The following is a 70752-nucleotide window of genomic DNA, read 5'->3' on the forward strand; positions in this document are numbered from 1 at the left end:
CATCAGTGGGAGCTAAGTTGTTCCCCTAACCTGCCAAATTTTGTTCCTTCCCCTATTTTGGCCAAATCCTACGGGGGAAAATCCTTGTATGCCAAAAATATATGCTAAGCATAATTCAGTTCCATGCGGGTTCATAACAGCCGAGAAGCCTGCAGGCGGGGGCAGGGCACCGATGCCTCAGCAGAATGCCCCCCGCTAGGCTGAGAGAAGGGGCTGCTGTCCGGGGAGGCTGTCCTCTGGAACTGCCCCACCCCGCTCAACAGCCGCTGCGCACCCCCGCCAGGCCCCTGCTGGTCTGCGTGCTGTAGCGGAGGCCCCGTTCGGCCTCCTTCGGCACCCGAGTCGGGCACGCCACCCCGGCCGCGGGCATCGGGGGCTTGCCTTCCGAGGGGGCTGCGGCCCGGCCCCAAGGCCACGTCCACGCTGCCCTGGGAGCCCTGGGACTGCCGGGTTAGGACGGTAGCAGGATTGGATGACTTTCTCAAAGAGGGCAGGGGCATTTTCCCTCCACGGGCCACAGCGGGCGGGGCTGGGAGAAGAAATAGACTCGCACCTTATCTCATGTAAATAATTTTCTAGCTCAAGAAGAGAATATTGGTAGAGTGGAAATGGAAGTAAGAATGGGGGGGGGGGAATCTGAGTGAGCCAGCTGGCTTCTAAGCCAAAAGGATTCCTCTTTGTTTATCTTTGAGACAGTCCGACCCTGAGAATAGCTTTAAAAGGGAAATTAGTGCTGAGACGGTCAAGTCCCCTTCAGCCAGCAGACTCTCTGTAGCTACGGAGCGCAGCGGGCTCGGGCCACTTCCTGTCACCCGTTTGTACAAAATAGGGCCGGGAGATTCGAGAGGACGTGTGTGGCTTCCTCCTCCCACGTGGCTTTTCATGATTCTGGATTCTTAAATGACCCAGAACCGTCACTACAGCAAGAACCACCATTCTGTATCCGTGTGTCTCTGCTTTTAGACTTGGCTGGGCCGTCAGACCCGATCCTTGGCTTAGGTTTCCAGAAGCCATCGGCAAACATATACACGCATGCTGGAGCTGCCGCATTTATCCCTTTGCCTGCAGCCTACTTTGGGGAAAAAAAGTGCCTTACTGACTGTAGCCATTACAGTAGCCAGTGTATTTTGACAGGTGCCTATCCTTTAAAAAAAAAAAAAAGTTCTCGTGGTTTCTTTCGTTGTTGTTTTTTTTTAATTGGTTGTATTTCTTACTGCTGGCCAGCTCTGAAATCCCCGGCAGATCACCAGGCCATTGGATTTTTTCCATTATGTTCATTACCATGTGTACCTCAGATCTCTCTCTCTCTCTCTCTCTCTCAGTTACAGTTTCTCATCTTGGACTTTCTTTTATTATTATTATAATTTTTTTTTTTTTTTTTGCTTTAAAATGAGTGTGATGCCATATCCAGTCAATTTTATTCTCTCACCATGTACTCTGTAAGAGGTGTGGGTGTTTATTTGGTCGGCATGCGAGCAAGTGCTAAAGTAGCGTGATCAGTATACACGGAAGGTTTTTAGGAAGTATGGGAAAAAAATGTTGTATTGGCCATGATGGTGACATGGTATAGTCGAGCTGCCTTTTCAGAGGTCCTATCTGTTCAGTGTTAAGTGATTTTTAAAAATAATAACCTGTTTTTCTGACTAGCTTAAAGATGGATTTGAAAATGGTTTTGGATGCAATTAGGTTATGCTATTTGGACAATAAACTCACCTTGACCTAAATTCTCTGGCTCTTTTGACTTCTTTCTTGACCAGCAATCCTCGGCGTGGAACGCAACTTTCTTGCATCAGGACTCTGTTGGCCGCAGTTGGTGCTGGGCTAAAACGCAAATCCTAACCCGGAGGGTCATCTCCTAACCCGGAGGGTCATCTGTGCGGGTCATTGCAGTGCAACCAAATGAGGACCTTTTTCTTCTTTTGACTTTTGGGTCACCCGTACGACCCTCTTAGAAACGAGAAGCCTCGGGCCACCTTCAGAAGGCGGGTCAGTCACTGCTGTCGTGACCAGACCCCAGAGGCGAATCTTCTGATTATCGCCAGCTACTCACTCCTGGGTATGAGTATCTCCTGGCTTCCGAGGTGCCACCTCGAGATTCGCTGGGGAGGGGAGGGCGTGTCTCTGGAGAACCCAACCTCCGCAGCTTTTTCCGGGTTGCCTGCCGCTCTTCCTGGCTCCCACCTGATTCCTGATCCTCTCTGTATCCCTCCTGTGAGGACTGGACTCCCACTGCCTTGGTGGAAGGGTGGTGAGGTAGAGCCTGGGAAAGGGGTGGAAAAGTCCACACTTAAACAAACTGCCCGTTGCTCCTTGACCTCAGCAACTCAGACCAGCCTCTTTCCCAAGAGTGATGGGTCATGCCCCTTTGATGTTACTATGAAAATTCATTTTCTCTGTAGTTCCCTGTCTCTTTCAAAGTCACTGAATGGATAAAGAAGATGTGGTACATATATGCAGTGGAATATTACTCAGCCGTAAACAAGAATGAAATAATGCCATTTACAGCAACATGGATGGACCTAGAGATTATCACACTAAGTGAAACAAGTCAGACAGAAAAAGACTTGTGGGATCTAAAGAAATGATACAAACGAATTTATCTACAAAACAGAAACAGAAACTCACAGACTTAGAAAACAAACTGATGGTTACCAAAGGGGAAAGGTGGAGGGGGGGGGATAAATTAGGAGTCTGGGATTGACATGTACACACTATATAAAATAGATAATAAGGGCCTACTGTAGAGCACAGGGAACTCTACTCCATACTCTGTCATGACCTATATGGAAATAGAATCTGAAAAAAGAATAGATACGTGTATATGTATAACTGAATCACTGTGCTGTACACCTGAAACTAACACAACATTGTAAATCAACTGTACTCCAATATAAATTTTTTTTAATGTGAAAATAAAAAATAAGTGAATTTCTGTGAGAGTTAAACAATGAAATATTAAAGGAAATAGAGCTACAGAGACACAAAATAATAACCTAGTTCCTAAGGGAAAAAAAAAAAAAAAGTCACTGAAGGCTGTTTTCCAGTTTCATTCTGACCTGAGTTGCAAGTGGGAAGATAAATATCAGTCACGGTGCGAAGGTCCAGATGAAAACATGCCCTGTTACCCCCAAGGAACCCCGCTTTATAGGATGTTTCGTCTTACAAGGACTCTCGAGATTCCCCTTTGTCTCCATCCGCCATTGGCTCCCAGTGTCCCTGGGGAAGAGTAGGGATAACTTTTTTCTTGGGTTTCTGCCTAGTGGAGTCCGCTGGACCTCTCGGGAGTCTCCAAGGCCTCTGGTTGCCGCTGTTAACCATCGTTGGAATCCTCTTCTGCATGACCTGCTGTCCGGCCAGCCCCCTCCCTCCCTCCCCTCCCGAGCTGTTCGCCCTGCAGTGTCGCTGCCGTGTCCCTCAATAACACTCCAACACCGCTCCTTAACCAATTCCATCCGGCAAGGCTGGATTCTCCCATCCGGGGCTACAGGTGTTGCAGGTGGGAAGGACGCTGAAGAAGCGAGTGTTCCATGCCACCCGGCTGGCTCTGGGTCAATCCAACGGCCCCTTCACAACACACTCTCAGACCCATTTCATCTTAATAAGTGGAAAACCTCAAACCTGAGACAAAAGGGCCCTTTCTGCAAGTGGAAGTTAGTGATGGAGTGGAGGCTTCGAAATCCCAGGTCTTTTGTCTGTGCTCTAGTGACTAACTGTTCTCAGGACTCTGCAGAGATCTGGGACTTTTACGTCAGGACACAGAGGTCACACCAAAGTGAAAGTTCCAGTTGCCTTAGTGATGTTATCCGCCTGCTGCCATGAGGCGAACACTCAGAGCTGGGTGTTACGCCAGAGCGTTTCTGCTCTGCTCTTATAGCAGCGACGGCAACCAAACTGCTGGCGGGAGGGGTCAGCACATCACAAAGAGCTGACTGGCCACAGCCAACACGCGTGTGCAGGGTCCACACACTGGGCCGGCAGGGAAGCGCAGAGCAGACGAAGCCCATGCCCCCCGGTTTAAGAGGCTTTTTCCACGGGACACAACACGCACGCGCCCCCAAGACTGCACACAGCTCCTGACAGCAAACGCCGATGCCCTGGGTGGCAGGGGGCACTTTCCGACAAGATGGGGTGGGTTCCCGCAATCAAATGAGTTTTAGGAAAACACGTGTGCAAAGATGCAGCAGGGTTTGACATTCTTCCAAAAATAAGAGCATGGGAAGTGATTTTGAAAGTGAAGGGAAAATAGTCGTAGCTTGAAGAGCATGCATAATATAACGGATTTTAAAACACCAGGGACACAGATGTTATCCTCGGGAAACGGCATGGACTTGGCCACAGCCGTCGATTCCCGTGCACCTCATTCCTCCCGAGAAATACGTCTGGCCGTTCTGAGCTGATGGCTTGGGCTTGGAGGCCTCCTGCTGCCGTGGCGGGTCACATCCCATCGGGTGGGCAAGCAACACTGGGCGGCCTGAGAACACAGCAAGACAGCCCCGCTGGTTTCCCTCGGGCCGTGCCCCAGCGTCCCACGGGAGCCTGGCGTCTGTGCTTATCCGCAACACAGCTTCCATTTCATTGCTGGAGACGTGCTTTGGCTCCGGCTGGTGGCTGGCCTGGTGGGTGTCACCATGGAGCACTTCCTGGAAGGTCCACTAGGTGGCGCTAACGCCACAGGCGGGAGCCACTTACAGAGAGAAGGGGGGCAGCCCGGTGTAAGGTGGCTCCTACCTCCCGCCGCTGAGCGGGACGGCGGCTCGGTCCCCTGCACGTGTCAGCACTGCCACATCCTGACTCCACCTGGGAGGGTCTGGTGCTATTCGTGACTTCTTGCCATTCTTTTCAGTGTCTAATTCAGAGAGAGAAACGGCAGCCTGTAAACCAAGTCCAGCCTGCGGGCGTGTTTGGTTTGACTCCCATCAGGACTTACGGGCCAGTATGACAGGAGAACTTTCCCGTAAAAGTAAGGATTTTTAACTCTTCTTGGGAAATACATTTCTGGCAAAAGACAGGCCTGCGAGGCAGGCAGGGCTGCTGCTGAAGACAGTCTGACCCCTTCCCCTCCGCCCCCCACCCCCCCCCACCGTGGAACCTGCTTCCCTCACTGCCGTCAGCCGCCTGTCCCCCAAGAAGTCTGCAGCTCTGCAGCCTGTCCCACCTCCAGCTACGAAGCAGGACCCCCATAAGCCCCAGGGGGAGCAGAGCAGGCTTGGGACCCTCCCTTTACTTTTCTACCCCAAATGAAAAAGACCTGCATTCCTCATTAGGCTTTGTCATCTCTGCTCTGTTATCTCTTCATGGGCTATTAGTTATCCGATAACCGGGAGCTGGGCCAGATTCTTGAACTTCCTTTGAGACCCCAGAGTCAGCCTACACTGAGGTCTGCAGGTAGGCCAGGTTAAAGATCAGCTTTTTCTCTGTTGCTTGTTTGTTTGGGGAGGCACTTTTAGTTCTAGTACTATAATCACCCCATAAGAAGATAAACCTGCGAGATTTTGGGATCTGCTGAAAAGTACAAATCCCAAGGCTGTTTCAGTCATCTCAACTATATGATGACTTCTCACCACCCCTTCTTATGCATGGAACTCTCGGGCACTGCTTGTTCATTCAATAAATGAGGGCTGGTTATGTGCTGGGCATCCTGCACCAAACACCCCATTCGACAAATGTTTCTCTGGCACCTGGTTTTCCAGGTACCATGTCTTTGCACTCCCTGCAGAAACAGACAAGGAGTCACAGGACGGCTGCTACCTCATGCAGTGAGTGGTAAAGAACACAAGTGCCTCCTCTGGGATCCCCTCTTCCCCCCCCTTCCCCTCCCACCCCTGGACCACCCACTGGCTGTGTAACCTCGGGCATCACTCAACCCTTCCATGACTCGGTTTCTTCATCTTTTAAGTGGGGTCCAACACTCACAGTACCTCCTGAGTTACTCAGCTTAACACGTCCACAGTGCCTGGCACAGAGCCAGAGCTTGATAAATGTTAGCCATTGTCAAGGCTGAAGCGGAGTGCGATAAATTGGTGCAGCCACTATGGAGAACAGTATGGCATTTCCTTAAAAAACTAAAAATAGAGCTACCAAACAACCCAGCAATCCCACTCCTGGGCATATATCTGGAGAAAAACATTGTCCAAAAGGATACATGCACCCCAGTGTTCATTGCAGCACTGTTTACAGGAGCCAAGACATGGAAGCAACCTAAATGTCCATCGACAGAGGAATGGATAAAGATGATGTGGTACATATATACAGTGGAAAATTACTCAGCCATAAAAAGGAATGAAATTGGGTCATTTGTAGAGACGTGGATAGACCTAGAGATTGTCATACAGAGTGAAGTAAGTCAGAGAAAGAGAAATATCATGTGATATCACTTATATGTGGGCTCTAAAAAGAAATGATACAAATGAACGTATTTACAAAACAGAAATGGACTCACAGACTGACAGAATGAACTTATGGTTAACAGCAGGGGAAGGGTGCAGGGAGGGGATGGGGAGTTTGGGATTGACATGTACACTCGGCTATATTTAAAAAGGATAACCAACAAAGACCTACCGTATAGCACAGGGAACTCTGCTCAATGTTACGTGGTGGCCTGGATGAGAGGGGATTCTGGGGGAGAATGGGTACATGTATGTATAGCTGAGTCGCTTTGCTGTGCACCTGAAACTGTCACAACATTGTTAATCGGCTATACTCCAATATAAAATAAAAAGTTAAAAAATAAATAAACTGGAGTGTGAGAGAGACACCTAATTCAGTCTTTTCAAAAGTTCATTTTTCAGGGCTTCCCTGGTGGCGCAGTGGTTGAGAGTCCGCCTGCCGATGCAGGGGACGCGGGTTCGTGCCCCGGTCCGGGAGGATCCCACGTGCCGCGGAGCGGCTGGGCCCGTGAGCCGTGGCCGCTGGGCCTGCGCGTCCGGAGCCTGTGCTCCGCAACGGGAGAGGCCACAACAGTGAGAGGCCCGCGTACCGAAGGGGGAAAAAAAAAAAAAAAAAAAAGTTCATTTTCCAGACAGGTATCGATGGTTTAGCCACTCAATACCGCCAGCATAAGCTCTGAGATGAGGGAGACTTCTTAGCAGCTAAGTGCAATCTTCAAAGAGCCTTCACAAGCGTCTCATGACCCTCACGGCCCTTGATGAATCTGACACTTCGTCTTGTAGCCGAGTGACTCGAGGGACACACAGCTCGCAGCAAGGGTCAGGCTAGGACTGGGACCCAGAATCTTCCGCCACATCGTGCGGCTCCGCCTCCACCACCACCTCGCCGGAAGGCTTCCCCCCTCCAGGCAAATGTTCCAAAGGAGGGGTTCTCTTCCTTTACAGTCAGGAAGGAGCAACCAGAAGGCCTCCCAGCCTGAGGGCCTCCCAATCCCACGGCCGGATGGACGGCTGTTAGAGACAAGGCTCAGCCAGCAGCACCCCAAGGATGGAGGCCAGTCTCTCTAGACCATTTACTGGTCATTTGGTGGGGAGGGGGGGTGTCCCTAAAACGTCTCAGCCAACGAGGCCCCCGTCTAACTTGTGCTGCACACGTTACCATTTGCACCAACAAAATCAACTTTCTGAAATTCAGGATGCTAATTAAGTATCCATGGCAATCGAAATACAGATGGAAGTTCCTGGGGACTACGGACACCAGTGCACCCTCCTTAGACTGTCCACTCTCGATTAGAATGTGTTCCAGACTGAATGTTTGTGTCCCCCCAGAGTCATATGTGGGAACCTAAGTCCCAGTGAGATGGTATCTGGAGGTGGGGCCTTTGGGGGAGAATTAAGTCCTGAGGGTGGAGCCCCCATGAATGGGATGGGTGCAGCAGCCAGAAGCCTCTCTCTTTTCTCTCTGCCGAGTGAGGACACAGTGAGAAGTTGGCAGTCTGCAATCAGAAGAGGGCTGAACCCGACGGCGCTGGCACCCTGATCTCAGACTTCCAGCCTCCAGAAGTGTGAGAAAGAAATGGTGGCTGTTTCAGCCCCCAGGTCTGCGGTCTTCTGTTACAGCAGTGCCAGGTGGCTAAGGCAGAATGGTTGTAGCTTCTGGGTTATAACTTACCGAAATCACACACATGGGCTGCACATTCTAAAATATTTTAAAGAAAACTGCAAACACTGTAACTGTGGTTTTCTTCTGGGTGTAAAAGACACCTGCTGCTGCTCCCACACTATGCTGGGGCCCGCAGCCAAAAGATTACCCCAGGCTCTGTCTAAGGCTCTGCAAAGCCACTGCTTCAGTGGGGTCTCGCCACCTCCAGGGGCACTCTGCCTGGGAAGGGGCAGGGGTTCTGCTCTCCTACCAAACCCCCAAACGTATGTCATTTTAAAAAATCGTATCTTGGGACTTCCCTGGTGGCGCTGTGGTTAAGAATCCGCCTGCCAATGCAGGGGACACGGGTTCGAGCCCTGGTCCGGGAAGACCCCACATGCCGCGGAGCAACTAAGCCCGTGTGCCACAACTACTGAGCTGCACTCTAGAGCCCGCGAGCCACAACTACTGAGCCCACGTTCTGCAACTGCTGAAGCCCGCATGCCTAGAGCCTGTGCTCCACAACAAGAGAAGCCACCACAATGAGAAGCCCACGCACCGGAATGAAGAGTAGCCCCCGCTCGCCACAACTAGAAAGAGCACGCGTGCAGCAAAGAAGACCCAATGCAGGCAAAAAAAAAAAAAAAAAAAAAAAAAAAAAAAAAATCACATCTTTAGTTTGTCCTTATTCCTCAGGGACCCACCAACATCTCTGCTCTCATCATTTCCCCTCCCCCAACGGTCCAGAGAATCTTTCTGGTCCAGGGATCAGGGAAGACCTCATCACAGTCTCTCAAAACTTTGCTCGTGTCAAAATTACTTCCTTTCTCCTCCAGGTGGTCATTTCCCTGGCTCTCTGTCACGTTCCCTTCCCTGAAAAGGGGACACGGGATAAAGGGCCAAAAATGCAAGGGGAAAAATGCTGGAGGAAATACACTGGTACTGTTTCCAAAAATGTATCCTACCGTGGATACAATAACCTGAACCCTGCGAGGGCTCCCTGCTGTTCTCAGCAAAGGGTTGCCCAGCAACGGAGGGCAACGTTGTAGTTGGGAGGGAGCTCTTGGCTTGTGCAGTTTTCCATTCGTGGCTGGGCTTAATGAGTCTGGATACCTCGGTCAGTACCTTCCTGGAGGGTCTTGACACCTCAGATGTTCTGACAGCAAATCATTCACTTCTGTCTTCCATACATCCCTGTAGATCAGAATGAAGAGTCTACAGAAGGTTTGCTTCGATAGGGCACTTCCGATGGCTTTACTTGCCTCACATCCTACATCTTTCCAGATACTAGGACCAGGAGAACAGGATTCCAGGGTTTTCCTTAGCACTCTCTCAGGTGCCTGGGGCGGGGCGGAATCCTCCCAGTCAATACCCCCCAGTGCTTGCTATCTGTCTGGAGTGTTACTGACAGTACTATACATTTATCTGTTACATAAAAATTGTCACAGATATGGTGACAGGATGCCACAGTGGGGAGGGAATTTCACTTAAGCAAGAAGATCTGTGTTTGAATCCCAGGTCTGCTGCCTGTTAGCTGTAAGGTGGGAAACCTTGCTGGTTTATTAAAAAGATTAAATGAGGTAGTCTATGTACAGCGCTTAATACATTGGAAGCTTCACCAAGAATCTGAATACAGTCCTTCCACGTCCACAGGTTCAACCGAAGATTGAAAATGTTTGAGAAAAAAATTCCAGAAAGTTCCAAAAAGCAAAGCTTGACTCTGCAGAGCACTGGCAACTACTTCCATAGCCTTTACATTGTATTAGGTATTCTAAGTAAACTAGTGATGATTCAAAGTATACGGGAGGATGTGCATAGGTGACAGGCAAATGCTGTGCCACCGTATATAAGGGACTTGGACATCCACGGATTGTGTTATCCAAGGAAGGTCCTGGAAACAGTTCCCAGCAGACACTGACTGTATATGCAAACACATCAAGTACCTTGTTAATTATTTTTAAAGGCGTTATCGATGCAACTGTTAATTTTCCAAGAGGGCAGGGGTGGCCGGGAGTAGTGTTTTCCTTTGGATCCTGATGGAGACCCCGCTCTCGTTTACAGCTTCCATAGTAACCCCTTCATCCTGCTGCCATTCTTCCAAATAGCAAATGAACCTGGGCTCAGGGGAAGTTCTCTTCCCCACTAAGTGACAGGCTATAAGGCAAGGCATGAAAAGGGATTATTGGATACATGTATTCAGATAAAAGGGAGGCCCCCAGAAGCAGGCTGACAAGGCCTCCTTCGACTGTCCATCAGTAGAAAAGCTGTCTGACTGGCAGATATGATTTTTTGGAACCAGAAATCATGGGGAGCTCTGGGTGACAGATGTCAGATGCTGACAGGGTGGCTGCCAGAACAAATCTCCCTCCACCTTCAGACATCGGGCTGATGGAGGACTGGGCCCAGTTGGACTGGCAGCCCCTTCCGGCTTGGATCTCTGCTCACATTGTTAGTTCTCCGTCGCTGGGCAAACAGATGGTTTGCCGTGTATTTGTGGTTTTGTGTGTGTGTGTGTGTGATTTTTTTGTTGGACTAGAAATTCTGTTCTTCCATCCGGGTCCAGCATGTAATCAATTATGACAGTGGGTGGTGTAAGAAAATCCCTGCCAATAAAAGTCCAAGACCTTCTCTTTTATTAAATTTGCACAAACCACTACAATTTCCAACTTAAAAGCAATAAGAGGAAAAAGCAAAGTCGTGGGGTTAGGAATAACTTGGGTAATTGCAAAAACAAAATTCTCAGTTGGTCCTGAAGACTCTTGTTAGTTTATACTAATACCTGATGTCTGTTTTGTCTGTCTTAAAGTCTTTTAGTCTTAAAAGATTTTTTAGTCTTAAAATCTTGTCTCTATTCTGATGAGTCTTAATGAGCTTCATGTTAGAATCGTAACATTAACAATCGTAAGTAAACGGAACAAATACCAGAAGCACACATAGCCACCAGCTCAGATTTCTTTGTGAATATTCAGAGTTTTACTCTATTAAGTGCTCTTTTTTTTTTTTTTTTTTTTTTTTTGCGGTACTCGGGCCTCTCACCGTTGTGGCCTCTCCTGTTGCGGAGCACAGGCATTCTGCAATAAACTCCCTTGAGTTTATTAGCGGTGGGACTCAACCACACCCACCAGCCTGCAGGCAACAGTATTGGGATGCCTCAGGCCAAGCAGCTAGCTAGGTGTCAACACCAGCCCCAGGACCCCTGGGCCCCGCAGCCAGAGGTCCTTGGACCTGGCTCCACCTGCCAGCAGGTCAGCACAAGCTCTGGAACCCCAGGTCCTACAGCCAGAGACTCTAGGACCTATCTTTCTCAAACTATTCCAAAAAACTGCAGAGGAAGGAATGCTTCTGAACTCATTCTATGAGGCCAGTATCACCCTGATACCAAAACCAGAAAAAGATATCACAGAAAAAAAAAGAAAAAAGAAAATTACAGGCCAGTATCACTGATGAACAGAGATGCAAAAATCCTCAAGAAAATATTAGCAAACTGAATTCGACAGCACATTAAAAGGATCATACACCATGATCAAGTGGGATTTATCCCTGGGATGCAAGGATTCTTCAATATACACAAATCAATCAGTGTGATACACCATATTGACAAATTGAAGAACAAAAACCATATGATCATCTCAACAGACGCAGAAAAAGCTTTTGACAAAGTTCAACATCAATTCATGATAAAAACTCTCAACAAAGTGGGTAGAGAGGGAACATACCTCAACATTAATAAAAGCCACATATGATAAGCCCACATTTAACATCATACTCCAGGGTGAAAAGCTGAAAGCATTTCCCCTAAGATCAGGAAGAAGACAAGGATGCCCACGCTTGACACTTTTATTCAACCTAGTATTGAAAAGCCTTAGCCATAGCAGTCAGACAAGAAAAAGCAATAAAAATGAACCCAAATTGGAAAGGAGAAGGTAAAACTGTCACTGTCTGCAGATGACATGATACTATACATAGAAAATCCTAAAGACACCACCAAAAAACTACTAGAGATCACTGACGAATTCAGTAAAGTTGCAGGATACAAAACTAATATACAGAAATCTATTGCATTTCTATACACTAAAAATGAACTATCAGAAAGAGAAATTAAGGAAACAGTTCCACTCACCATTGCATCAAAATGAATAAAATAACTAGGAATAAATCTGACTAAGGAGGTAAAAGACCTGTACTCGGAAAACTGTAAGACATTGATGAAAGAAATTGAAGACGACATAGACAGATGGAAAGATATACTGTGTCCATGGATTGGAAGAATGAATATTGCTAAAATGACCATACTACCCAAAGCAATCTACGGATCCAATGCAATCCATATCAAAATACCAATGGCATTTTTTCACAGATCTAGAAGAAATAATTCTAAAATTTGTATTGAATCACAAAAGACCCTGAATAGCCAAACAATCTTGAGAAAGAAGAACAAAGCTGAAGGTATTATGCTCCCTGATTTCAAACTATGCTACAAAGCATGAGTAATCAAAACAGTATGATCTGGCACAAAAACACACAAATAGAGCAATGGAACAGAACAGAGAGCTCAGAAATGAACCCATACTTATATACACAATTAATCTATGACAAAGGAGGCAAGAGTAGACAATGGGAAAAAGACAGCCTCTTCAATAAACGGTGTGGGGTAAACTGAACTGCTACATGCAAAAGCAGCAAACTGGACTGTTCTCTCCCACCGTGCACAAGAATAAATTCAAAATGGATTAAATATACAGCTTAATTATACGACCTGAAGCCATAAAACTTCTAAAAGAAAACATATGCAGTAAGCTCTCTGATATCAGTCTTAGTAATATTTTTTATTATTATTGTTTAATGGCATTTATTTGAAACACATTTTTTTAAAGTTTATTTATTTATTTTTTTAGGCTGTGCCAGGTCTTAGTTGAGACATGTGGGATCTTCATTGCGGCATGTGGGATCTTTTTTTCAGTTGCAGCATGCGGACTTCTTAGTTGCGGCATGCAGACTCCTTAGTTGTGGCATGTAAACTCTTAGTTGTGGCATGCATGTGGGACCTAGTTCCCCAATCAGGGATTGAACCTGGGCCCCCTGCATTGAGAGGGTGGAGTCTTACCCACTGGACCACCAGGGAAGTCCCATATTTTTTAGATATGTCTCCTCAGGAAAGGGAAACAAAAGCAAAAATAAACAAATAGGACTACATCAAACTAAAAAGCTTTTGCACAGCAAAGGAAACTATAAACAAAATGAAAAAGGACACCTACTGAATGGGAAAAGATATTTGCCAATGATATATCCGATAGTGGATTAATATCCAAAATACAGAAAGAACTCATACAACTCAACATCAAAAAAACCCCAAACAACCTGATTAAAATGTGCAGAGTATCTGAACAGACATTTTTTTCCAAAGAAGACATACAGGCCCATGAAAAGATGCTCAACATCACTAATCATCAGGGAAATGCAAATGAAAACCACAATGAGATATCACCTCACACCCGTCAGAATGGCTATTATCAAAAAGACGACAAGTGTTGGCAAGGATGTGGAGAAAAGGGAGCCCTCCTACACTGTTAGTGTGATGTAAACTGGTGCAGCCACTACGGAAAACAGTATGGAGGTTCCTGAAAAGACTACAAATAAAACCACCATATGATCCAGCAATTCCACTGCTGGGTATATATCTGAAGAAAACAAAAACACTAATTTGAAAAGATACATGCACCCCAATGTTCATAGCAGCACTGTTTACAATAGGCAAAATATGGAAGCAACTCAAGTGCCCATCAATAGATGAATGGATAAAAAAAGTGTAATAAACATACACACGTGCATTGGAATACTACTCAGCCATAAAAAAGAATGAAATCTTGCCATTTGCAACAACATAGATGGACCTAGAGGATATTATGCTAATTGAAATAAGTCAGACAGAGAAAGACAAATACTGTATGCTTTCACTTATATCTGGAATATAAAGAAACCCAATGAACAAACATAACAAAACAGAAACACATTTATAGATACAGAGAACAAACTGGTGGTTACCAGTGGGGAAGGGGGTGCTGGGAGGAAAGACGTAGGTGAGAGAGATTAAGAGGTATAAACTTCCAGTTGCAAAATAAATGATTCATGGGTATAAAATGTACAGTGAGGGGGGACTTCCTTGGTGGCCCAGTGGATAAGACTCTGTGTTCCCAGTGCAGGGGGCTGGAGTTTGATCCCTGGTCAAGGAACTACATCTCAAATGCATGTTGCAACTAAGAGTTCGCATGCCACAACTAAGGAGTCTGCCTGCTGCAACTAAGACCGGCGCTACCAAATAAATAAATATATATTTTAAATGTATGGTGTGGCAAATATAGGTGACATGTTTAATCACTTATCTTGGTGATCACTTTGAAATGTACAGAAATACTGAATCACTATGTTGCATAACAGGAACTAACGTAGAGTTTTAGGTCAATTATACTTCAAAAACAAACAACAAACTCATAGAAAAAGGAGATCAGATTTGTGATTACTAAAGGCGGGGGGCGGGGGTGGGTAGGGGAGTAAGAATTGGATGAAGGCAGTCAAAAGGTACAAACTTCCAGTTATAAGATTAAATACTAGTGATGTAGCGTACGACAGGATGAAGATAATGAACACAGCTGTGCTATATATGAAAGTGAAGAGAGTAAATCCTAAGAGTTCTCATCCCAAGAAAAACAATTTTTTCTTTTTCTTTCATCTTGTGTCTGCGAGATGATGGAGGTTCACCAGACTTGTTGTGATAGTCACTTCGTGATGTACGTAAGTCAGATCTTCATGTTATACACCTTCAACTTACACAGTGCTGCATGTCAGTAAAACTGGAAGAAGAAACAATGAATGAGGAGATCAGGGGAGAGCTGCAGACCAGAGACACAAGTAAGACCTATACACTGGGTGAGGTCACCTGGGAGACTCCGACATGCATGGTCCATACGGCCTGGTCCGCACACTAAACAGTTATGTGTTCCCCCATACTCCCCATCACCTTTGCAGTTAGCTGGGTTGTGTGAGTAGCTCTGGACAGTGAATGGAGGAAGCACCTAAGAACTGGTTCAAGACCCTCAACTGTCCTCATTTCCTGCCGCAGTTATCATGAATCCATGTACTAAAGTAACTGTTAACTCCAGTCCCTGAGGGAATCTGAGGAGTAAATTCACACATTTACTCCATGTCACACACGTCACATGAGAGAGAAATAAACTTTTATGTGGTAAGCCATGGACATTTCAGGACGAATTTGTTACCTCAGCATAACTTGGCCTATCCTGACTAATTCAGAATTCCATCATATGAGCTGCCACAACAAAGCATCCTCTTGCATTAAAAAAGATAGCATATGTGATTTGATAAGTTTTCAACAAAAGTACAGCAGTGGTTATTTCTAGCTTCTGTCTAAACAACCTTTAAATGAACTCCTTGTTCATTTTATAAGCTGAAGGATAATCTCTGAACGGTTGAGTGAATAATGCAGGATAACGCCCATTCTTTCAAAGATCCTCATTTCTCAACTGTTTTTTCCTGATTGTTAAGGTTTATGAAAACATCGTTTTTATACATAGATCTTGGATAATTAAAAAAGTAATGTTGATGCTTTATAATTTTCTAAATTTCTCCAAAAACAATTCTCTCCCCTTATATCAGCTAATTTTTTAGATGTTTGATTCATTTGACAAATTGACAATAAAAGAGATTCCTCATTCATTCATTTCACAAATTTTAATTGAGCCCCTACTTTGTTCTAAACGTTTTGACAGGAGCCAGGGAAATAAGGAAAAGATCCAGTACTTACCCTCAGAGTTATAGTTTTGATACCACCTGGAGCATTACCTACAGCCAAACTCAGTTCTGAGATCCTGAGAGATGGGAAATTAGTTAATCTCTATGTGCCTTAATATCTTCATCTGTAAAACGGAAATACTAACTCATTCCCTCCAGGGCTATTGCAGTAATAAAATGAGACAAAGTGGAAGGCTATTTTTAGTTACATTTAGAAATGCACTCAGACCATCTTAACACAAAGGGGTTTTATTGGAAAAACCGGAATCTACAAGGTACCTGGTGCTCGGGCAGCTGGAGAGAGGAAGTAGGGACCACGTGGTCTCTGCATTGCTCACTGTGTCTTCTTTCTGTCTGTCTACTCAGTTCCCCCACTACCTTTGCTTGCCCTTACCTTCTACTCTGTAATTTTGCTTCCAAGCTTGTATTGCTGGTGGTTTCCTTTCCTTCATAGCTTCAGTCTACACACTCCCTTGGGCTCTATCTGCATGCTTTCTTTCTTCTTTCGCCCTCACAGATAACTACCTTTAATTTTTCAGTTCAAATTTCCAGAAGAATCTGTTGGATCAATTTGTTTATTCAGGCATTCAGAACACATACATGGAGTATCTACTAAGGACAGGCAGCGGACGCCCATGGTAATCCCCGCCCGCTGTTAGGACCCTCTGAATGATCCCTCCACCCTCATCCCGAAGATGCACTCTTTCCCAGGGACCGTGTTAGAGGTGCTGAATTTGTCCCCCACTCCAGATCTACTGAATCGGAATCTACAGTTTAACAAAATCCCCAGGTGATTTGCGTGCACAGTTCAAGTCTGAGAAGCACTGCTTTAAACTTCTAGCTCAAAACGGGCTGCACACTGGAAGCAGCTGGAGATTTAACAAATTACTGATGCCTGGTCCCTCGCAAAAAGATGCCTTTTTAATTTTTCTGGGGTGCAGCCTGGCATTCCGAAAATCCTAGATGATTCCAATGTGCAGGTAGGTTTGAGGATCTCTGAACTAGCCCTGAGTCACCACGATCAGCTGTGAACCTGGACAAACTGCTTAGTTTCTCTCTAGGCTAGATTTCTCATCTCTTAAGTGACGATAAACCTGTAGACCTCAGAGTTGTTCTGAGGGTCCCATTTTCTCTTATACAATTGGGGATTTAAGGAAACAAATGCATTATTAAATGTGATAATATAAGTAAAAACGCATGGAAGACAACTGTAAAGCTTACATAGTTACACTCTACCTGTGTCGCGGCTGAGTACCGTTATCCCATCTTACCTATCACGTAATGGAGGGTTAGAGAGGTTAAGTAACTGTCTCAAGGCCCTGAAGGCTGTTAAAGAGAAATTATTCACCAGATCCTCTTTAAAAACCGGCGGGGAAGACTTAACTACAGACTACTGCGATGGGGGAGACAGACTGAATGCAACTCTGAACACAAAGGGACCAACGGAGATTTACAGCCAGGGGGCAGGGTGAAGGAGAGAACGGAAAAAAATGACCAAGACGAACTTGGTGAGATATTGGGGGGTAGGGGGGCGGGTGGGATAAGGAACGTGATTAGAAATGGAGAGTGGAGGAAGAGGAGCTTGATTAGATACCAAGGGTGGGGGGGATTCTCGATCGAGTGGCTTCGCAGGATTCTTTGGTAAAATCAGGCTCAGCAGGCCAAGCACGAGGCCTAGTCTACACGAGGGCTCCAATGGACCAGACCAGAGCTTGCTCCCGGAGCGGGTCAGTCTAGGCGGAGTTGGGGACTCAAGCCGGGCGAGCCTAAGCGCGCAGACCCTGCTGACCCTACACCCCACCAGTGCCGGCGGTTAACGCAAACCTCATAGGACCGAACGTGTCTGGCGCTCTACACCCACGAAGCAGGACTGCTGGCTGCACTCCAGCTTCCAATCAGAGCAACCCCAATCGGAGCGGCGGCCCCTTAGCCGCTAGTAGCCTCCAGGACCCGGTTTCCCCGGGCACGCCCCGCCTCCCGGCCCGGGGCGGGGCCGCCGCACCTGCCGCGCACCAATCACGGGCCGGCTCGCAGGGGCGCACGCGCCACGGCCCTGGGCGGGGCCTCGCCGCGCAGCAGTCTTTGCGACCTGCCGGCCCCCGGCCGCCCTGATTGGCCGTCCGGCAGTGACGTGAAGGCCTCCTCAGCCTATGGCAGCGGAGCCGGCCGGTGGCGGGGTGCGGAAGCGGCGGGGTGCGGCGGGCGCAGTGCCGGGTGGCTTGTGCGGAGTGTGGGTGAAGGTTCGGGCGGCGCGCGCGGCCTTTGCTTCGCTCTGTCGCGGTGCCGGCGGGATGACGCGCTTCGCTCTGACAGTGGTCCGGCAGTGAGTATGGCCGGCGCGAGCTGCCCTTTCCCCTCCGTGGAGTGTTGCGGGCTGGGGGACCGAAGATCTGCACCCGCCCCGCCCTGCCCGTCCCATTTGCTCCTCCGAGGCTCGGCCTGGCGATTTCTAGGTGTTTCCCATGAGTTACCCCCTACCGGTCCTCCTGCCCCAGCGACGCTGAGTGGGAAGCCAGGTGTCAGATGGCAGCGGTCCCGCGTTCGATGGGGACAGGGAGGTCGGGAGGAGTGTCAAGGGCCCCCGCCGCCGGGTGGCAGCTGAAGCGGAAGAGACAGCCCTGTCGCCGCACCTCCCGGGCCCCGCGTTTGCCCCCGGCCGGTCCCCCAGGGTCTGCAGAGTGACTGATCCGGGGCCGACGTTTCCGCTGCAGGCTCTGTGCCGGCTCCGTCCCTGTCCCCACGGTCCCCTCGGCCCCCCAGGCTTGTGTCTGAGATTCGCCTCTTCTCCGCAGACCTTCTGTCGCTGGGGGAGGAGAGGGGGGCCTCGCCCTGCTCAGCCGCCTGCATCGCCCCGAATAAATATGTTTATCATGTAACGTTACAGGGAGCTAAATGCTGACAAGTCTTTACGTCTCTTCCTTTTTCCTTCTCGACTCTTCTCAGCCCGGTGTTAACGGGAGGTGGAATTCAGGGAGGTCAGGAGCACAGATTTTTCGAGAAAGATCGACATAGGTTAGAATCTGGGCTCCAGCTAGGAGCCTTGTAACCTGGGCTTCCTTTTACCGACTTAATCTCTACGATCTCAGTTGCCTGATTTATAAAATGGGGTTAGTGATAGGACCCACTTCACTGGGTTACTGTGATAATGAAATGTCAGAAAGGTGAAGCGTACAGCACAGTGGAGGGGGAGAAATATAGCTTGAGAATTAACTAACTTTTGTTTCTGTAAGGACAGCTCTGATACAAATGCAGTGGGTCCTCCAATATGTGTGTATGGTTAAAGGGACCAGCATTCTGAGTGGGTGCTGTGTGTCAGCAGGTAACTAAGGGTTACAGGTAACTAAGATGCCGTTTTTGACATTGTGGAGCTTGTGGAGAACAGCAGTATGGTCTAACCTTGTCAAGCTGACTTTAGCTGCTCTCTTTTTTTTGTAGTGTTCTTACTTTATAGGAAGATTATCTTGGCAAAACCATCTGAAGTTGTTCTGTTAGGATTCACAGGATTTTAATGACTGAGCTAGAAATGGAGCTCCTCTCTCTCCACCCCACCGCCCTCCATTTTATAGAAGGCTTTATGGCCATCGTGTGACCTTCTTAAGGTCGCACAGCTCGTCAGCAGCAGAACAGGAATTAGTGTCTCGATTGCCCTTCCCTCTAAAGTTTCTGGATGCCTTGACCCAGTGCCTGGCATATAATTGCCACTCAGAAGTCGTAGCAAATCTGGGCAAAACCACCCCTTGAAAAACAAGATGATCCCTATTTAGTTTCTTAATAAACAATAGTTACATGAGTGCAGATGTTACCCCCTCCCTGCTTCTTAAAAAGGGCTTGATTTTTTCAATGGATTCCTCGTAGAATTCCTATGAGGAATTAATTTAAAAATATGTCTTAATAAATTAGTATGTGTCAGGCACTGTTGTAATTAAATTCTGACAACAGTCTGCTGAGGTAAAGACTGGCTTCTCAATTTGCCGGTGAGGAAACGGACACGGAGGGCATGTGACTTGCTTATAGTCACATGACAAGTTGGGGCCGTGGCGCGTAAACCAAGGCAGCAGGACTGCGGCCCATCCTCTTAACTATATACTATGCCCTTCTGCCTCCTATTTTGCAGAGTTAAAACCTACTGTTTGTAGGTTGCTTGAATATCATCAGCCATTTCGGGGGCTACTTTTTATTTCCTGTGGTATAACCATGAAGAGTGATAAGAATAGTTTACTTTGCTCTGTTTTATTCATGGGAAAGTGCAAAGGAAGTGTTGAAATAATTGATAGGGTTAGTTTTCTCCTTCAGAGTTCTCAAAGCTAAAAATTGATGATTCTTTCAGGAAAAGAAACAATTTCAAACTTGATTGATAATCACCAGAGTTCCATGTAATGACTCTTACAGCAATCAGCGAGGTTGAAGCATTGGGCATGATCTTGGGAATTTACCTTCCGTTTTCTATTGCCTGACTCTGTCAAATGCTTTGGAACTGAGAGCATGATCAGTGGGTTTAAGAGTCGGATAATTTTGGGAGGAAAACTTTTCAAATGCGGTTTCTTTAAGTTCAGCCGAATCCGTTGCGAGTCGGTGTGCTGATCTGCACCATCGTACTTGAAAGGGGGAGAGCGCGCCAGCTGTATCATTTTTGGAACAGAATACCCCACCTTTCAAACTTCAGGTCTACTAATTTGATTGAGCTGTAGCTTCTGGCGGCCCTGGAGCAGCATGGTTGAAAACCCCAGTATACGCAGTAGGTCCTGCCATCACCCACACGGCACGTGGAAGGCCCTAGTTCCCTTGAGAGGTTCTTTGTAAGAGTTTGCAGTTGGTTGCCTGCAAAGCCATCCCATTTCACTTCCATTTTTAGCTAGCTCTTTAAACATCTTTACAAATTAAATTTCCTTTACTTTTAACTACTTAAAGATGATGAATCAGTGTAGCTGCTGACAGCAAAGCCGATTGGTTTTTCTTACTCTGCCTCTGTCGGCACCCAGTCTTCTTGAATGCTAGTCACTGCTGTGTTTGTTCATAAAGCAGGCCAAATGAATGTTGGATCATCTGTAAACTTTTATCAAGATGCACGTAATTGTTATGTTACTGTGATATTTGTTTTCTGGGAGTAGGATTGATGAACTGGGAGAGCCTATGCAACTAGGCCTAATCGACATCCGGACAAAAATATATCATGAATTGAGTATTTTACATTTTTGCCCCCAGACCATCCAGTGAAACTCTCCATGTTACCAGTGCTTGAAATCTTCTATGTTTTCAAATTATTAATCCATTTTCAAATGAATTAATTGGTGTGGAGGAATTAGGATAAAGCTGTATATTCATGATTAAATATCAGGTGAGTACACTCCATTCCTGTGTACACCAAAGTATATCTATTTTGCAAACTTGCCCCAAATATATACTGACTTCCCATGATTTGTCTCTGCTGCAGCAAACCGAGTCCTGGTCCATGGAACTTGAATTATTTAAAAGGATGTGATTGGGAAATTAAGCTTTCTATATGATTTCTAGAGAAACGCTATAGAATACAAACCAGAACTAACAAAATAACATGCCTTTTTAAGGGAAGAACAGCATGTTAATCCACAAAATAAATGGTGTATATTTGTAGGCCTTTCAATGGCCGGTCATAAGACTTGACTTCTTGGCCTAAGTGTTTGTGTTCTCGCAGGGTCGGGTGTCTGTCTTGGAAGTGAATCGCACTGCATGTTTTGAGAATGAGTGCTGTTATTCCTGACTCCTTTAAAATATATTCCTCTGACCTTTCCACTCCCCCTACCTTCCCTGCCACTGCTACAAGCCAAGCTTTGGTTAGGGAAGTAGCTTAATAGTAAACCTATTTTAGCCACCCACTTTTCTTTCCCACTCCCCAAACGAACTAAACAGTTGCTTCAAGGATTTGTACAGACCTCTCGAAAAAGCTGATAAAAGCTGTAAAACTAAATATCTGTGCACATTTTTGGAAAAAAATTCTCTTTCTAGATTCTTACACTATGTTTATAAAGTGATTTGAAAGCAAAAAATGCCCAGTAGAACACCAGTGATTATTAATAATGCACTAATGTCTGCAGCAGTCTTTACTGACTTACAGCTAAAGGAAATCTTTTATTATATTATAGCTTTTTTTTCTCCTTTTGCTGAAATTGGTGAGATGCTGGGGCAGGACTGTTACAAATTATCAAAGTACTGGGATTCTGTTTTTTAATAGGATGACATTTTGATGATATAATGTTTTATTCTGAACCCTTGATCAAATCAGCTATTGGGATTAAGTTAAAATCTTGAGCTACCTTTTCAGTGAGCATACAAAAAGTTATCATCTTGGCAAATCATTTGTGTGATTTGTAAAGACCTGGTCTGGCGTAATTATTAAATTTCTTCTTACCCTTGATTTTAAATTTGTACAGTGAGCGAGAGAGCTTGTGATCCACAGTAAGTGGGCAAAACCTCTGAGGTTCCCGTAGAAAAGTAAATACGGGATTGGGGGCCAGGGAGGCGTTCTTTGAATTCTGCTGGTAATTGAATTGGTTACAAAGCCATTGTCTAAGGAGGACGTCGCTCGTACAGAAGTGAAGCACAGCGCTTGTATTCTTGGTCTCAGCAAGACTGTGAGGCTGAGACAGACGGGAGGTGGATCCAGTGTTTGGGAGCTGTTTTCTGTATGAGAAGCAGTGCCTTCCCCATCACTTCCCTGGATGCTTTGTTCATATGAACCACAGAGCTGAATCTCTTTCATATCCATTTCATACGATTCTGAATGGGTTTTGGAATGCTACAAGTCATCTTTTATTAATACTCACCTCAAGAATGATAATACTGGCAAGTGAGTGGCTAGTAGTGCTGTGTAATTTCACTCACTTGTCGTGTATTTTTTTTAAGCCACTACGTCCACATGTTGAGAAATCAGCGCAGTTCTCCTGCGTCTTCTGTCCTCTAACCCTGCAGGTGACCACAGCCTCTGCGTCCTCCCGGCATCTCTCGTGCAGATGCAAACGTTTACTCTTGTGTCCTGCCTTTTTCTTTCCTTCTTTCTTTCTTTTTTAAAAATTATTTTTGGCTGTGTTCGTTAGTTTTGGCTTCGTTGCTGTGTGCGGGCTTTCTCTAGTTGCTGCGAGCGGGGGCTACTCTTGGTTGTGGTGCACGGGCTTCTCATTGTGGTGACTTCTCTTGTTGTGGAGCACGGGCTCTAGGCATGCGGGCTTCAGTAGTTGTGGCGTGAGGGCTCAGTAGTTGTGGCTCGCGGGCCCTAGAGTGCAGGCTCAGTAGTTGTGGCGCACGGGCTTGGTTGCTCCGCGGCATGTGGGATCTTCCCGGACCAGGGCTCGAACCCGTGTCCCCTGCATTGGCAGGCGGAGTCTTAACCACCGCGCCACCAGGGAAGTCCCTGTCCTGCCTTTCTAAAAAGCTAGCAATCTTTGTATATTATTCTGTACCTTGCTTCTTCTGCTGAATATGTCTTGGTGACTTTTCCATCTCTTTACGTAAATCACTCTCCAGCAGACACAGCCGCATGGAATTCCATCAGGTAGATATCCCACTGTTTATTTGTTCAAGTAACGGGGTTCCCTGCTAAGGGGAATTTAGGTTATTTACCATCTTTTGCTGTTAGAAATATACTGTAGCAAATATTCTTTTAAATCTAGATGAATGCAAGCATTTCCAGTAATAGGGCTGCTGGATCAAAGGGTAAACAGACTTGTCATTTTGGTGGCTGTTTCCAGATGACCCTCCATCCAAAGAGCACGTACCCTGAGGTTCCGTTATTTCCCAGGATTTTCTCCAGGTACCAGGCACGTTCGGGTGCTGCAGCCTCTGGCCGTGCCTTTTAAGGAACTGGGGCCAGGAAGGATGCACGACTACAGAAGTGAACGAGCGTAGTACAGAAGGTAACGAACTGCAGTCGTGCCGGGACGCACGGCAGTGCAGAGGTGGGGTAGGTAAATGGGATGGGGCGGTGGGGAGTGGTGCCGAAGAGGCACGGCTACTTCAGGGAGCCATCTGGCTGTGTTGGGTCTTGAAGAATGAGGACACTTTGCCAGGTCCAGTGGTCTCTGTTTTAATAAGACCCCTAGGGGATTCTGAGACACACTCAAGTTTGAGAACCTGTGCTCTAGGTGAGGTTGAAAAACAACTGTTTTTATAAACGAGGGGCAAGGTTCCAGGCAGAGACCCGAGTCTGTGATTCCGACTAAGGTCTGATGGCATATTCCTTTCTGGATCTGAGTGAATCAGTCCCAAGTGAGATATTTTTCTTGTTAAAACTAGTGCTTCATGTAAAACACAAAGCAGGAGTGATGAGCCTTCATGGTAATCAGGGAAATACCAGTTAAAGTCAAGGGGAGGTATACTGTCCAGGTGCCATTTGGGCACACGTTGAAAGCTGTCACACGATGGGGAGGCTGTGGAGCACTGCAGAGTGGTGGCGGTTGGTGTAACCACTTCGGCGTTCCCGAATAAAGCTGGATGCGCCATGGCCCTGCAGCTCTAGTGCTAGGCAGGGGTCACTAGGCGGGGTCGGCAAACCCCTGCAGTAAATAGTTTAGGCTCTGCAGGCCGCATGGTCTGTCTGAACTGGTCACTTCCACCCTTAGAGTGTGAAAACAGCCATAAACGAGACATAGACGTGTGGGTATGACCTGCTCCAACAAAGCGTGGTCCACAGAAAGACCTGTTTACCAGAGTCCTCGGGTGGGTCTCAGTCACGAGCACGCGCCAGCGTCACTCGGCGGGTTCAGTAAAACAGACCGCTGGGCCGCCACCTCGGAGTTCCTGGTTCGGTGTGTCTGGGGGCCGGTGGGGCCTGAGACGCTGCATGCATTTCCAGTGAGTTTCCAGGCAGTGCCAGTGACGCAAGTCCAGGGACCGCGCTTTTGAGAACCACTGCCCTAGAGAGTCTGCTGCGTTCTGAACAAACACGCTCGTGGCAGTGTAGCCCGGAACTGGAAACAGTCTAAGTGTCTGTCACAGTGGACCATGTACTACGTTGTAGTACATCCTTACAGTGGAGTTTACACAGTAAAAACGAGACTCAAGTACGGGCACACTCAGCAACACTGGTGTATCTCCCAAAATGTTGAACAAAAGAAGCAACACAGAAAACCACATAGAGTGAGAAGCAAGTCATTGTAAAGTTCAACAACAGGCAAACTAATCCATGCTGCACACGGGCAGGAAAGCGAAGAGGAAAGGTGAGCGCTTGAGCAGGCCAAAGTCCCGGCAGGGGATCCACTGGGGAGGGAGGACATGGTGATGGACTGGGACGGGGTCCTGGAGGCTGGCAGTGATCTGTTAACTTGGGTGGTGTTATGTGGCTGCTGGCTTTATCATTATATTATTTACTATATATTTCATGATTTTTAAAAGATTGAAAATGCATTGTCTTTGATATCTATATAGTCTGTCCAAAAATGACTTATAAATACAGCTACTGAGTGCATCCTAAAGCTAAGCAGTGTTCTGGATGCTTTACCTGTGTTCCCCCAATCATCCCAAGAATCTTGTGAGGTTGGTACCATTGATTATCCCCATTTTACGGATGCGGAAGCTGAGGCATTGAGCTTAAGCCAGCAGGTGAGTGTAACGCCAGAGCAGTCTTGTTCCTGGGCCTGACAGATGGCAGCGCGGTTTCCCCTCACGGATTTTCACCTCTCACCGACATGGAAGGTGGGGACGTGGGCTGTGGGGACAGTTGATTCCAGATGAGGCGATAACTCGATCCGAAGAGGCCTGTGGGGTGTTTCCCCCCACCGTTTCCGGTTCTCTGTCCAGTGTCCGCACAGCACAGGCCAGCTCCCACCTCCAGGAGATGCTGGTCTCGAGCATCTCTGGGTTCAGTCTTATCACATAAAAGGAGCTCGGAGAAGTGTCTGCGGGATTCTCCCGGAGAGCTTTCTGTGTATTTGACCACTGCTTCCGTTGTGGGTGCATCTGTCGTCTGGTCTGGTCCAGGTGTCCTCCCTCTCCCCCTCCCCCTCCAGCCTCGATCCAGTTGCTTTGCGACATCACTTCCCCCATTGCTCTCCCGGTTGCTTCAGAACGGGTCGGGTTTGCTTTTGTAATTCCTCGGTGTTGCAAAGCGGCACAGCGTGAGCAGCTCCAGGCCTGGGGAGGCAGGGCCGGGGTCTGCAGGTCTGCGCGCTGCTCTCCGTCCCTCGCGCCTGGACGGACGGGTGGACCAGCGGTCGTGTTTTGGTCCCGATGCCTGTGGGAGTAATTTTGATCAACATATTTAAGAAGATGATTTAACAAAAAATTTTTATACATACATATACTACTTTTAAAATAGCATTTTCTACCTTTAGTTCACTTTAGATTGTTGATCTATACATTTTAATTTGGGGCAATTTGAAATGTTTAGCTTATCGATGAGGTACATAGAATAGATGATTGCAGATAGTAGTTTAGAATAAATTTTATCTTTATTACAGGTTAGATTCTGACGTATGTGCAATATGTTGTCTTTACAAGTATCATTACCCTCTGTTGCTGATTTTTTTTTTCTCATTTCAAAAATAACCTACTTTGGTAATAAAGGCTTTTTTCCCTCCCTGTTTTAGTGGAGAAACAAGACTTAACAAGGAGAAAATCCTTCAAGGTTGGTATGCTCTGACTCTTACTTTAGCTCTCTCTGTTAGTGATAATGTGAAATGTGGGTTAATCAGATCCGGTGGGGTCGGGTGGACCGGGGGCCGCTCTGGACTGTGAACTGGGATTACGGAATTAAATCATCATGGTCACAGAAATATGATCAGAGCAGATGGTAACCAAGAGAAGTGAGTCTCTTGAGTGAATTAGATGTAAAGAACAGTGCTCCAAGTTGTTCGTGGGCAGCTTCAAAGCTGATTAAGGAGTTATATTGAGTCTCGTTGTCTTAAAATATATCTGCCAGGATTTTAAATGATTTCATATTTGGAAACAAAAATTTACTGGCTGGTATTAATGGTGTTTTTCTGCTAAGATACTTATATTATTTTTAGTAGTAACAAAGAAATGGTTTAAAAAGAGAATTCCTGTTCTCACATGGGGTTGTTACTTTATTCCGAACAGACTCTCCCCTGCCCCCTGCCTTGTTCTGTTAATTTGGGTTCAGATCTTTTAATCTCCCTGTGATCCACCTGCTCGGTCTGGCTTTTAAAGAATATCTTTCAGCTAGACATGCTGTTCCTCTGCTTGGATTATACAAGCATTTAGTTTTACATTTTTGGGTTGGGGACATCTGGGCTTTGCAGAAGCTGATTTTCATACCCCGTGTGCTTGCCTCCCTCTTCTGGAAACCAGTCTGATAATTAAACGCACCTCTATTTCCCACTGACCTGGGCCCCACCCAGCGCATCCTCTGGGCTCACGTGCCATACCGCCTTGTCCGTGGTCCCTGCTCCTTTGTCTCATTTCATTCGAAGCTGACGGTCAAACATGAATAAAATTTTCATGTTCACACCTGTTTTTTAGGTCTGTTTCGTGTTTTCCTAACTTTGGAAGTTAGATGCTTAGTTCTTTAAGTTATAGCCTCCTTTTTATTTTTTTTAAAACCCTCACCTTATATGTTTCTAAGTGCCATTTTTTGGTCACATACCTGCAGTTTTGATTTGTAGTGATCTGATAAGTATTCAGCACCAAGTATCTTAAATTTCCGTTATGATTTCTTCATTGACCCATGAGTTATTTAGAACTGTTATTTAAATTTCCAAATGAGTGGGCTTTTTGGTTTTGTTCTTCATCTTTTGATTGACTTCCAGTGTAATTGCTTTGTGTTCTGACAGTACGGTTTATTTGATAATACCTCTTTGAAATTGGTTAGCGTGGTCAGTTTTTATAAACCTACTACTGTGTGTTTGAGAAAAAAATCTGTTTTCTAGTAGCTGGGTGTGGAGTTCTATATCAAATACTTAACCTTGATTTTGTTGTTCAGATCTTCCATACTTTACTAATTTTGTAAATTTACTCATTTGCCTGTATGACCTAAGGGTCAATTTATGAGTGAGATATGTTGAATTTCCCACTGTGATGGCCAGCTCATCCTTTAATACCTGAAGTTCTGTCAACTTGTGCTTTATGTGTTCTGCTTTTATACAGCTAGAGGCTAATTTATTAGGCACATACAAGTTTTCAAATTGCTCTTTGTGGTGAATGGGAACACTGATTGTTCATAGAGATCTTCACAATCCTTACTAAGACTTTTGTCATAAAGTCTGCATTTCTGAGAGTGATATGGCAACTCCGGCTGTTTGGGGTTGGAATATGCCTGGTATATATTTTCCTATCCCTTTCCGTTCAACCTTGCTGTGTACTGATGTCCTAAGTGTTACCTTGTAAATGGTAGGCAGCTGATTCTGATTCTTTTTAAACAAATAAAAAATACGGTCTTTCTGTTAACTGGTGAGAGTGGTCTGTCCACATTGACTCTGGTTTCTGGTGTGTTTGGACTTTTCCTTTGTGGTTCTTTTCTCCCTTCTTTATCTAGTCCTTTTCTTCTCACTCATCGTTACTTCTTAGGTGCCTGCTTTTCTTTTCCTTTTCTTTATCCAACCCACTCTTACTTTCCCTACTGGCCTCGAAATAAGCCATCTCTATCCTTTTGATGGTTGCCTTTGTATCTTTACCATTTGTGCCTAACAAAGTGTAAGAGAAATATCATCTCTCCTGAAAAATACAAAGTATGTGCTGCTGTTTAGTATCTCAGTCCTGTCCTTTTTTAACCATGCAATGTAGGCATTATTATTTAATTTGTTACTTAGTGTTTGTTTAGATTGACATCTGTATTTGCTAGTTTCTCTCCTCACCATTTCTTTTGCATCTCAGACCTTCATTCCTTAAACATCTTTTTTGAAAAGTCCTCTTGTGTAAATCAGTTTGTGGTAAATATAATTTCAATTGATTCTATTCCAGACAATTCTGTTTTTATTCTCAATCTTTTTTAGTCCAGACAGTTCTAGACTCACAGTTCTCTTAGCTCTTGGGAGCTATTCATCTGCTGCTTTTTGGCTTCAGAAGTCTTCTCTCATCCAAATGGTGGTCCCACCATGGGTATCTGTCTTTCTCTGTAACTGCTTTTAAAGTCTTTGTGTTTTATTTTGGTATTTTACAGTTTCTCTTACTAAATCTAGGAAGGTACGTTTTGTTTTTTTAAGTAATTTATCCTTCCTGGTGTACATTGTGTTTCCTTCATCTGTAGTTTTATGTCTTCCCTCATTTCTGTTCTCCATTTTCTCTCTTGTCTTTCTGGAGTTCCCACTAGATGTACTTAGGAATCCTCGTCCTTTCTCTAAGTCTCTAACACATCTGTGATGTGCTCCATCTCCTCGTGTCTGTGCCAGCGGACAGCTTCAGCCCTGCCTTGGGGTTCATGAAGCTTTTCAGCTTAATGAATCTCCTTTTATCCACTGAGGGATTTTTTTTTTTTCCCTCCTCAGTAATTCCATTTTTCATTGTTAAAAGATCTGTCTGGTTCTTTTGGAAAGCTATCTGGTTTTTGATCGCTTGTTATCGCTTATTTTTGTGACTCAGTTTATAGTCTCTGCTGATTTACACGTCTGACGTGTTAGTGGTTCCAAATCTGTTGCTTGTTGTTTCTGCCGACTCTTATTCATGACAGATTATATTCCTGTGTGTCGAGTCATTGGCTGACCTGTTATTCGCTCTAAATTAGTAGAAGACTTGTCAGCCTTCATTGAGAATGACTTGCAATACTGAACGTTACTGAATTCAAACGATGGAGATAAAGAAGGAAAACTTTTCTAGGTGACGATCCGACTGCCCAAATGCAGCAGCTGAGCTGAAAACGTAAGGTTCGGGACAGCATTAATAAAACACGTGGTGAAGTGGTGGGCGATGTGAGGGGGAGAGCTCGGGACAGCCTCCTCATTACCCAGTTCTCACCAGACAGACATTCTTCTGGGAAATACAGAAGAGCCTTTACAGGATCCTAGCTTAATTTTGCTTGCTTTCAGTTCTCTGAAAACTTATGTGGAAAAGTACCCAAGGAAATCTTTTAATAAAATATAGATAAATGCTCTTTATATTCTCTTAGGTGTGATTTTTATTGCATCGTATATATACATATATATATATATATGAATGTTACTGTTCTTTCTCTTAATACCACAGGACAAGGAATCGATGAGCCTCTTTCAGAAACTGGATTTAAACAAGCAGCTGCTGCTGGTATATTTCTTAATAACGTGAAGTTTACTCACATTTTCTCCAGTGACCTCGTGAGGACAAAGCAGGTGAGCTTAGAGTCAAGGTTGAGGCTGATGAGTCAAAAGTCTCAGCAGCTGTAACCTTGGAACATTTGCTGCCAGAGTCCGCAGGGAATTAACTCACACAAGACATCACCCCCAGCCCTCCTCTCCCTGACAGAACTTACTTCTTTTCCCTTCATTTGACTTTTGTGCTTTGTTTTATTGTGGTAGTTTTTAAGTTAGAGTAGCTTGGGGAAAATGTCTGACAGAAGGCCTATAAAAAGGCAAAGAAGGTGTCGTGAGAGAGAGCCAGTGGGAACACCACAGAGACGTCAGATTTTAGAGTCCAGATACAGTTTGAAAAACAACTGTGTTACTCTAAAGAAATAAAAGACGTGTGAAGGAACAGATTACTACAAAAATGATCCCAGAGATTTAAGAAAGAACCAAATCAACTTGTAAAAGGTTGGTGGAAGGAGACTTTTGTGGCAACCGTGGGGGAAAACAGGGTTGAAATGTGCCTCCCCCCATAAACAACTAGAAAGCAGGACAGAATCTGTGAAGCAACTGTTTTCAGACATCAGACTCCAGGCAGCATGGGCTGTGATCCCCGAATGAAGTGAAACAAAACAGGTGAGCCCTCGACCGTCCCGGTTTTCCAGCTGAAGCAATTCCCAGACTCTGGCAGAAGAAGCCACATAGAGGACAGTGGTCTCAGTGACTGAGGGGACAAAGCTTGGAATTTGGGGAGTTTAAGTAACTAAAATGTGTGGGGAAGAGTGCTGGAGAGAGAGCTGCACAGAGAAAACTCCGTAGACCTATGTGTAGGGATCCCCGTGATTCTCTGTTGGATGGTTGGTTAATCTGCACACGTGTGGCTGAAACTGCACGAGGGCAGAAAACACGGCTTCGGGCGGGAGGGCAAAGGTCCCTGGCGGGCAGCGGCCATCCACTCAATTCCTGGGGCTCACACAGGGTGCGGAGTCAGAATTCCCACCAGCGCAAGTGGAGGCTTTGCTGGATACAGAGAGCATATTACACCTTAATAGTGAGGCTGAACTCTCCTCAGAGGAGCATGAGGTGAGAAGTAGGAGACAGCAGAACCAAATTTCATGTTCTAGAGGTGAAAAATGCAGTATTCTGAAATGAAAATTTCATAGGGTGGGATTAACAGTAGGTTATAGACACTGTAGAAGAAGACATCAGTGAACATGAAGACGTGGAAACTGCACATTCCAAAATTAACTGTGGAAAGAAAAAAGACTAAGAAGGGAAAGTGAAGAGTCTCAGTGACGTGGAGGACAGTATCAAGCAGTGCAACATACATGTAGCTGAAGTCTCAGGAGGGAAGTGGGGAGAAGGGTGAGGGTGAGTATGAAAGTAAAAAGACAGATTTTGAAGAAATAATGACTCAAAAATCTCCAAATACATACCCAGTGAAAATACTTTCAAAAATTAAGGCAAAATAAAGACTTTTTCTTTCAAGCACAAGTTGAGGGACCCACACCTATATGGTCAGTTGCTTTCGTTTAGTCTCTTTGGTCAGTTGGCTTTTGACACAGGTGCCAAGGTAATTCCATGATCGAAACGGTGGTCTTTTCAATAAAGGGTGTTGAAACGATGGACCATCTGTGCAGAAAAGCGTGACATGTGATTCTTAACCTCACACAGTCCACAAAAACTAACTTGCAGGTGTTCATAGAACAAATCTAAAAGGTAAATCTAAGAAAATTCTATAAGGAAGCAGAGGGAAAATCTTTATAAAGGCATCTTGAGACAAAGCATAAACAAGACACAGATTGGGAGAAAATTGTAAACGTGTGTTACATGTATGTAATATATGTGTATATATCTGACACATAAGTGTGTGTTATCAATATATATCTCTTAGCTGTATAAATATATAAGATTCTTCCAACTCAGTAGTTAGACAAATAGCCCACTTTAAAAGAGGCAAAAGATTTGAATTTGACTGGGCACTTTACAAAGTGAGATAAGGGGAAAGCCAGTAAACAGATGAGAGCGTCCTCAGCATAATTGATTGCGACAGAAACCATATTAAAACCACAGTAAGATACCATTACACAACATGTGCATGGCTAAAGTTAGAAAGATAAAAGATGTGGAACAACTAGAACTCAAGACGTTGCTGGTGAGAATGTAAAATGGAACACCTACTTTGGAAAACAGTTTGAAAGTTGAACATACACTAACTGTATGATCCAACAGTTTCAATCCCAGAAATTTCTCCAAGAGAAGTAAGAATATATGTCCACACCAAGACTTGTACACAAATGTTTAATGGCAACTTTACTTGTAATAGGCAGAGAGTGGAAACAACCCATGTGTTGATCAGTAGGTGAATGGATAAATGAACATGGTATATTCATACAGTGGAGTACAACTCATCAGCAGCACAGAGGAGTCCCCAGAACAGTATCTGAGCAAACGAAGGCAGATGTGGGAGAGTGCAGACTGTGTGATTCCATTTACATGAGACTCTAGAACACATAAAGCAGGTAGTGCGGGCCGGGGGCCAGGAGTGGGAGGCATTGGCTGGCAAGGACACGAAGGAATCATTTCGGCTGATAAACTTCTTCTCTGTCTTGATTTTGGCGGTACTTAGACCTGTCACAACTCAGTGACCTGTACACTTGAAATATACTTCAATAAAATTTACTTAAAATATGGAAAAAGTTTATCCAAAAATGAAAACCTCAGTGGCTGTACTAAATTATAGACTAGATGTAGCTGAAATGGTCATTTGCTTAGAGATAAATGTAAGGTAGCAACTGAAGTGTGTAGCTCAGTGTGATAAGTAGGTTAAAAATAAGACTAAGACAGAAGGACGTGATGAGAAAGTCTGTCGTCTTTCGAGAGGAAGTATCAGAATGGGAAAGAGGCAATATTCGAAGAGGTCACAGTTAATAAACTACAGAATTATTGAAAGATGGCAAAATATCAGATCCAGAAAGTGTAAAAGAATCCCGGTCAGAATTTAAAAAAGAAATCTACACTTACAGCAATATTGCAAAACTCCAAAGACTATGAAGGAAAAAACATTATCCATTAAAGGCCAATATTAGGCTATCAACAAATGTGTCAATATCAACAATAATTTGATGTGCTGAGAGATAATAAAGATTAATCTAGAGTTTTATACCAGCAAAACATTTTCTAGAGAATAGGTGAAGACATTTCAGACAAACAAGCTAGAAAGAAACTTTCAAAGGATAATTGAAGAAGGAAAGTAATTCCAGAAGAGGTGTCTGAGATTCAGAAAAGAATAGTGAACAAAGGAAATTGTTAGAGGTATAGGTAAATATAAACAAATATTGATGATGTAAAACAGTGTCTGATTTTTGGAAGGGAGTTAAAAAACAAGGCAGACTATGGACTTTAATTATTTCTACCGTTTTGCAAATACAGTGTCTCTTGTCAGAGTAACCAGGTACACAATGAGAGAAGGAAACATGAACAAAAATGAGCAAAAACAAAAGGCAGCAGAAAGAGCCACCGGAGTTACCCGGTATCTGGAGTTACCAGATGTAGCCTTTAAAATAATCATTGAATGCACAGATAAAAATGCCATGGAGAATTTCAGCAGAGAACTGGAAATTATAAACAAGAACCAAATGCAAATTCTAGAACTGAAAAGATAACTGAAATTGATATTCAATGGATGGGTTTAAAACCAATTTAGACACACCTGAATGGAGAATTAATGAACTAGAACCTTTTTTTGTAAAGGGCTAGTTAGTTAAATTTTTAAGTTTTGTGGGCTGTATGGTCTGTGTCACAATTGTGAACTCTGCCGTTGTACTGTGAAAGCAGCCATAAAAGATACATAAATGGCTGAGTTCTAATAAAATGTTATTTATGAAAACAAGCCATTTATTTATTTATTGGCTGCGTTGGGTCTTTGTTGCTGCACCCTGGCTTTCTCTAGTTGTGGTGAGCGGGGGCTACTCTTGTTGTGGACCACGGGCTCTAGGCATGCAGGCTTCAGTAGTTGTGGCACACGGCCTCAGTAGTTGTGGCACACGGCCTCAGTAGTTGTGGTTCGCGGGCTCTAGAGCTCAGGCTCGATAGTTGCGGCACACAGGCTTAGTTGATCCGCGGCATGTGGGATCTTCCTGGACCAGGCATTGAGGCTGTGTCCCCTGCATTGGCAGGTGGATTCTTAACCACTGTGCCACCAGGGAAGTCCTACCACATCTTCTTTATCCGTTCATTTATCAGTGGACACTTAGGTTGTTTCCATATCTTGGCTATTGCAAATAATGCTGCAATGAACATAAGGGTGTATATAGCTTTTCAAATTAGTGTTTTTGTGTTCATTGGATAAATATTCAGAAGTGGGGGAGTTCCCTGGTGGCCTAGTGGCTATGATTCCGGGCTTTCACTGCCATGGCCCAGGTTCAGTCCCTGGTCAGGGAACTGAGAATCCTGCAAGCCACGTGGCACGACAAAAAAACAAAAACAAAAACAAAAAAACCCCTCAGAAGTGGAATAGCTGGGAGATATGGTAGTTTTATTCTTAATTTTTTGAGGACTCTCCATACTGTTTTCCATAGTGGCTACACCAATTTACAGTGCAACAGTGTACAAGTGTTCCTTTTTCTCTCCAGCGTTTCTTATCTCTTGTCTTTGTGATGATAGCCATTCCAGCAGGTGTGAGGTGATAGCTCATGTAGTTTTAATTTGCATTTCCACAGTAGTGATGTTGAACATCTTTTCATGTGCTTATTGTCCATCTGTGTGTCTTTGGAAAATGTCTGATCAGTTGCTCTCCCATTTTTTAACGGGGTTGTTTGGGTTTCTGTTGTAGTTGACTGGTGTGCATTCTTTATACGGTTGACCCTTGAACAATGTGCAGCTTAGGGGCCCCCACCCTCCTTGCAGTCAAAAATCTGCATATAACTTTGCAGTCAGCCCTGTGTATCCACGGTTCCACATCTGAGGATCGTGTGGTATTGTAGTATGTATTTTTAAAAATCCATGGATACATGGACCTGTGCAGTTCAAACCCATAGTCAAGGATCAACTGTATATTTTGGATATTAATCCCTTAGATATATGATTTGCAGTTATCTTCTGTCATTCAGTAGGTTGCTTATTTTGATGATGGTTTCCTTTGCTATGCAGAAGCTTTTTAGCTTAATGTAGTCCCACTTGTTTATTTTTGCTCCCTTGTCTTTAGAGTCAGATCTACAAAAACATTGCAAATACTAACGCCAGTGAAGTTACTGCCTATGTTTTCTTCTAGGACCTTTATGGTTTCAGACCTTACATTCAAGTCTTTAATCCATTTGGGGTTAACTTTTGTGTAGGGTGTAAGATAGTAGTGTAGTCTCTTCTTTTGCATGTAGCTGCTTGGTTTTCCCAACACCATTTGCTGAAGAGACTGTCCTTCCTCCATTGTATGTTCTTTGCTCCTTTGTTGCAAATTTATTGTCCATATATACGTGGGTTTATTTTGGGGCTGTCTATTCTATTCCATTTATCTATGTGTTTGTTTTTATGGCAGTACCATACTGTTTTGATTACTGTAGCTTTATAGTATAGTTTGAAATCAGGGAGCATGATTCCTCCAGCTTTGTTCTTTCTTAAGATTTCTTTGGCTATTCGGGATCTTTTGAGATTCTGTACAAATTTTAGAGTCGTTTGTTCTAGTTCTGTGAAATATTGCCACTGGAACTTTGATAGGGATTGCATCAAATCTAGATTGCTTTGGATAGTATGGACATTTTAACGATATTAGTTCCTCCAGTCCATGAACACAGAATATCTTTCCACGTATTTGTGTCTTCAGTTTTTTTCATCATTGTCATAGTGTTCAGTGTACAGGTTTCACCTCCATGGTTAAATTTATTCCTAGGTATTTTATTCTTGTTGATGCAGCTGTAAGTGGGACTATTTTCTTAATTTCTGTTTCTGATAGTTCACTAATTGGTGTGCAGAAACACCATAGATTTCTGTATATTAATTTTGTATCCTGTGACTTTACTGAATTCATTTATTAGTTCCAATAGTATTTTCATGGAGTATTTAGGATTTTCTGCATATAGTATCATGTCATATGCAAACAGTGACAGTTTTACTTCTTCCTTTCCAATTTGGATGCCTTTAATTTCTCTTTCTTTCCTAATTGCTGTGACTAGGACTTCCAAAACTATATTGAAGAGAAGTGTGATGGTGGGCATCCTTATCTTGTTCCTGATCTTAGAGGAAAAGCTTTCAGCTTTTCACCACTGAGTATGATGCTAGCTGTGGCCTTGTCATATATAGCCTTTATTATGTTGAGGTATGTTCCCTCTATACCCACTTGGTTGAGAGTTTGTTTTTTTATCAAAAATGGATGTTGAATTTTGTCAGATGCTTTTTCTGCACCTATAGAAATGATCATGTGATTTTTTTATCCTTCAGTTAATGTGGTGTACCATGTTAGTTGATTGCATATGTTGAACCATCCTTGCATCCCTGGAATAAATCCCACTTGATCGTGGTTTATGGTCCTTTTAATGTATTGTTGGATTCAGTTTGCTGATATCTTGTTGAGGATTTTTGCATCTTATGTTCATCAGGGATACTGGCCATAATTCTTTCTGTGATGTCCTTGTCTGGTTTTGGTGTCAGGGGTAATTCTGGGTTTATAAAGTGTGTTTGGAAGATTTCCCTCCTCTTCAGTTTTTGGGAAGATTTCAAGAAGGTTAGGTATTAAATCTTTGAATGTTTTGTAGCGTTCCAGGTGGTTAGTGAAGCCATCTGGTCCTGGGCTTTTTTTTGTTGGAAGATTTTAGATTACCGATTCAGTCTCTTTACTAGTAATCAGTCCATTCATATATTTTATTTCTTCATGATTTAGTCTTAAAATCATTGAAATTTCTAGGAATTTATCCATTTCTTCTGGTTGTTCAAACTGTTGGCATATAATTGTTTGTAGTAGTCTCTTACAATCCTTTGTATTTCTGTGTTATCAGTTGGAACCTCTCCTCTTTCATCTCTGATTTTATTTATTTGGGTCCTCTCTCTTTCTTCTTGGTTAGTCTAGCTATAGGTTTGTCGATTTTGTTTCTCTTTTCAAAGAACCAACCCTTATTTTCATTGATATTTTTCCTATTATTTTTGGTCTCTATTTTATTTATTTCCACTCTGATCTTTATTATTTCCTTTTGTCTTGTTAATTTGGGGCTTTGTTCTTTTTTCCCCTAATTCCTTTAGGTGTAAAGTTAGATCATTTGGGGTTTTTCTTATTTCATAGGGTAGACCTGTATTGCTATGAACTTCTCTCAGAACTGCTTTTTGCTGCATCCCATAGATTTTTGTATGTCGTATTTCTGTTTTCATTTGTCTCTAGGTATTTTTTGATTTCTCCTTTGATTTCTTTGATGAGCCATTGGTTGTTCAGTAGCATGTTGTTTCACCTCCACATTTTTGTGTTTTTTCCTGTTTTGTTTTTTTTTTCCTTGTGCTTGATTTCTAGTTTTGTACAGTTGTGGTCAGAGAAGGTCCTTGTTATGATTTCAGTATTCTTGAGTTTATTGAGACTTGTTTTGTGACCTAATATGTGATCTATCCTGGAGAATGTTCCATGTGCATTTAAGAATGATGCTTTGCTGCTTTTGGATGGAGTGTTCTGTTTATATCTATTAAATCTATTATTTAAGACTGATGTTACTTACTGATTTCCTGTCTGGATGACCTACCTATTTGTGTAAGTGGGGTGCTAAAGTCCCCTACTATTATTGTATTGCTGTCAGTTTCTCTCTTTAAGTCCATTAATATTTGCTTTAAATATCTTGGTGCTCCTCTGTTGGGTGCATATACATTTGTAAAATTATATCTTCTTGCTAGATTGACCCCTTTATCATGGAATGCTCTCTTTGTCTTTTATTACAATCTTTGTTTTAAAGTCCACTTTGTCTGATATGAGTGTAGCCCCTCCAGCTTTCTTTTCATTCCTGTTTGCATAGAATATATTTTCCCATCTTTTTACAGTCTCTGTGTGTCCTTTGTTCTGAAGTGAGTCACTTGTAGGCAGTCCATAAATGGCTCTTTTTTTTTTAATCTGTTCAGCCACTCTGTATCTTTGATTGGCATATTTAATTGAGTTACCTTTAAAGTAATTTTTGAGAGGTATGTACTTATTGCCATTTTGTTAATTGTTTTCTGGCTATTTCTGTAGTTTCTCTCTGCTCCTTTCTTCCCTTTCTCTCTTCCCTTGTGGTTTGGTGGTTTTCTTTAGCGTTAGGTTTAGATTCCTTTTTCATTTTCTTTTGTGTATTTAGTGTAAATTTTCTCTTTGTGGTTACTATGAGGTTCACATATGACATCCTATATAAGTAGTAGCCTGTTTTTAGTTGGGAGCAACTTAAATTTGAACACATTCCAAAACTGGCTTTTTACTCCTTCCTGCCATGTCTTATACTTTTTATGACACATTTTACATCTTTTTATTTTATGTATCCCTTAACTAATTATTATAATTTTACTGCTTTTGTCTTTTAGCCTTCATCTTTGTTTTATAAGTGATTGATCTACTACCTTTATTATATATTTACCTTTTCCAGTGAGATGTTTGCTTTCATATGTTTTCTTATTATTAATTCGTGCCATTTCTTTTCAGCTTAAAGAAGTCCCCTTAATATTTCTTTTTTAAAAAAATTAATTAAATTAATTAAATTATTTATTTATTTTTGGCTGCTTTGGGTCTTCGTTGCGGCGAGCGGGCTTTCTCTAGTTGAGGTGAGCGGAGGCTACTCTTCGTTGTGGTGCGCGGGCTTCTCATTGCGGTGGCTTCTCTCGTTGCGGAGCACGGGCTCTAGGCGTGTGGGCTCAGTAGTTGTGGCTCGCAGGCTCTAGAGCGTAGGCTCAATAGTTGTGGTGCACGGGCTCAGCTGCTCCGGGGCATGTGGGATCTTCCTGGACCGGGGTTCGAACCCGTGTCCCCTGCACTGGCAGGTGGATTCTTAACCACTGCACCACCAGGGCATTCCCCCCTTAATATTTCTTTCTTTCTAGGGTTGGTTTAGTGGTGATGAACTCCTTTAGCTTTTGTTTCTGGGAAACTCTTGCTCTCTTCTTCAATTCTGAATAACCTTGCTGGGTAGAGAAAAGATTCTTAGCTGGAATTCTCAGCACTTTGAATATGTTTTGCCACTCCCTTCCGGCCTGTAAGGTTTCTACTGGAAAATCTGCTGGTAGCCTAATGGGGTTTTCTGTGTCCTTGGGAGGAGGTGAGTTCAGCGTCTTCCTCTGCTACCATCCTGAACACTCACAGAATGATATAGTTTTAGGCTGCGTGTGCAGCTTGTGGGATCTCAGCTCCCCGACCAGGGATCGAACCTGGGCCCCCTGCAGTGGAAGCGCGGAGTCCTAACCACTGGACCGCCAGGGAAGTCCCCAAGAATGATTATTTTTATGAGAAAAGAGATAGTTGTCTTTTGATTTGCAGACCGTGCATGGAATTTTGGAGAAGAGCAAATTTTGCAAAGATATGACAGTAAAGTATGATTCAAGACTTCGAGAAAGGGTAAGTAACTTCCATATTGTTCTTTTACTATAAATTATCAGTAAACCAACTCAGTTTATCCCATGGCTAGAAATTAAATGCCTACCTGCGAGGGATGTGATATCAGCTATTACATGAAGAATCTACTGTATGGCAGTTACTCTTACTTACTCTCATAAATAGTGTCTTATTTGATCATTAAAATCATAGGAAAGCGGCATGTTAAATTATAAAAGCAAGGCATACTTGTGAGAACTTAGTACAGAAGAGTTTAAAGTTAAAGGTGAAAAGTTCTCTTCCCAGTCTCCTAATCCTACCCCATAATTGTAAGCATGAATAGACTCCTTTATGCCAACTTTATATACTTTACCAGAAATGCATCTTCCTGAAACTGTGGTTTAGCTAAAAGACGGCAATTTCAGGTCTGAGATTTGGCCCCAAGTCTCCTCCTCGAGCAGCGTTTTTAGTGCAGAGTCTATAATGCTGACGTGTAACCTGGTTGCTGTCCTGCCGGCCCTGTGATCTCCTCTGCCCCTGGAGAGAAATGTAACAGAATGGCCAGGGCATCTTCGAAGAACTGCTTTTCATAACTTGCGTGTGTTCACTGTTATAGTTCAGCATATAGGCTAGAGCTCCAGCGTACACGCTCTCTGGAAAGGCTCACTCTGTGCCCAGGAGCCAGTGCTCAAACGTTGTTAAAGAAAAATGTCCTGGGAGCTCCCCGGCGGTTCAGTGGTTAGGACTCCGCACTTTCACCGCTGAGGGCACGGGTGCAAATCCCTGGTTGGGGAACTAAGATCCCGCAAGCCGTGCTTTGTGGCCAATAAAATAAAATAAAGCGCGGCCAACACAAAACGAAAAATACACCTATCCCCCAAACTAAATCTGAATAGATCAAAAGAAGAAAATGTCCTGCGTTCAGGGGAACGCTGCACAGGGCCCATCATCACGTGAAGGAGAAAGCGTTGTCATCGGCTGGGCCATCCCTCCTCCATCTGCGCGGTCTCCTGAGTAACGTCATCCTCTCCGGTGATTTCAGTCCATGGCTCTTCCCTGAGCTGCACACACACACCGAGCTGCCAGTGGCTCAGCCGCCCCGCGGCCGCCTCCGGCCAGTGGAATGCGCTCCCCTCTCCACGGGGCCCCGCCCCACGCAGTGGCTGAAGCCCTCCTGCCGGCTCTGCGCCGTCTCGCGCACCGCACGTCCCGTCCACGTCTTGTCCGCTCAGCCTCTGAGTAGTTCCCGAAAGCTTCATCTCTCTGCGAGCCCCCGCTGCCCGCGTACTGCCGCCCGGCATCCTCTACCGCCTGCGTCACTGGGACAGCGATTCTCCTGCTTTCTGTCTCGCCCCCCACTTTCCCCGTCTGATCTGCACGCTGCAGCCGGAGTCATCTTTGCAGAATTCGGTAGCCACACCCCTGTGTCAGCGGGTTCACTGCTTCTCTTGTACCCTCAGGAGTTGTCATAACTCTGACCTGGCGCTTGGGAGCTGCGGGGTCTGATCTGTTGCCTCCTGCCTCTTCCTGGGTGCTCAGTGCCTGGGTTTAGCGGTCACATGAGTGGGCACTGGCGCTGTGCTCGCCGCGTCCCGCCGCTGTTCCAGGAGCCGCGGGCTTGTTCATCTTCACAAGAACCCCGGTGCCGGGAAGATGTAAAAACCTCTTTTCTTAACCCCCGTTTTACAGAAGCAGAAACCGAGGCACCTGGAGGTCAAGTCCAGGCCCAGGGTCCCAGAGCTCATTCGTGGCAGAGTTCAGATTCACACTGAGGCCCCTGGGCCTGGAGCCCGTGCTCTGGACCACTGGTCACACGCTTCTCAGCCTCTCCCCGGAGTCTCCCGGACACCCCGTGCTCTGGGCTCACTGAACCTCTGCATCTGTCCTCCACTCGGCCTGGAATGCTTGCTCCCAGGCCTGGCCGGCTTCCACGCGCCAGAGGCTTTGGCCCTCGGTGGTTGCCCGAGTCCAGATTAGACATCCTTGCCGTATCTGTCAGTCTCTCTCCGTCTCGGCACTTTTCCACTTGCAGTTGCTTGGTATCGCCACCTCCCCCGCGGTCTCAGCAAGGGTGGGAGCTGTGCAGCCGCCTGTGCTCTCCTCCTAACTGCCCCAGCGGAGCATTTGGAGTATTCAACAAATGGATGCTTCCATTCCTGTGGAAACAAAGCAGCTGATAGCTTTTAATGGCCCTCTTTGTGATTGTTAGGTTGCTCCAGATACAAATAAGAGTGTGAGAAATTGGGCTTGAAGACTGAAAGAGCAGCTGGTAAAGTGTGCGTGTATTCTTATAAAAAAGTAATATTTCACTGTTGGATTTCTTATCTGATGGTGGTGGTAGAATCTTTTGGCGTCATCAGTGCAAACCATAAGTGACGCTTTGTCTCTTTCAGAATTTTCTTATGCCAGTAATCCATTGTCATTGTAGGGAATTAAAACTAAGAACACTTTGGAAAAAAATACAATTAAAATTTCTACCACAAACACACACACACACACACGGAATATTTTGATATGTGTGCTCCTGACATTTTCCTTCTTGTCTGTTTTTACCTGTCTATCTGTTTGTGTGTATGTTTTTCGAAATGAAATCCTACTCTATGCATTGTTTTTTAACTGGCTTGTCTCACGTACTGTGTTTTTCTGTGCCCATAAATGCACATCAGTATGATCACATAATTAATGACTCTGTATTCTTAAGATATTGCTGTTGCATCATGTGTTTAACCAAGCTACTGCTGACCTAGTTTAGGACATCTAGGTTGTGACTAGATTTTCCACTGATGTAAATAATGTTACAATATAAACATCTTTGTAGTTGATCTTTCACACACATATCTCATACATTTCCTAGAAATGGAATTGCTGAGTGTGTACTTTTTAAAAAGACTTTTGTACGTATTGCTACATTTCCTTCCAGAAAATCTGTGCCAATTTATACTCCCGTGAATGATCTAGGAGAGAGTTTTTCCCGCATCAACACTGGCTATTAGTGATCTCTGTGGTCTTCTGATTTAATGACTTCAGAAAGGTGTCATTTTAGTTTTCACACTCTGGATTCCTCGTGAGGTAGTTTTCCCATGTTTATTGGCCATTTGCATTTCCTTTGTGACTTGCGTGTGCTTCTCCAAGACTCCGTTTTTATGAATCTAAAAAGCTAATGAGCTTTGAAGTCACAGGGATCTGGGTTTGCATTTTCTCCCAGGAGACAGGATAAAGTAAGCCAAAGAAATCTAAGCGCGCCCCCGGAATGATTGTTCTGAATTTGCCATAAACATGTACTTAGTTGTTGTATTGCAAATTCCTTTGAGGCCTTTTTGTCTGTTGGATCATTGCAGAAATACGGGGTTGCAGAAGGCTGGCCGCTGAGTGAGCTAAGGGCCATGGCCAAAGCAGCTGGGCAGGAGTGCCCTGTGTTTACACCGCCCGGAGGAGAGACCTTGGACGAGGTACGTAGCCCTGGGGAAGGTCGCCCCGTCCGCGAGCGTGCCAGTGTCAGCGTAGCTGCAATCTTGACTCGTCGCGTAAGCAAGATGTTTCTGAATTGTAGCTAAGCAGTTTGGAAGTTGTTTGGTTCACAGAACGACTCTGCATCATACCATTTTTCCCCCTTTTAAGCTGTCCTGTCTTTCTCATTTATTAAGTCATTACCGATAACGGATTTGAGGAAACGGGTTATTAGATGGGTCTGTTAAGAAAACTCCTTGAAAAGGGAGCGGTAGCCGTCGCAGTGGCAGTGGAGTCGGTGAAGCAGGCATGGTGCTGGTCAGCGGGACGGTGGGAAAAACCCAGCAGCTTGGCCGGCAGGACGGTCAGGCCTCTCTTGCGCCTGCAGCTCTAAGTGACGTGGTAGCCCTGCCTGCGTCGCTGTGCAGCGTTCTGCTTTTGAGCTGTGTTATTGGTGATTCCCCACCACCACCACCATTTTTAATTTTCATAATTTTCTTGTAAAGACTTTGTATTAATTTAGTGAGGGAAGGCTTTTTATCCTTGTTGTTCTAGTTGAACGGAAGTGCCCGATGCAAGTTTCCTAGGTATTCCTAGTTTCCTGCTATCCTATGGGCTTCTGTTTGCTCGTAGATTTCCCCAGCTAGACTCCGAGTGCTTTGAAGTCAGGAATTAGTCATTGTATCTTACTCACCTTTGTCCCCAAAATGCTTTCATGGGTCCAGAAATAAGTTGAGCGCTCACTTAACCAGTGTCTGTGGAAGTACTGATTGAATGAATAGAAACACAGCGTTTCATCTGCTTCTGTAGTGACTGACGTGTAGAAAAACTCAGTTCTGTTTATGTCTTAAAACAGTCATTAATGTCACTTTATTTCACCTTTTTTTTTTTCTTTCCTTGTAGGTGAAAATGCGTGGAAAAGACTTCTTTGAATTTCTTTGTCAGCTGATTCTGAAAGAAGCAGGTCAGAATGAACAGTTTTCCCAAGAAGCCCTGAGCGACTGTCTGGAAAGTTCTTTGGCAGAGATATTTCCTTTAGGGAAAAACTGTGCCTCCCAGTTTAATTCGGATGGCGGCGCTCCAGGGTTAGCCGCCAGTGTCTTAGTCGTGAGTCACGGCGCCTACATGAGAAGCCTGTTGGATTATTTCCTGACCGACCTTAAGTGTTCCTTCCCGGTGACCTTGAGCAGGTCCGAACTCACATCCGTCAGCCCCAATACAGGGATGAGCGTCTTTATCATAAACTTTGAGAAAGGAGAAGTGAAACCAACCACCCAGTGTGTGTGTGTGAACCTACAGGGCCACCTGACCGGGGTGACCAAAGCTCACTAAATTTCAATCTGCATCGAAATCTAACAAATGTGAGCCTCTGACGGAGTGCCTTTGCCTTTATTTCCACTCTCTGCTGATGCAGACCTGGAAACAGTTAAAAAGCTGTCCCCATTATAGCAGGTTATAAAGCTCGAATGGAATCAGAGCCACGTGAAACACTAATGGAGAACCATCGAGATTGACTTCTTTTTTGTGAGTACAGTTGGAATTTTGCTGCCCTGCTCAGTGACGTCTCTGGATTGTAAATGGATGAAGGAACTCAGTATTGCAAATTGGGGGATTAGTAATCCTGTTACTATGGTTTTGTTTGCTTTTTTAATATCCTGGTTTTTTTGGTATTCTTCTTTAATGTCTGAAAAATCTGGCCTATTTTATTGGCTCTTGGTAACATACGGTATGTTTTCTTTTTTACTGTCTCATCCAGTTCTTGGAAGAGGGAACTATTTGTAATTTTCACTCCATATTTATGTGAAAATATGTTACATTCAAAAAGTCCTTTAAAGGAGAAATGCTTGCCGTCATAGTTGATGTAAAAGCAAACGACACTAAATGGTTAATACAGAAATCAGCTGTTGGAATTGTTTACTCTGGAGGGTCTGAGATGCAGATGAACGTGGATTGTGTGTGAGGAAGAAGCATCATCTGATCACAAAATTTTTAAAGAAGGAATCTGAGCGGAGGAAGAGAAAAGAGCAGATCTTTCTTATCTACCCTGTAGGCTGTAGAATTTAGTTTGACGATGGCACTAAAGAAAGTAAACGGTTGCTTCACAGTAGCCCCAGGATAAAAGAGAGGCTTCAGTGAAAAGGAACCGTGGTTTTTTTTGTGGCAGGTACAGATGAGGTTTCCTCTCTTTTCCACCAGATGGCACTGGAGAAAAGGGAGTTTGGTTACCTTAATTCTGTACAGAAGATGGGTCGCTCTGAGGCCCTCCTGTAAATGGAGAACGTGTTTTCCATGCAGTTTGCTTTTAGAGTATCACGTTGAGGAACGCTGGGAGTCTCCGCTCACAGAGGGTAGGACTGAGGCTGTCAGTTAAGGCTAGAATCACGTGTAGTCATGTTTCAAGTTCAGGATCATGCTGTCCTTAGCGTGTGCAGCGCGGCCAGTGTTCGTGCCAGTGCTGGAGCAGAGCACGTGGTTTAGCGCAGACGAAAAGTTGGAAAGTAACCGAAAAGGACAGATAATGAACGTCCACATCCCTGCCATCCAGAAGTAATATCCCCCCCCCTTTTTTAAAAAAAGAAATAACACGTTGCGATGTAGGCCAAGTTCCTTTAAGCAGCTGTCGCTGTCCTGTTTCCTCCTGTTCTCTACAGAGACAGCCAGCAGCGTGAGTCTGTATACCCGTCCATCCTTCACGTGGCCACCCAGTGTCATAAGGGAACAATGGGATTGTTCTGGTGTTTTTAAGATGTACAAAATATCAAGCTGTCTGTATTCTGTATTTTCACTTATTACATGTATCTTGGGGCTCTATATTGGTATGTATAGATAGATCTGGTTACGTGTGTAACCACTGTATTGTACAAAATAAATGTAGTACCTTTTATTTCTTTATTCTCATATATCAGTGGATGTTTCAGTATATTCACTCTTTTCTTATAGAAACAATGCTTACATGGAATAGCCTTGTGCTGTGTCATAAAAAATGTGCACCTCCAGTTTGACAAGAGCCAGTGGTTCTCTAAAGCAGGCTGTACTATTTTTCAGTCTCAGTAGAAGTATTCTAAAGTTCCTGGTTTCCACATCTTTGGAAATTTTGTCTGATGAATTTTTGTTGATCTGATGAGTGAAAAATAACGTCAGTGTTATAACGAGCTTTTCTGTGACTGCTGGAGTCTGGGCAGTTTTTTCACGTGCGTGTTGTCAATGAGGCTTCCCTCCCGGGCAAGTCACCACCGTACGTTCTTGGTCTGGTTTTCGATTGGGCTGTGGGGCGTTTTCTTAGTGAGTTACAGGAGACCTTGCAGGTATCCTCCAGTTCACTGGTCTCTTGCATGTGTTACCATACATTTTTTTCACGTGTTTTTTATTTTGAAGTCAAACTGATATACCTTGTCCTTTATGGTTTCGGGGGGAGTTGAGGGTGTCTTTAAGAAGCCTTCTCTACCGTGAGGTCATATCCTAATCTCCTTTTCCTTACGGTGTTACAGGAGTTTTTTACATGTTAAATCTTTAAATTATCTGGAATTTATTTTTGTATGGTGTAAGGTCAGAATTCAATTTTTTATTTTTCCATACGGTGAAGCAGTTACCCCAGCCTCATTATTAGGAGTCTCTCTTTTCCCAGGCGGCTGGTGATTCTCGGTCAGACCCCCCCGCTCCCCACTTTTGCCCGAGTGTGTGGACTCTGTTCTGTTTTAGTGCAAGCTCTGGGTTCCCATCCCGCCAGCATCCTCAGTTACGGTCGCTGCGTAGCCGAGTACCTTGTAGGGTGAGCACCTCTATTCTATACACACGTTAGAACCAACTGGTCAGTTTCCAGAAGAATTCTGTGGCACATTTAATTGGAATCACAGGCCTCTATTCATTGATTTAGTCATTTGGTAAATGCATTTCAAGCATGGCACACACATGCCGGGCTATTATAAGAACCATTAGACTATTACAAGAACTGCGAATATACAGCAATGCACAAAAAAGAGACCAAGTCCCCATCCTTGTGGAGCCTCTACTCCGTCAGGGAGGATAAATACATGACCTGTCAATTGTGGTCAATGCAGTGGAAGGAAATGAATCGGGCGCGGAGGGAGGCGTGCTGCTTTCTTTGGGGGACGTGCAGAAGGGCTTCCTTGGGTGGGCTTTTGGAGGACCCAAGGCGACTCTGCACATCTGCGGGAGGAGAGCAACCCAGATGGAATAGGGGGGCGCAGGGGCCCGAGGAGGGGTCGAGCTCCGCGCGTGGGACCCGAGCTTGGGGGGCGCTGGGCAGGCAACAGGAGACGGGGGGCGGAGAGCAGAGGGGAGGGGGGAGGGAGGCACGGCTGTGTGGCCTGTGCCAAGGGCTCGTCTGTCGATGGATTAGTGTCTGGTGGGACTGGGCAGGGACACAGGGAAGGTTTGTGGTCAGAAAACCTGCATTCAAGTTCTAGTATTGTGGCCAAGCAAGTGTCTTAATATCCCCGAGCTGCTGTTTCCTCATGTTAAATGGGGAATAATTATAATTATGTATGTGTGTTTTGGTAACCTTTCAGTTTTGATATGTTGTCAGACCTACAGAAAAATGGCAAGAGTGATCCGAGAAACTTCTGTGTTAATGTCTTTACCCGGATTCACCACTTGCTCGCGTTATGCCCCATCTGCTTTGTCGTTCACGCTCATGCGTGTCTTTTCCCCCAGAAACACTTGAGAGCAAGTTGGAGACATCGTGCCCTTTTTCCCCTGCAAAATTTCAATGTGCGTTCATCTTAAGATCAAAGATGTTCTTGTATACAGCCACAGGATAAATATCAAAATCAGGAAGGTTGATATTGACAGACTTTATTATCTGGGCAACAGACCGTATTTAAATTTTGTCAGCTATTCCATCGGTGTGCCTTCTGGCTCATTTTTCCTCCCCCCCCCCACCCCCCACCGGCCCCAGCATCCAGTCCAGGACCACGTGCTGCATTTCATTGTCACGGCTCTTCATTCTTCTTTGATCTGGAACAGTTCCTTAGACTTTCTTTGTCTTTCCTGACCCAGTTGTTAAAAGAAAAATTACAGGCTACAGGCTAGTTATTAGTTTTTTCTGATGCTTCTCATTATTAGATTCAGGTTACGCTGCTTTGTCAGAAGCACCCGAGGACAGATGTGTCCTTGGTGAGTCTTCTCAGGAGGTGCATGAGTGGTTAGCACCAAGTCCATCCGCTGTAAAATGACTGTTCATCTGGTTCCTCATTGAACTGTCACCCACACTTTTAGCCTCCATTGATTATTTTCTATCTCTATTTTTGTTTCTGTATGTATTAGTTGGTATTATACAGTAAGGAAGAACTTTCCCTTCTCCCCTACCTATTGATTTATATCACTGTGAACTCAGGGATTCTTATGCATGGCTTAAATTCCAGTACTATCATTATTTGATGCTCAGATTGTCCCAAATTTGTCCTGTGGGAACACTTCGCAGCTGCCTCTTGTGTTCTGTTGGGATATTCCCATCATTCTTTAAGCACTTCTCTCTTTTCTGACGAACAAGATGCTCCAGAATCATCTTATTCTTTCCCAGCCTCAGTCCTGGGAATCAGCTTTTTCTCCAAAGAGCCCTGGAGCCATTTGCTTTCAGCGGAAATGGTATTTAGAAACCAAGGTCTGGGTGTCACTGCTAATCTAGGTCTTCCTTGTTAATATTGCATTGAATTCCATCGTGTGAATGAATATACCACAGTTTATCTGTTCTGTTGGTGACATGTGGACCGTTTCCAGTTTGGGAGTATTTTGAAAAAGCTGCTACAAATTCTTCTGTTTTACAGGTCTCTTTCTGGATATGTGTTTTCATTTCTCGTGGGCTGGTCGTAGCGTAGGTGAGGGTGTACACTTAATATACAAGAAAGCTCTCACACCTTTACTCCAGGTCTGTGTGTGTGTATACACACATAGGCTTTTATATATTTATAATATTCCAGCCTATATATTTGTTATAAAATATAACTTTATTTTCTTAATAGTGTTTTTTATGAGAAGTTGTTCGTTTTCATAAGACTGATTTACTATTGTGTTTGTTTTCGTGGTTATTGCTTTCTGTGTTCTAAGAAATCTTTGCCCACCCCCTAACTATAGAGATACTCTGTTTTCTTCTAGAAGTTTTATAATTTTACCTTTTTTGTTTAGGTCTTAATCTATGTGGAATTAGTTTGTTTTGTTTTTGTTTTTACTGTCAACTTAATTTTTTTCATGATACAAATTTTTATTATTTTTAAAAAATTTTCATTGGGGCTTCCCTGGTGGCGCAGTGGTTGAGAGTCCGCCTGCCGATGCAGGGGACGTGGGTTCGTGCCCCGGTCCGGGAGGATCCCACGTACCGCGGAGCGGCTGGGCCCATGAGCCATGGCTGCTGAGCCTGCGCGTCCGGAGCCTGTGCTCCGCAACGGGAGAGGCCACAACAGTGAGAGGCCCGCCTACCACCAAAAAAAAAAAAAAAAAAAAAAAAAAAAAATTTTCATTGGAGTCTAGTTGATTTACAATGTTGTGTTAGTTTCAGGTGTACAGCAAAGTGATTCCGTTATACATATACATAGATCCCCTCTTTTTTGGATTCTTTTTCCCATATAGGCCATCACAGAGTATGGAGTAGAGTTCCCTGTGCTCTACAGTAGGTCCTTATTGGTTATCTATTTTATATATAGTGGTGTGTATATGTCAATCCCAATCTCCCAGTTTGGAATTAGTTTTTGTCTATGGTGTGAGACGAGGGGTTGAGGTGCATGGTTTTTCACATGGATGTCCGGTTGTTGCAACAGCATTTGTTGAAGAGACTTTTCCTTTTCCCTTGACTTGCTTTGGTTTCTTTGTCAAGAATCAGTTGTCACATAAGTGTGGATCTATTTCTGAATTCCTTATCTTGATTTTCTTTTGCTGTTACAGGACCTTTTGATCTCCACGTACATTTTTAAATAGACTTTATTTTTTAGAATAGTTTTGGGTTTACAGAAACGTTGAGAATATGGTACCAGGATTTCCATATACCCTGTGCTCAGTTTCCTCTATTATTGATATCTTACATTAGTGTGGCACCCTTGTTAACTAATGGATCAGTATTATTAACTACGGCCCACAGGGCGTTCACATTTCCTTGGTTTTTACCTGATGTCCTCCTTCTGTCCCCGGGTTCCCAGCGCCATCCCACATGGCGTTACAGAGGGTTCCGTCTCCTCTGGCTCCTCTTGGCTGTGACAGGTCCTCAGACTTTCCTTGTGTTTTGGTGACCTTGGCAGTTTTGAGGAGGACTAGTATCATGTTTTCTAGGATGTGTATCTGTTGGAATTTGGTGTGCTCCTCATGATTAGAGTGGGGTTAACGTTTTCTGCGAGAAGACCGCAGAAGCAAAGTACCATTTCTTATCACATCGTATCAGGAGTACACACTGTCAACGTGACTTATTTCGTTTGATTGTTGGTGTTGATTTTGCTATTGACCTTGATCACCTGGCCGAGGCAGCGTTTGTGAGGTTTCTCCGCGGCAAAGAGGCGCGTCTTTCCCCTTTTTCTGACTGTACCTTTTGGAAGGAAGTCTTTGTGCACAGTGGGGTTTATGCCCCCTTCTTAAGGACACAGTATCCACATACATTACTCGGAATTCTGCCTGAGAGATTGTACTCTTCTCCCTGTTTATTTATTTATTTATTCAGTCATTTACTTTGCTCTGTACGATTTTGAACTTTTGAGTTAATTGAGACTTGTTTGTTGGCCTGTATGTGATCTATGTTGATGGACTTTCCATCTGTTCAGAAAGACTGTCTTCTGTAGTTGTCGGGTTTGATGCCCTATGAATGTAAGTTATATGGAGTTCATGAATAGTGTTGCTTAGATACCACTAATCCTTTCTGATTTTTTTGCCTGTTTGCTTCCTCAGTTACTGAGAGAGGAGTGTTCACATTTGCAACTCAGATTAGTACTTGTCTATTCCTCCCTTCGGTTTTGTCAGTTTTGCTTCCTGTGTTTTGTTACTCTGTTTTTAGAGACATAAACATTTGTGATTTTTATGTCTTCCTTATGAATTGGCCCTTTTGTCATTAAAAAACGTTCCTCTTTACCTATGGCGGTATTCCTTAACTTGAAGCCTATTTTGTTTGCTATTTATATAGTAAGCCCATACTTCTTATACTTACTGTTTTCACTGTATATATTTGTTATGGACTGGACTATGTCCCCCCAAATTCATGTGTTGAAGTCCTAGCCCCAAGTAACTCAGAATGTGAATGTGTTTGGGGTGAGGGCCTTTAAAAAGGCAATGAAGTTAAAATGGGGCCAATAAGGAAAGTACTAATCCAGCCTGGCTTGGGTTCTAAAAAGAAGAGTAAATTTGTTCACACCAAGAGACACCGGGGATGCCTGAGTGCAGAGGAAAGGCCAGGTGAGGATGCAGCGAGAAGGTGGTGCCTCTAAGCCAAGGTGACAGGCCTCGGAAGGAGTGAAACCTGCCGGCACCTTGACCTTGGACTTCTGGCCTCCAGAGCTCTGAAGATAAATTTCTGTTGTTTAAGCCACCCAGTCTGTGGCATTTTGTTACGGCAGCCCTAGTGAACTAATATAACATCCTTCCCTGCTTTTCTTTCAAGTCCGTCTTTTGTAGACAACATGTAAATGGGTGTTTTTATTTCATGCAGTCTGGCCATTGCTGCCTTTAGTTGTAGTGTTTTATTTATATATGATCTAATTATTGATATGGTTGGATTTAGTCGTGTCATTTCTCTGTTGGTCCCCTCTGATTTTTCTTCTCCTGTTCTTCCTTTTCTGCCTCCTTTTGGGATAATGGAGTATTTTTTTAGTATTCCCTTTAAATACTTTTAGTGGCTTTTGTCAACACCCCTTTGATTGTTTTTATTATTGGAGGTACTTTAGGAATTATAATATGCATATATTCTTATCACAGTCTACTTAGAATTCATGTTGTATGACTTTCACATACAGTGTTACAATCTTGCAGCTGTCTCCTTCATTTACCCTTCCCATCCTGTGTGGAAATTCCGCCACACAGTACAGTGTTGTAATTCTTGCTTTAAGTGGTATTTTAAAGAAACCAAGAGAAGGAAGTATATCACATAGTTGTGGTTGTTTGAATTTACTCACATTTTTTACTATTTCCCATGCCTTTCTTTGTTCTCTATATGGTGTTCTTTCTTTTCAGCCTGGCAACAAGTTCTCTCAGTTTTTACTTCACCTTCATTTCCCCCTCCCCACTTTTGAAGGATGTTCTTGCAGGATATGTAATTCTGGGTGTGTAGCTTTATTTTCTTTCAACCTATTCAACGCCTTATGGCTTCCCTTGTTTATGATGAGAAATCAGCTGTGCACAGCTATTCACGTATACCTGAAGTTTCAGTTTTCTTCAGCAGCTTTCAAGATTTTATCCTTGCTTTCAGAAGTTTGTGATATCTCAAGTCACAGTTTGACTGTGGTTTTCTTTGTTTTTATTTTTCTTGAGGTTTGCTGAGCTTCTTTTATCAGTACATTAGTTTTTCATCCATTTGGGGAAATTTTCAGCCATTGTATCTTCAAATATTATTCCTCAACTTTTTCTGCTCCTTTCTTGGGACTCCACTTACACGTATTTTGGACGGTTTGATATTGTCACCCAGATCACCGAGACTCTGGTCATTATTTTTTTAACATATTTTTTCTTTCTTCAGATTAGATTACATGTTAACTTTATTATCTTCAATGACTGTTCTTTCATCTTCAATCTACTATTAAGCTCATTTAATAAATTTATTATTTCTGATATTGTATCTTTCCATTTTTGATTTCTACTTGGTTCTTTTTATTCTTTCTTTTGAGATTCCTGATCTATTTGTTCCTTATTACCGTTCCTTCCTTTAAAACCCTTAAATATATTTATAATAGCTGCTTTAAAGTTCCTGCTGCTAATTCCAACATCTGGATCATCTAATGGTTGGTTTCTAGTGACCGAATTTTCTCTTGACTGTGGGCCATTTCCCCTTATTTCTTCCAGAGCCTGGAATGTGTCATCTTTCTTTAGAAGTCTCCTGGGATCTTGATGTGGCTGTGTCTGTGGGTATTTTTCAAATAAAAAAAAAAAATTTCTCTCTTTAAAGGAAACACAAGCTAGAGTGATCAGAAATCCAGTATTGATTAAAATTTTTTCCTTGTTTTCAATAATTCTGTCTGAATTAGGCAAAATTGCTGAGTTCATTTGTGTATGGAAAAAACCTTGACTATTTTTTAAATTCCGAAATTTTTCAACTTTGCTCTCTCTAGATTTTCCCAGTGCTCCCCTTCCATAATTCCTCCCATAATTCCTTTTATTCTCATATTTCGATGTACTTTTGTGTAGTAATACAAAAAGGAAAAGCTAAGAGAAGCTGAGATAAATTTTATTTTTTTAAAAGAAGAAAGGAAAAAGGTGGGGTTACATTTTTATAAATATCCATAAATATAGAGCGATAGGCAAAAATCTTCCAAATAAATAAATAAATATTGCCACGTGCTAAGTGACATGAGACATTGTGAGGCTCTCTTAGCTCTGCCAGAGAGAAAACCCCAATGAACCAGTTTTCTGCCAAAGTCCTTTCCATTTAGGTTTCCAGTAGCTTTTATACACTCTAATATCTCGAAGAGAAAATGAAAACTATAAAGAAAATAGTTGCCATGCACTGCTATATAGTTACTATACATAGTCCGAGTGTTCTGAAATAGGAACTCATCCTTCAAGATCAGCCTAAAACCATAGGTGAGAGCAGCTGGCCAATGTTTCTCTCATCAGTAAAAGAATGGATCAGTTTCTAAGGCTGGGTGTGTGACGGCAGCAGGGGGAGGAGGTGACTGGCAGGGAGCTGCTGTTCACATCCCCTCTGCTTTGTTCATTTTCTGCTCTTCAGGTGGCCATTGAAATAGAGGTAGGAAATGGGGCCCCTGAGGAAGATGAAGTCATGATGTCTCCCCCCCGCCTGGTGCTCAGCCGTTCTGTAAGTGAGGGTTGGTTTTCCTCGGGGTAGTGCTGGGGCTCCTGCGACTGAAAGCTGTCTTCATTTGGTGCCCCCAGAACGTCCAGGTGGAGTAGGACCCAGACATGCCCGCCTAGGAGTGTTTTAGCTAAGCCTCTAGCCACGGCTGCAGGGCCGGTTGCGGTCATGGTGAAGAGCTGACAGTGCTGGCTTTTCCTGACTCCTACACTGTGATCCCTGGTGGTTGGACCTCTTTCCCCGGAGTCCCCGATGCCACTTCACAAAAGGACACAATTGGCACAAAAACCCAACCCAGAGCAGCCCCGTTGTCACAAGGCCCCTCCTTGCCACGTTTGTCTAATTCATCCAGAGTGGTTCACCACTCAACCTGAGAGCAGAGGCTTAATTAAGGGCCTCTTGGGAGAGTCTGAATTTATTTCCATTTTGAGAAACAAATCCTAGCAGGGTAGATTTTCGGGAGCCAAGACCAAAACCCCTCAGGCCCAGTTCACTCAAGCCAAAGGTGGGGGCCAAGAGGCAGGGGCCACGTGGGCAGCGCAAGGTCACTCTGGGCGGGGCTTTGGCTGCACAGAGGGACAGAGCGGGGCAAGGGGCCATCCTGTAAGGAGCTCGTGTCTCTGGCTTGATCCCTGCTCCGTCCTCCGGTTGGTCACTCTGGCTAAGTTTTGACCAGCCTACCCCCAGTCTTGTTGACGGCCCTCCTCCAGAGATGCTTAAGGAAGAACGAAGGCTTGAGGTTAGGATTCTTCATGGGTTTTGCTCAGTGGAGCTGTTAATCCCCCGGGTCAAGGCTGCAAACTCAACCCCTGCCAACAGGGTCCAGGCAGATGGCACCAAGCAGGGGGCGGTGGAGAAGCCGCTGGCTTGGGCTCCCCGCTTCACCTCCCGGCCGGTCAACTCGCTCAGCCCCCGTTCTTAATGCGAGACCGATGGAGAGGAGAGGAGAGGGAAGAGGAAGGGCTGGGGGCGAGGGAACCCCTTCTCTCCCCAAGGGAGCGCGTCGGGAGGAAGGCGAGGGGCTCCAGCCCTCCGGCCTCCAAGGGCAATCCCCCGGGGACCTCCCGCTGAGGGAGGCAGGGGAGCCGGTTCGCCCCACCTCCAGCCCGCGCGCCCCAGACGGTCCGGCTTTCCGAGTTGGGCCGCCCTAAGCGAAGCTGGGGAAGCGCCGGCAGCGCTCGGCGCCCCCCGGCCCGGCGCGCGCGTCCAGCCGGTGGCCGCGGAGCACCCCGAGCGGGTCGCTGGCCGCAGGGCCGCTGTCCTCGGCGCTGGGCCGCTCCTGGGAGCAGGAGGCGGGCGCGGGCGTGGCGCGGGCGCGCGGCTTGAGCACGCTCAGCGGGTCCCCGCCGTCGTGCGCGCTGCGCGTGTGGCGCCGGGGCCGCGCGGTGGCGAAGTAGGGCAGCGGGATCTCGTTCCTGCGCGACAGGAACTGCGCGTACGGGGGCGGGTTGGTGCCCGGCAGGAAGGCCCGCTTGGCCCGACCCAGGCTGACGAGGAAGCGGTGCTGCGGCGAGTGGTACACGTCGTAGCCGTTCTCCAGCGTCCGCTGCCGGAACCTGCAGCTCTCGGGGCTGAAGTGATGCTGCAAGCGGGGCGGGGCGACCGGGTGAGGCCGAAGCCCTCGGGGTGGGGGGGTGGGGCTGGACGGGACCAGCTCCGCCCCGGGACCCCGAGCCTCCCACCCCCTCTACTCGGGCCTTGCCTTTAACCCCGTCGTGCCCTGCTGAGCAAAAATGATTTCCACTCATTTCCAAACGGCGGTTATAACGACTGGCAGGTGGCGACAGCCTTGGGGACCTCGCGGCCCCGCCTGGGGACCCGCCGCCGCCACTTGGCCGCCTGGAGCCGGGCTGCACGGAGCCGGCGCCTCGGTCTGCTTTCTGGACGGAGGCCTGCCCTCTCTCTGCCGTTTGTTTTTGGCTCAGAGGTGGCTTCGGTCTGTCTCCTCACCTGGGCAAAGGTGGGCTGGGGTTTGTAGGGCCACACATAAGTGAGGAGACTCCCCCTCGGAGGCAGAACCGAGTTTGGGAGTTAGGGACATGAACTTCATCACCAGGTGACCTACGTGAGCCCTCACTCAGCCACCAACTGGTGCTGCGTTTTGCTGAGTGCCTGCTGTAGGGCCTTTACGTAGCATGTCCTTTAATCCTCAAAAGTCCACGGAGTAAGTATTTTACAGATGAGGAGGACTCTGTCTATGCCTCTATGCAGTCAACAGGTATTTATGTACTTATTTATCTATATTTGTCTGCTCTGGGCCAGATACTATGATGGGTGCTGAGAAACAGCAGTAAGTAAAACAGAAAGTAATTGCTCTCTTGGAATTTCTGGTGGGAGGAGCTTCTGAGATCACAGCCCTGCTTCTGTCCAGTGCCCCCGTGCTCTGGAATATACTGCGCCCTGTAGTTTGGGAAAGCCCCTGCTCACCAATCCAAAAGACCAGCCATCACAGCTGGGGGGCCGAGGGAGTTCGTTACCGATCTTGATCTGGGGGACCCCCACAGGGCACATGGTCCATCCCACTTGACTTTTTCCAGGTGAGCGAACTGAAGGTGAGAGAAATAGGGGACTTGCCCAAGGTCAAGGATGTCTAGTAACAAGATCATGAGACCCCAGTGGCTTCTCACCCTTTCTTTCTAATGGACTTTCCAACATGAACGTATGTGACTTGAGCACCTGGGCTGCAGACAAGGTGCTGTGCTAGTTAAAAAATGGGGACCAGAGAGCAGGTCGGACTGGCGACCGAGAGCCCAGATGCTCCAAAGCCAGATGGCCCGGGTTCAGACCTCAGCTGTATAAACCTGAGCATTTGATACTTAGATGGAAAAAAAGTACTCAGTTGAAACCATCACCAAGGTAATCTGCAAGTGGAGTCTTTAAGCTATAAAATTCTACATTTTGCCAGAACAATGAGATAATTATTTGCAAATAATTATCTAGCACAAAAAGAAACTCACAGATCCAAAAATGTTGCCTCTGAAGTCCATGCAGAGATACCTCCTGCTCATCACCCCCGTTATCACCACGAAGCCCGCTTCCTCAGATCTGATCATCAGGGCACCTATGGAGAAAATCATTCAGGTCAAAACCTGGCTTCACATCCGGCCCGTAGCCTACCTCCAAGGATCCTCCCTTGATTGATCTAAAGGGTGCTGATGATTTCACAGAAGCCTCCTCTTGTCCGTGTCCAGCCTCTTTCTTCTGACTTCCCCTCCCCGTGCACCCCCCCCCACCCCCACCCCCCCTCCGCCTTGCCTCCTGCCTGCAAGAAGCACCCTGAACTCCCAGCTTTCTTCCACCTGTGCCGACACGTTTCTCTCTCTGCTTGGACTCTCTTTATTTTCCCCTTTGCCTCGCTCATACTTCTTTTTTTTTTTTTTTTAACATCTTTATTGGAGTATAACTGTTTTACAACGGTGTGTTAGTTTCTGCTCTACAGCAAAGTGAATCAGTTATACATGTACACCTGTCCCCATAGGCTCATACTTCTTAATGTTTGTGGTGGTGGTCGCGTCCTCCCAAGACTTATGCTTCTGTGATTTTTAAATCTATGCCCAAATCTGTCAAGCATCCAGCCTGATCCCCCACCCAGGTAGCCGTGCAGGAGTCAGTGATAACAGCAGTCAGCACCCTTTGTGTGTCAAGAACTGTATTCGGATGTATCTTCTCCCCCCTTTGCTTATCGAGGTCACTCATGCTTCAAGGCCAGGGTCACATGTCACTGTTTTATGGAGACTTTCCTAATCTCCCTAATCAGAATGACCTGTTCTTGCTTCTCAGCAGCTCCGCCTCTCTCAGAGCGTGTGTCTCCTCACCTGCTTTCATAAGTGCACATGTCTAGTGCCTCCCTGGAGTGAGCCGCTTAGAAGCAGATGGTTTATGTTGCCGTGTCGAGTGGATCCTGGGATGCAGGGGAGTACTGCTCGCTTCTTCATGGCTGTTCTTGGTCCTTTTCTCACTTGGTGGTGCCCCCCAGGTGCAGCCCCTCTCAAAAACTAGCCCTGGACAAAGGTCTGAAACCCATTCACACCACCTACACCCTGAGAAACTGACAACAGCTTTAAGTGTGACGACCCCCATGGCGGGGGGGTGGGGGTGCGATTCTAACAAGTACCGGTGAGGAGTTAAATAAATAACGTTTCTGTTTTGTAGCAAGGGTACCATGAGACCATGAAAGGTGTGATATGAGTGCTAACTCAGCAAGACTTCCTCCCCAGATGCTGTTTAATTACCTGACATTTTCTACTAGAATCATCTCTGTAGGTCTCGGGGCCTCTTCCCTTTGCCGACCACAGAATTTCCCCACACGTCTCATTTGGCCTCACAGTTCCCAGGGAGGTAGCCCAGGCAGGGGGTCGAGTCTTCTAGAAATGCAGCCTGGAGAGGGTGGAAACGCCAGGCATCTGTGCCCGGTAAGTGATGGCGCCTCATGGGGTGACTTATAGCCCAGATCTACCCCACGTAGGCTCAGGACAAAGCCCTCCAAAGAGAGCGGCAGGCGGTACTAGGCGCTAGCCGAGCACAGAGAAGTCAGGATGGTGTGGGGCAGAGGCCATGAGGCTGGGAGCAAGCCCAGGCAGAGGGCCAAAGAGGAGAGGTCACTGCTTTCCAAGTCTGGCTAAGGATTAGGCTTGAGGGAAGCTTCTGGAAGTGGGGTGGGGAATGGGAGGTGCGGAGGATATTAAATGCTCCATAACGGGGTCTGCCTGTGAGTCTCAGATCTATGGTTAATGTTGAGAGAAGGCCTGAGAGAGACATAAGGAACATGTAAGAAACTGTTTCTAGCCTGATGAATTTTCAGTCTACTTGGGGGAAAAAAAAAATTACACTTCGTAACTGTTTTTGAGATGTTGCACTCCGAGTATTTGACACATTTTAAACTCTCAAAATAGCTGCTATGGGACTTCCCTGGAGGTCCAGTGGTTAAGACTCTGGGCTTCCACTGCGGGGGGTGAAGGTTCAATCCCTGGTGGGGGAACTAAGATCACACATGCCAAGGGTCGCGGCCAAAAATAAATAAATAAGAAAAGAATCACCCCCCCCAAAAAAACCCCCCACAAGACCAGCTATGTTGTTAATGTCACCAGTATTAATATTGGAAGTAGCAGCCTCCCAATTTAAATCATGAGGAAACCAAGGCAAGATTCAAACTCAGGAAACTCAGGTCAGCGACCCTAACATCTTCTGCCCACAACGCTGGAGCTCGTCTCCAGCTGACATCACGATAAGCCTCAGAAGATGAAATCAAGGGCCGAAATCCAGGCCACGGCCATGAGGTCCCCAGGTCACGGTACCCCCGAGGGGGTCAGGGGAGAGGTGCTGAGCCAGGAGCCTGGAGCTGGAGCGCTAAGATTCTGGCCCCTCTTATGCCCTGTCCCAACTCTGTAGCCTGGGGCAAGTCACCCCTCGCACCTCAGTGTCCTCGGCTGGGGAGAGAGAAGAATCACAGCTGTCCTGCCTGCTTCCCAGGGTTGCAGCTAGGATCAAAGGGGATATGACGCTGTAAAAAAGCACCTTGGAAACGCTGAGCAGGTGGAGGCCCTGTGGAGGACGGCTGGCCTGCCCCCGCCGGTGAGCCCGCAGCCTGCCAGCTGCCAGCCGATGCCCGGCTCCCTGTGAGCGGTGTGCGTCGTCTCCAGGGCCAGTGAGGACAGAAGACAGCCTGCAGGGGGGACCGGGAGCTGCTGCCGTGAGGACGCACAGGCTTGAATCAAACCCACAGGAGCCGATGCAAACGTCCAGCAAATGGCAGAGCCGATCGCCCTGCCTGTGCAGGTGACTGAGGCCGGTCTGCACCGACCCAAGGGCGGCGTTTGGCAGAAGGAAGGCACAAACCGCTGGCTGCGGGGACCACAGCTGTTGGAGCCCAGCGGGTGTAAAGGACATTTCCTTTCGTGATGCTGTGTCTGTGCACGTGATACAGAAGAAGCACGGGACCCGGGTCCAGGTCTCACCTAGGCCATGTACCGCCTACGTGACCACAGGCCGGTTATCTGAGTTCTTGAACCTCTCTTTTCCCATATGGAGTAGAATCGTTTACTTCCTTTGGTCGTCTCCGGGGTGTAAGGAGATAATATCTTTATCTGCTGTAAACCCACTTTCTAAATGCCGGTGATTACTAGTACCCCTTTGCCTCCATCTCTGCTATAAAAGTAGAAAATTATCTGCCCTATTCTAGTCTCGTGGTCAATAAATGATAAATAAGATGATGGATATAAAGGACTTTGAGCCCCCCCAAAAAAGATAACAGTCTGAAGGCTTAAAGAGCCCAAGGACAGTCCAGCTTCAAGTAAAGAAGGGGACAGTGGGGAGGGCAGAGGAGGTGAAGAGACCAGGATCCAGGGAGTAACACTAACCAGGGGTAACAAGCATCTCTTGGCTGCTGTTGCCACAAAGTGGGGCTCGTGGAGAGTGGGAGGGCAGCTTTGCTCATAGGAGGAAGGAGACAGACATTGGAGACACACTCCCTGGCCTCAGCTGCAAAAGTCACGAGCGTATAGAATCTTGTAGGCAGATAATTTCACAACGATCAACAAATCAAAGATGGGTTGAGACCTCAACTATTAATCAAGAATTTAGTAAAGCACAGTAATCAAGTGAACCACATTTCACTGGAAATCTGTAATTAATTAGGAGGGGAAAAAACACTCCACACCTTTCCATCAATGTAAAACCGTTGCTTTGCGTTCCTTGGGGAGGTCATTACTAATCCTTCTCCAGCCTGTTACTTAGTTGTCCTACATAGCTATAGGCATCAGTGTTTCTTCTTTCCTTTTTAGGTAACTTTTTGATCTTAGTGTGTATATCTGTCTCTCTCTCTCTCTCTCTCTCTCTCTATATATATATATATATATATATATATATATATATATATATATATATATATATATATATATATATATAAAATGCACATGATAACTGATCTGAATAGTATAAATGTTATATAAACTAGCAAAAGCGTCTCTCTCCCGCCCCTAACTCAGTCCCTTCCCAGGTTCCTTAATTGCCAGAGACACAAGGCTTAGTAGGTTCTTTATATGACAAAACAAAATCACATTTCTGTAAAAAAAAAAAAAAAAAATCTGAAATCAGTTCAATTCACTTTGCTTCCTCTCAGTCATTTCAATTCATCCCAGCTAGTGCTCTGTGCCTTCTCGTGGCCTGAGGTTGGTGGATATAAGAGGGAAAATTCTGTGATTCATGCTGCAAACTCAGTGGGCTGAGCCCTACCCCCTCCGGGCGCCATGCCCAGCCCTCTCCTTTCCCCACCCCGGCCGTGTTTTTGGAGGCTTCCTTTCATCAAAAGGATTCTGTGATTATAGAGAAATTTTATAAGCATTCTCTAATTATCTGCAGCCCTTTCCATGTAGGGGAATCAAAATAATTTACCATAATCTACTGTCCTGCATTTGAAATCACCTCTCATCTTGAAGTGAGGGAGAACTTCCACAAGAGGACAAAACTGTGTTTCCTCAAAGCTGATCATAAGCTGGGACACGCGAAAGTTGAAAACCTGGAGGTGCGTGAAGGGCTGGTCTTCTTTTGAAGCCACAGAGCTTTTCATGATGTCAGACACGTTGTAGGTTCTGCTAAATATCCATTGAATAAAACGAGTGATACTTTGGGTGCATCAACTGTGTCCCGATTTATTTCAGATTTTTTGCCATGGGACTCAAACTTGGCTTCCAAGATGTTGACTCCTGAATCCTACTGTGTTCCCCTGAGTTCTGGAACCTGTTTGGTATTTGGGGAGAACTTCCTCCTTTCTTTCACCTCCTGTCACCATCCACTGAGCACCTGAAGAGGTCTGAACTCTTGGCTTTGCACATGCATCTCTCTCACTACCAGGTTTAAGGTCCTTTGCCTCTTAGCAGAATGAATGTCTTGCATATAGCAAGGCCACAGCAAAATTACGGAATAATTTAGTGCAACAATAAAGGGCAAGTCATTATTCCTGTAAGAAATTGTCTTTAATTAAACGGAGACTGTGCTTACTCTTTCCTTCCTCTGATTGGATCTTTTTTTTTTTTTTTTGCGGTACGCTGGCCTCTCACCGCTGTGGCCTCTCCCACCGCGGAGCACAGGCTCCAGACGCGCAGGCGCAGCGGCCGCGGCTCACGGGCCCAGCCGCTCCGCGGCACGTGGGATCCTCCCGGACCGGGGCACGAACCCGTGTCCCCTGCATCAGCAGGCGGACTCCCAACCACTGCGCCACCAGGGAAGCCCGGGTGGATCTATTTTGAATCAGTTGGCATTTTTCTGGATCCTTAATTTTTACAGGTTCTCCTAAAATAGAAGAGCTTGTCTTTGTCAATATCGGTCATCCTCCCACACCCCATTATTCCTTCTGGGGACGTGGGAAGCACAGCTAATTGATTGACTATTGCGGACTGTGGTCCAACTTTCCACAGACCTAATCTTTAAAAACATTCTCGTTGTCTCATGTTTTCAGTGAGCTCCCAGCCAGATTAATTTGATAATAAGTGGCCCTTTCAGCAACACAGAGGAGACTCCCCAGCTCGTAGCCTAGCATCCTGGGTTCCACTGAAGCCCCTGGTAAGCTTGTTGGATGAGAAGTGTGCATGTACGCGTGGGTGGATGCACTGGGTCAGACTCATCAAGACAGGATTCCTGGACAGTCTAGTCTTTAATACATTTTCCCTGAGAACTTTTATAAGGCCAGCATACTAGAAGCTCTGAGTTGGAAAGAGCCTCTGGGTTTATCTATTCCAAGCCCTGGTCTGGTACAGAAATCTTCACAACCTCTACCGTTAACCGAGTCCGAAGTGCATATGAGCCAAATCTCAGTGTCTACTGACCAATCTGACTTCTTTTCCTCCCAGCCTCCTTGCCTGTCTTTCGTACGTTTTTTGACGCTTTGCACAGGGCACAGAGAAAGTGGCTGCTATTGTGGGGAGATGGATTTTAGTTAAGATGGAAATTATTCTTGTTGGGAGAAACCAATACACACGAATCGGGGAGGTGGCAGAATCTTCTCCCAAGGTTTAAACGCACGCGCACACACACATACGCTCACGGATCCTGGGCGAGAAGCTAGGAGGCTGGATTAGCCCTCTGGCCCAGCCAAGGCCTCCCCAAGTCCCTGCAGGTGGAGGCACAGAGCAGTCCCCCTTCTTCCCAGCCTAGATGGAGCCCCAACTTACTGTAGATGGTCTGTTGGGGTGAGCCATCCACGTGGCCGTCCCTGTGGATCTGCAGGTGGTAGCTGTTCCTGGCCGTGGCCGTGTACAGGTGGGTCAGGCCGCCCCAGCTGGAGCCCAGCAGCGGGGAGGTGTTGGGATAGGCGTGGACCGCACAGCCCAGGGTGCAGACCCAGAGGCCCAGGCAGGCCCCCAGCATCTCGGCTCTCTGAATGGCTGGTGTGGAGTCTGAAACCCGACCCTGGCTCTGCGCCTGGCCTCCCTGGCCTGTTTCTCCTCTTCCTTGCTGGTTTCTGGCCTGAGGCTTCTAGGCTGCATTCCCTCCTTTTTTCCCTCGGACTTTTAAAGGGTAGCAGTGTGACATCAAACAGGAAAAACTCCACCGTCCACATCCTCTGTGTTGTAATCAGCCCATTTGAAGAGAATACAGGGATCTCTGAGGCTCACGGAAGGCACGTCGGTTCCAGACACACTCACACACACGCACGCACACACACCCCTCAATTTCAAGCCAACGCTCCCAAAAGTGAATGATGTGTGGGCAAAAGTTATCTACGACACTGGGTTGTCTGCTGACCTGCCCCACTTCCGCCAGGAAATGCGAAGGCAGCCAGTGGTTCCGAAAAAATCCAGCTTCAGTCATGCAGCCAGCAGATGCCTGTGCAATTAATCTCCCATCAAATCCACTCATTTTGTTTTTCTCAGTCTTTTAAATTCCAATCAGGAACTAAGCACCCAGAGCTTTGTCTATGCACAGCCCTCAGTGGGTGTTTTGAGGGATACGGAAGGAATCCAGGTCAGTACCAGGCAGTGGCGTCCTCTGAGACCCCCTCTTCGTGAAGATATGGGAGACCGAGACAGAGGCACAAAAGCAAAGTTGCAACCTTGGGAGGGTTTCGAGACGGGAAGAAAGGAGAAAGGCCTCAGAGGCCCTGCTCCTTTGCGGAATGCCGAGGTTTGGTTGCTCGGTTTTCCTGATTTGAACCGCCAAGGGCAACTCCAAAGGTATTGTGGTCTCTCCAATCGCGTGGAGGTGAATTCAGAAACCTCACGAAGATGGCAAGTCTGCTGGCTAAGCACAGGGAGTGGAGCCCGGGAGGGTCCCGGGAGCAGAGCTGCAGGCCACGCGTCCCCACATTTAGTGTCTATGGGGGGCCTGGCTCCTGGGACTAGCTAGACGTGCCCTCCGATGTGGGGCGACAGCCCGGTCACGGGCCACCCCTGGGGGCCAAGCCACTGCACGCCTTTTGGTAGAACATACATGCGAGGGGACTGTTGCTCTTCCTACGTCCCCTCTACTGAGTGCGGAGCACATGCGGGCGACAGGCTAGAGATCAGGGCTGCTGGAAGAGGAGAGTGGTGTGACCCCTGGCCCAGGAGCTCCCAGCTAACGCAGGAGGCAGGGGCAAGTCAGCAGCCATCGCAGAAGGCACCGTGGGAAGGGTGGTCACACGCACACAGGCACAAAGAAGTGGCATTTGTTATCCTGCCCATATACACAGGTTTTGACGGTTTACAAAGCATTTTCGTGTGTATCTGCTCATCTGAACCTCACTGCCACTCTGTGAGGTAGACTCACCATATTTTAAGTTTATGCACGAAGAAATGGAACTCTTGGGGTTTACACGTCCAGAGTCACAAAGCAAGTAAACAGGGGAGCGGAGACAGGGTCTCCCGGTTCCCTAGGCTGCTCCCCCGATAATGATCTCGGAGACACCGGGCACTTATTGAATTTATGATGTGTTTTACTTGTAGTAACTCATTTACTTTTCCCAATAACCCCTTGGGAGGTGCAGTTACTTCCTCTGTGTAGACGAGGAGGCTGATGTAGACAGTTTAACTAACGCACCCAACGACGTGCAGCTCATACCGGGCGAGGCTGGATTTGAATCTGGGTGTCCTGAGCCCTCCACGTGTTGGGGCTGAAGCCACAAGCGCAGGAGAGACACAGGTCCAGGAGCAAAGGGGCGCGGTGCTCCGTGCCTGGACCCAGGATGCGTCTTTAAGACACAGGGTGCTGGCCCCCCAGGTTAGAGAGAAGATTTAGGACACTTCAATGCTGTGTGTGAGACAGCTTTCTTTAGTAACGGTCACAGAATGGTTCCTACATGTATTCACCACAGGATGCAAAGCAGAGCAAACGTATCCTCAAGGGGCCCACGATGCGAGTGAGCGGAGAAGACGTTGTTCCGTACCAGGCACCACGCGAGGGACGTTGGATGACCAGGACGGGTGCGACGTGCCAGAGCATCCAGAGGACGGACAGACCTCGGTGGTGGACACCGTGGTCAAGGCGGACTTGGGGGCAAAGGGGCTTGAGGGAGACTTGCAGGGTGGGTAAGAGAAGGGTTTCCCAGCAGCTGCCACCGTGCTGCAGGGGGCAGGGCAGGTGTCTTGAGAGAAGGATGTGGTCACGCGCTCTGGTCCCGGACTGGTTGGAGGTGGAACCTCCCTGGCCACTTCCGCGTGCCGTGTTAGGAGAGAGAACTGATGTGCCGGCCTACGTCACTTCCGAAGACTCCCCACCAACCCTGAATGCCTGGCAGGTGGGTCTGAAGGCAGAGGGCCGTCCAGGGGAGTGGGCTGATTTCGGGGAGAGGAAGGATCCCGCACCTGGTGAGAGTGCAGGAATTTGCAAGCATCTCAGAGTAATTCTTCGCACCTGAGATAAGGAAACATTGAGCTTGGCGGGAGGGATTTGCCCAATAGCAGGGATGGCAGACCTTCCAGCTCCGGGCTAGACTCCCTGCCGGGGGCTCCCAACCCAGCTGCCCGGGAGACCAACCCTAGCCGCCCCAGGACCATCCTTCGCCCTCTGCTGAACGAAGGTGAGACTCTTTGCACTTGTTTCCAAAGCTCCCCGAGAGATTGTAACCCCTAAGCCTGACTCTACAGTTCTTATCAAGGAACAGATCTTGCACCCCTCCTGTGCACTGGAGTCAATACACAGGGACCGAGCCACATCTCACTGTCCAACCCCTTCCAGGATTCCAGCCTAAGATGTACATGGGCTTCCCTGGGGAGTCCTAGCACGGAATGCGTGGGCCTTTCTGGGGGGGTCCTAGCACGGAATGCGTGGGCCTTTCTGGGGGGTCCTAGCACGGAATGCTAAGCCCGTACAGTGCTCTGAGCCTTGCAGTTGTGGCATCTCCTCAGAAGCTTCCGAGGGTGAGGATGACAGAGACCAGGGTAAGTGTGCTCCTTTGCTTGGCCCCTGGAGGGCATCAGCTGTCACTGCACAGGTCGGAGGACCTGGGAGCGTGTGACTTTGGGAGCCAGGTGTGAAACCCTGGTACCAGATGAGAACAGGAAGCTCAGGACAAGACCGGTGCCTTGTGGTTTTTGGATATCCCTGTCCGTGGATCCCATGTGGCTGCCTGGGATGCAGCAGGTGGGGACGCCTGCCCTGGTGGTGGGAGAATTTGCCCCGGGAGCTCTGCGGAGGACTTCCGGTCCAGACCCTGCCTGCACAGTCATAGAATCGAGGCTCTGAATATGGTCTGGGGACTAGACGAGTCTGTATTCCCACAAGTTCGTTCCTTCCCCTCATCCCCTGACTTTTTCTCAGAATCCTCTCTGAGAAGGTGCAGAGAATTCTCTCCCAAGGTCATATTCTCTCCATGTGAAGGTTTTCCACAATTTTCCAAAAAAAATGTTGTTTTGACTGTTGTTAAACTATGATGAAAAAAATTTCAAGGAATGTTGGTAAAAGAAAGACGGGGGAATGGGGCGGTGGTCTCAGGATGGGCCACATTGTTCTCTGCTCCGTTGGACTCTGTCTAAGGGCTCCGCCTGCAGATGGAGGTCTCGGCTCCCTCTATGCCCACTTCTTCATGATTCTGGCTCCATCATTTCAGCAGTGGTTTCCCTGGCATCTTGCCCATCCAATCCCTGGGGTCAGGCAGATGGATGTCTAAGCCTCCAGGATGAATGGTCATAGGGGAAGAGCTACAGCCTTCCTGAAAATGCCACCCTGCGTCTTGTTCTCCTGACAATTAAAGCTCCATTCCTAATATCTAGTCCTATTCTCTCTTCCTCGAAGGCATCCAATCAGCCCCCACATAACTGTTTATGGAAAGCCTATTTTATGGCTAGTGCTTTGCAAAAAGTCTTTAGGGAAAAAGCCTAAGAATGAAAAAGCACAGTCCTCCTCTTCAAGGCGCGGACGATGTTCTGGGCAGAAGACCGTTTGCTTCTGTCTGGCGCTTCCCGACCTACGATGCACACACCCCCCCAGCATCCCATCTGATGTCCTGACAGTCCTGTGAGGAGGGCTCGCAGGTCACTTCAAGAACTTCACTACTCAAAACTACAATGAGGTGGCACCTCACACCGGTCAGAATGGCCATCATTAAAAAGCCTACAAATAATAAGTGCTGGAGAGGGTGTGGAGAAAAGCGGACCCTCTTGCACTGTTGGTGGGAATGTAAATTGATACAGCCACTGTGGAGAACAGTATGGAGGTTCCTCAAGAAACTAAAAATAGAGCGACCACATGATCCTGCAATCCCACTCCTGGGCATATACCCTGAGAAAACTACAATTCAAAAAGATACATGCACCCCAACGTTCACAGCAGCACTATTCACAATAGCCAGGACATGGAAGCAACCCAAATGTCCATCTACATTTTAATGAATGGATAAAGAAGATGCGGTACATATATGCAATGGAATACTCCTCAGCCGCACGAAAGAATGAAGTGATGCCATTTGCAGCAACGTGGATGGACCTAGAGATTCTCATACTAAGTGAAGTAAGTCAGACAGAGAAAGACAAATATCGTAGGATATCACTTATATGTGGAATCTCAAGTATAACAGAAATGAACTTGGCGGGAGGGGCTCTGCTAGACGGTGACCGAGAGGAAGCTGTCGAGAGAACGTGGGAGGGGGAGTGGCTGGAGGTGAGGAGAAGCAGGAGATGGAGGTCTTCCTAGGACAAGAGCATCTCTTGGGAGCAAACGCTTTAGCGGCAGGACCAGCCCCGCAAGTGTACCGTGCGCGCACTGCACCCTGTTGTCTGCGGCTGGTGGTACTCGGCCACCGACTGTCTGAGACAGTGAGGGCGCCTGCGCACTGGGAGGACACCCAGAGCCAAGAGCTGGAGGGCAGGGGGATTTCAGGGCAGTGAAACTGTTCTGTCGGAGACCGTGATGATGGAAGTGCAATGTGGTGCGTTTGTCAAAACCCACAGAACTCACGACGCCCTGTGGACCCTCGCGTAAACTCTGGACCTGCGTTAATCGTCACGCGTCACTATTGCTTCATCGACTGTGACAAACGTACCACTTAATGCAAGATGCCGGTAGCAGAGGAAACTGTGTGTAGGGTGGGAAAGGGGGTATGTGGGAACGCTCTGCTGTCTGCTCAAGTTTTTTGTTAACTTATAACTGCTCTAAAAAAGAAAGTATATTCAAAAGAATGAGAACAAAATTCAGCCATGGTGTTTGCCTGAAGCAGTGTCAAAATGTAATCGCTACCTGAAACAATCCGTTCCAGGGTCAGAGAAACGAAACGCGCCAGAACAGCGTCTATCTCCCTGCGTACACTAGTTACCTTTGGTTCCTTTAGATAAGACGCGAGCAGATCCCTTACCCGGCCCCGTCGTGTGTATCGGCTTCCCCGTCAAAGGCAACCTGTTTCTTCTGAAATCTGTGCGTGCGAACTGAGGGGCCACGTCCTCCCTCTGGCCTGTTTCCCCATCTGTATACGGGGGAGGTGGTGGATGGCGAAGGAAATAGGCTCTGAAGTCCTGGATGTCTGAGTCTGAGAGTTTCTCTGAGGGTCGCACACTGTCTTGTCCCCCGACCCCCTCCTGCATCGTTTGCTTTATCACCTGCTACCCTTGGCCTGGTCGCCTGGGAGTTGCCCACCTGTAGACAGTGACTGGGATCGTTTGCATTCTCTGCTGGTGGCCTTGTTTCTCTCCCACTGCTTTGCTTATAATGTCCACAGGGGGTGAGCGGTCAGCTCAGGCAAGGCAGACGCCTTTAATCTCTATTTTATTTATTATTTCCTCTCTGAGCTGTATTATTTAGTTTTTTACATTACAGATTCTATTCCACCTCCCACGATCGGTCTGTTCAAATTATCTATCTCTTCGTGATTCAATTTGGTGGGCTGTATGTTTCTAGCAACTTGTCCATTCCTTCTAGGTTGTCGAATTTGTTGACGTATAATTGTTCCTAGTATTCCCTGATGGTTTCTTGTATATCTGTGGTATCAGTTGTTATGTCTCCTTTTTCATTTCTTATATTGTTTATTTGGGTTCTCTCTCTTTTCTCGGTGAGCCTGGCCAGAGGTTTGTCAATCTTGTTTATCCTTTCAAAGAACCCAGCTCTTGGTTTTGTTGATTTTTTTCTATTGTTTTTTTAAATCTCTATTTTATTTATTTCCTCTCTGATCTCTATTATTTAGCTTTTTAATTACAGATTCTACAGATGCCTCTAATCTAATATTTAATATCACACATAGGACTGTGTTTTTTTTATAATTTAATATTGTAGGTCACTATTATAATAGATGTACTCAAAAGGAAATCCAAATATATAAATAAAACCCTCATTATACATTCCCCAGTGAAATACAGGGGCTTCTGTAATATCACAGAATCCATGCCTCTGCTGTCTCTCCTTTGGTGCCAGAACAAAGCTTATGCTGCAGGACAAAGAGGGGCTAAAGCCCTGCAGATGCCCTCGCTGGGGACCCCGGGTAAGGGAAGGTCACAGAAGAGCTTGACAGCAGAGGATATAGAATGAGCAGTGGCTGCAGCCTCAAGTCCCCTTTCCTCCCCTGCGTCTTCCCCCGCCTCTTTTCCGCTAACACCCTTCTTACTGGAAACCCTCCCCTGGCCTCCACCACTACAGCTCGGGGGAGATAAGACGACGCTGTGTGTCCCAGGCTGCGGGAGTGATTTCACAGAGGGTTCACGTTGGGTGAAAAGAACAGGGCTGTGCTGGTTCCATCCAGAGTAAAGCCAGAGACTTAGGTCAGACTTGCTGGGGAAGCACGGGGCTGGGGATGGAGGAACCGGCGACACAGCTTTTGAATAAGGATTCTCAGTGTGAAGTTTATCAGTCTGTACCTCCCACACCTCCACCAACCAATCGCACTTTTTTTTTTTTAAAGAAGTTTATAATTCGAAGTGGAGCTTTTCTGAGCCGTGCATCCTGTAGGTCTCCAGGGGTAGCAGGTGTGCAGGGCCGTTGACTCTTGGCTGCAGTGGCGGGGACCTAGGGGGATGGGCGTTCAGTGTGTCGACAGATGTCACCGTCTATGTCGGCCACCACGTGACAATTGGGAAGCCCCGTTCCAAGGTCATCAGGTGTGACCTTGCTCCAGGTATAAAACAACCCCAGTGACAAAGTGCTTTCTCACACCTCCTTGGGCCCACGTGTAACCCCAGGGAGGAGGCCAGGGCAGTGTCACAGCAGGGGACGTTTCAGCGGCGTTCCCATGGTGATCTGAACGGAAGCCAGGACTGGTCCCCACGCCCCAAGTCTTGTGTAACAACAGAAGCCCCCCCTGACATTTACAAAGAACTTTCCTAACGGAATACTCTTCACAGAACCTTCTCACGTGCGTTCTCGGATCGGATCTTCCGTAACACCCCGTGGGAGAATCAGAATCCCATGTTATGTATGAAGCAACTGAGGATCAACCT

At 46.0% G+C, this 70752-nt stretch overlaps 2 protein-coding genes and 1 long non-coding RNA gene across 4 annotated transcripts; 1 reads left to right on the forward strand and 2 right to left on the reverse strand.

Annotated features, from left to right (window-relative positions):
• Positions 1-15848: 15848 nt before the first annotated feature.
• On the reverse strand, positions 15849-17777 carry LOC136792339 (uncharacterized). Its single transcript, XR_010835997.1, has 3 exons — positions 17659-17777; positions 16229-16392; positions 15849-15911 (listed from the first exon to the last, which is right to left on the reverse strand). It is a non-coding gene; the product is annotated as an uncharacterized lncRNA (long non-coding RNA).
• Positions 17778-17984: 207 nt separating this feature from the next.
• On the forward strand, positions 17985-45872 carry TIGAR (TP53 induced glycolysis regulatory phosphatase). Of its 2 annotated transcripts, none has more exons than XM_067008571.1 (6): positions 17985-18157; positions 26391-26428; positions 29938-30059; positions 39472-39549; positions 42837-42974; positions 43876-45872. In XM_067008571.1, the coding sequence occupies exons 1-6, from the start codon at positions 17985-17987 to the stop codon at positions 44302-44304; spliced, it is 978 nt and encodes a 325-aa protein (XP_066864672.1). In that variant the 3' UTR covers positions 44305-45872. The 2 variants fall into 2 exon arrangements, with proteins under 2 accessions (XP_066864672.1, XP_058938695.2); XM_059082712.2 differs by having other exon boundaries at positions 18012-18157; positions 42864-42974.
• A 7502-nt stretch (positions 45873-53374) lies between these two features.
• On the reverse strand, positions 53375-63415 carry FGF23 (fibroblast growth factor 23). Its single transcript, XM_059081450.2, has 3 exons — positions 63091-63415; positions 56884-56987; positions 53375-55508 (listed from the first exon to the last, which is right to left on the reverse strand). Exons 1-3 carry the CDS (start codon positions 63284-63286, stop codon positions 55074-55076), a joined length of 735 nt encoding a protein of 244 aa, XP_058937433.1. The 5' UTR covers positions 63287-63415; the 3' UTR covers positions 53375-55073.
• Between the last annotated feature and the right edge of the window lie 7337 nt (positions 63416-70752).

The sequence above is a fragment of the Kogia breviceps genome, chromosome 12 (genome assembly GCF_026419965.1).
Source record: "Kogia breviceps isolate mKogBre1 chromosome 12, mKogBre1 haplotype 1, whole genome shotgun sequence".
Taxonomy (NCBI): domain Eukaryota; kingdom Metazoa; phylum Chordata; class Mammalia; order Artiodactyla; family Physeteridae; genus Kogia; species Kogia breviceps.

Excerpts from the sequence above, each read along its gene's own strand:
- FGF23 (XM_059081450.2), bottom strand. The coding sequence starts at position 63,286 with ATGCTGGGGGCCTGCCTGGGCCTCTGGGTCTGCACCCTGGGCTGTGCG. Across the intron at positions 56,988-63,090 it reads ACCCCAACAGACCATCTACA|GTGCCCTGATGATCAGATCT; the intron begins GTAAGTTGGGGC and ends TTTTCTCCATAG. Across the intron at positions 55,509-56,883 it reads GAGGCAACATTTTTGGATCT|CATCACTTCAGCCCCGAGAG; the intron begins GTGAGTTTCTTT and ends CCCCGCTTGCAG.
- TIGAR (XM_067008571.1), top strand. The coding sequence starts at position 17,985 with ATGGCAGCGGAGCCGGCCGGTGGCGGGGTGCGGAAGCGGCGGGGTGCG. Across the intron at positions 30,060-39,471 it reads ACCTCGTGAGGACAAAGCAG|ACCGTGCATGGAATTTTGGA; the intron begins GTGAGCTTAGAG and ends TTTGATTTGCAG. Across the intron at positions 39,550-42,836 it reads ATTCAAGACTTCGAGAAAGG|GCCTTTTTGTCTGTTGGATC; the intron begins GTAAGTAACTTC and ends AATTCCTTTGAG.